Source organism: Solanum stenotomum, chromosome 1 (genome assembly GCF_019186545.1).
Source record: "Solanum stenotomum isolate F172 chromosome 1, ASM1918654v1, whole genome shotgun sequence".
Taxonomy (NCBI): Eukaryota; Viridiplantae; Streptophyta; class Magnoliopsida; order Solanales; family Solanaceae; genus Solanum; species Solanum stenotomum.
In genome coordinates, this window is record NC_064282.1 from 83,231,341 (window position 1) to 83,303,429 (window position 72,089).

The 72,089-nt window shown below is 35.0% G+C and overlaps 1 long non-coding RNA gene and 1 pseudogene across 1 annotated transcript; both read left to right on the top strand.

Moving 5' to 3' along the window:
- The first annotated feature begins 2,914 nt into the window (after positions 1 to 2,914).
- Positions 2,915 to 15,826, top strand: LOC125874315 (uncharacterized). Its single transcript, XR_007447255.1, has 2 exons — positions 2,915 to 3,407; positions 14,418 to 15,826. It is a non-coding gene; the product is annotated as an uncharacterized LOC125874315 (long non-coding RNA).
- A 4,931-nt stretch (positions 15,827 to 20,757) lies between these two features.
- LOC125857690 (aspartic proteinase 36-like) lies at positions 20,758 to 54,342 on the top strand (annotated as a pseudogene).
- The last annotated feature ends 17,747 nt before the right edge of the window (positions 54,343 to 72,089 follow it).

Sequence of the window (72,089 nt, forward strand, 5' to 3'; positions counted from 1 at the left end):
GTTTAGGAAGTTCTTCGAGTCTTTTCAAGAACCCTTTTGCAAATGTTTTTAACTTTGTTTTAAGATTTACAGTTCAAGTTGAGTAAAGAGTAAAGATTGAAGTTCATTTCTTCAAAAGTATATGGGGACTAAGTATTTCCAAAGAGATTTAAAATGTTTTCACATTTAAATAAGAACGGAAACTGAGATTTTCAAAGAGCCTTCGGGCTAGTTTTCAGAAAAGAGAAATAACTTTCTAAATGAAGCAAGCAGGGAAACTGAGATTTTTGAGATTTTCGAGATAGCCTTTGAGCTAAGTTTTTGAGCACTAATCTCAAATCACAGAAGAAGTATGCTTTTAAACATAAAGAACTAAGTATATTTTTTGGAGTAGTATTGAGCACCGATATGGGGACAAGCTTGAGTTCAGATAACTCACGTTTCCATAAACCATGTAGCCATAATGGGTAGAAAAGGTTCATACTTTTTAGATGAATCCTTTTTTCACAATAGACTAGTGGATCCACTTAGTGAGTTAGCTTCCTATATCACGACAAGGTATAGGATGGGCCTCGGCAGTGTGCGGTAAAGCGCTGTATCATCACTATAGTTCTTAAGTGATGGTTGTCAGTTAAAGAAACTCCCACAGTAGTAGTAGCATGGTTCCTCAAGGGGTTCTGCTTAGTGTGAATGGAGGCATGTGACTTCATTCATGCATTGCACAAGTAGGCTTTGAGAGGGAGCATGGTTTGTCTTTTTATGATATTATGATTATGAATTGACAACATGTTTTCAACAGTTTTTCTTTATATTGCACTTGTTTTAAACTGATTTATAATGAAATGAGCTTATTTAAGTATTCAAGAGTTGAGAAGAGCCAAGGTAAGTGTTTCTTTCATAATCTCAAATGAGCTTATTTAAGTATTCAAGAGTTGAGAAGAGCCAAGGTAAGTGTTTCTTTCATAATCTCTTTCGAGCCTATGTTGTTTTAGCATTCCAAATCGCATACTCGTACATTCAATGTACTGATGCCAATTGGCCTGCATCGTCTTATGATGCAGACACAAGTAACTAGGATCGGTTTCCGGCGCATTCGTTGATCCAGTGAGCAGTTCAGAGTCTGTTGGTGGCCTCTTTGCATTCTAGAGGACTCTTTTACATTGCTTTTAATTTTAGTAGTAGTTCATTAGGATGTCGCAAGCCTGTCCCGACATCCATCTTAGTTGTTTAGAGGCTTCATAGATAGTCAGAAAGTCAGACAGTGAGTTAGTGAATTCAGTTGTCTTTACTTTTCATTTCATATGTTAACACTCAAGTTGCCATTTTGGCCAAGTTGAAAGTTGCCTATTAAACATTCTAAGTTATTTCATTAGTTAAGTTGAGTAGTGTGCTATTGATGTTTATAAATAAGCATATAGTCTTCCGCTAAGTTAAGTAAGCCAGGCGAAGGGTTCGCTTGGGGCCAGCAATGGTCTTTGAGTGCTGGCCACGTCCAGGGTGTATGCTCGGAGCGTGACAAACTTGGTATTAGAGCACAGAGTTTAGGTGTCCTAGGGTATCTATGAAGCCGTGTCAGTAGGTTCTCGTTTATGGTTGTGAGGCCCCCACTTCTATAAATGAGGGATTGCAGACATTTAAGAAAAGTTTCCCTTCTTTCATACTCTTAATCGTGCAATAGAGCTATGTCATAGAGATTTATTCATACTCGTGCGGTTCTCGAAATTCATTCGACTATCCATCATACTAGAGGTGGTTGAATAGAAAAGTCAGTCCTTAGTCGACGATTTGTTCTTAGAAAAGTCTTGAGAAAGTCATGAGACTCCAGAGAGGCTTAAGAGAAGTCCAAGAGCAGGTTAAGTGTTCAGTTTCAGAGGAATGCCCTCATATTCATATGAATCGTGCATTTGAGCTAAAAGCGAGTTGTACTCTCTTCCCTGAGCCTTGTTTCAGCTGAGATCCTTTTTAAGAGGTATGTTTAGAGCTTGAGTAGTATTTTCACCCGAAAAGGTAGCATGAGTTATGAGATCATGAGCAGTAGTAGTGAAAGTGCCCAGAGTTAGAGGAAAGTATGAAGAGGTTTAGTAATCTAAGTAAGGGAGATGGTGTTTTGACAAAGTATGTTACTATAGTCATTCACCTAACAAGTTAGTAATGATGAGTTTTCCCTTATGGGTGTTGACACCCAATTTTGACCCCCCGATAGAAATTAATTCACGAGTTTCTTAATTCCCGAATGATTTAGAATATTAGTTTTATAAAATATCAAAAAAATGATTTGCAAGTTATTTCTAGTTTTGTCACCTTTTATAATTTTAAATAATATATATGTTTTATATAATTTTGTATTTAATTAGTATATTTTATGAATATTCGAAAATTGCCTCAAAAAAGTTTTAGTTTTACTTAAATAGTTGGTTAATTGGGTTTAGCCAGCTAATACTTATATTTTTGAGTTATTAGTTTATAATTAAGTAAATTATTTTATTTCGTTAAAATTAAGAAGCTCGCTAGTTAATCAATATTAATTCGTCATGTTTAAATTTTAGTCAAATTCTCTAAATTAAACTAAATTTGGTTAACTTCTTAATTCCCATTGGCCATAATTGTAATTCTTGTGGCCTTTTTTTTTGCATTGCAAATCTAGCCTCACTTTAACTCATTTGCAAGACCACTTTGGGCTATAGCTTTTAATTTTTGAGTAGCCCATTCCTTTATTTCCAGCCCACTTAATTTCCCATTCTAATTCTAATTCCCATCTCCAACCCAATCCACTTCCAATTCCAAATAACCCAACAATACCAGAAGGCCACCAGATCCATTACAACGTCCAAACCAGATGACCCCAGCGTCTTCCTCGCTGCGAACAAACCCAACAACTTGTGAACCAGTCCAGAACGCGAACCCAGCTACCCGACCCAAATCCAGTGTGTCCCTCTCTCACCTGCAGCGTGTTCTTTTTCGTACAAGGGCCGTTGTCGAATTATCCAGGTGTCTCCATCTTCTTGTCTCTTCGTCCTTTCCCTTGAATCGGACGATCCTCCTCTCAAATCCGTTGAAGAATGGTACTATTCCAGCTCGTCTACTATTTATCCTTTAGGATTTCAAATTTCAAATTTTGGGGAATTCACTCAAGATCCCTCCCGATTCCCAGCCCTAATTTTCCCCTATAAAAAGCTCTCTTCTCCTCATCTTTTAGGGGGACCGCAACTCACATATAGAAAAAAATAGCTCATAAAGGATCCAACATGAAATAGATATAAAGAATACATACAAAATACATTGAGAGAATAGAGAAAGAGATTCATCCTCTGAAACAGAGGATATTTTTAGATTGGAGTTTCTTTTGCTTTTGGAAACTCATCTTAATCGGCTCAGAGTGGTGGAAGCGCTTCAAAGTTTCGAATTCCAGTCTCGCTACCTTGGAAAAGGTATGCAACCTTGTTCTTCTTACAGTTCCTCTTAAATTTGAGTTTTGTTTGTTTGTTTAGTTGACTATATTGTTTTGATAGTTCACTAGGAATAGGGATTTCCTCGTGTGATTGAAACCTTGGTCGTTGGTTTGTAAAATATGATCCAAGTACGTGTGTATGTGGATAGTGAATGTGGTTCAAACTGTTTTCTAGCTCAAAAGTTGTTGCTTGTTGGTTTGATTTCTTCACTATCCATTCTCGTTTCTATCAAAGTGGTGTAAATGTGATAAAAGCTAGACTACTTCCCTATTTTGTTTTGAGTTACTACTTCAATATAATAGATGTGGCTAGTCTCTATTCTCAAGTGGCTGGATCGTTGTTCAGGTTTATTCGAAGTTCCGAGCTCACATTTTAAGATCACTTTTCTTCATAGTTCTGCTCTTAATTCGATTCTTAGCTTTGCATTTCGAATGTTTCAGCTTTTTTTGTTCATTATTTGCTTCTGAGTTGATTGGTTTGTACTAATTCAAAGTCATCAGTTCATTTCTATCATGCCTTAGCTTCTTTTTGTGCTTCGTATTATTTCGGTTTGAATAGTATTCCGCTATTTGTTCACTCCTGGAACATGGAAGATGTTTGGATTAATTTGTTTATAGTGCTAATCACTTGTAATACTTATCATGCAGTGCATCGAGTGAATAGCCATTTTCTTTATATCATTTAGGATTTATTTTATGTTGAATTTGTTGGAAAACAGTAACTTAAAGTAGCCATCTTTTATCATTAGCATGACTTGGGTTATTAGTATTTTTTAGGATTTGTACTCACTTTATAGGTTTTCACTGTTTAGTCCACTCGAGTTATTTGCCATATATTAATTTAGGTGTTGTTATGATTTACTTTTGATATGTTATTGTTGTATTATTTTTCGGACACTAATCCTTACTATCATTTTTGTTACATGTGACGCCAACTCGAGTTCATCTTGGACTCCATACTTCTTTCCCTTGCATTTTTCGAGTCGAGCCGTAAAGGCCCCATTTTCGTCGTTTGAATCAGCAGTCCATCGGAATCAATAAATGAACAGGTTGACGGCAGTACAAAGCTAGAAATTGAAATTTCAAGTCTCAAAAGCCCAAGAAAGGGGTACAAAAGCCTCAGAAATTTCTAGCAGATTTTTGGGCGAAAATGGGCCAAACCCATTATTTTGGACCTAATATTTAGACTTAGGATAGGAAAATAACTTGTGCCCATCAAATTTTAGAATTTGGGTAAGATTGGCCCAAGTCCAATATTCTTTCCTTCACTCTTTATTTATTTGTTATTATGTTGACTAACATTATATTCGACTTTGGTTTTGACTTAATTAATTCCTCAAGGATAGCCATCTATTTTTCATATTCATATATATATATATATTCTAATTAAAATATTTATGTTCTAATACTTAGCTTTAATTTTATGATTAGCCTTGTCAACACTTAAGTTATTTCCCTTTAGAATAACCCCCATTTAATCCTATCTCCCTTAAGATAATAATAATAATAAATAAATAAATAAATAAATAAATAAATTATAAGTTTGCTTACTTAAATAATGTCTTTCTCAAAATTAGTCAAGTCATTTTAGTCAAATTGCCGGTCAACCGCAAGTTAGCGGGCATTTCGAGGGCCTAATACCTTCTCGGAATGTACATTTGAACCCGAACCCTTTATTTTCAATTGATTTTAATATGTTTGAGTCTTTTTAGAGCCTTAAGTTTTTTTCTTGATTTTTACTAAAAAATTAAGTGGCGACTCTGTTCTTTTGGAAATTCGAATTCGCTTAAACCATAAGTTTAATTGATTTTTCGAAAACATAGTCATTTTTCCTTTTATTTATCTTTTTTAAATAAAACAAAAATGGCGACTCTGCTGGGGACTTAATTAAGTTCTAACCATAAGATTTGACTTATTTGACTGATTGTTATTAACTGTTGATTGTTTATTTGCGCTAAACGTGTTTAAATTGATATAACTGTCATTGCATTTCATGGCATATTCTCTCCTATGTATAGTATATTAAAGGATGGTTTTGCGGAACCGCAACCGAACTTTTTTATACTCAACCCTTTTTGGGAACGATCGACAATTTATTGGTTCGTCATGCGTCCAATGGTTGTCATGAATTCCAGCTTAAGTTGTTCGCTTGGGTTCCCGGTCTTTCAAAGCCACTCTTAGTCAACTAGTGTAGAGCGAAACCAAATCCCAAATTTAGAGCATTTTGAACTAAGTTGACCCAACACCCAAGGCGTGTTGGGCCCATTAGAAGTCCACCTTGTGTCAATTTGGCTCATTGGTCAATAAAGACAATCACGTTTATGTGTATAAATTCGAAAGATGTATACGTCATTTGGCAAAACATTGTCTCTTGGGGTTGATAGTTTAATAGTTTGTTCGAGTTGAAGAAGGATCAAGTTACCATTTCATCCAAAGCATGGACATTCAGAGATGACAAGAAATAAAAAAGGACCGTCCATGGAAGCATAGTTTAGGATTGTACCCCTGTGTGGGATTGATCATTTGTATCCCTTTTCCCTATTATGTATCCCTTTTCAGTTTTATTCGTAAAATTTGTATAAATTTGGGTTTCGAGGCAATGCAATGTTTCAAACGACGTTATACATCCTTCAAATAGTTAGGCCTATCCTTGGCACAAAAGGGTCACATATTTGTTTAGAACGCGTAATATTTGCTTATGTGTTATAACTACTTGTGTGAATATGTTGCTTTATTTGAAGATATTCTAGCTTACTCCTCTTCGAATTATTTCTAGAACCATTTAAGCGCAAATATCAAGTCATTATCAAAATTGCGTCCCAATACTCTTTGAGTCTTTAGTTTCACAACAAAATTCGAACTTCATTTTTTTCAAATCTTACTCATAAAAAAAAGAAAAAGAAAAAAAAAGAGTTAACCCTCTCAAACTGAAAAGAGATTCGAGTGGGTCGAACTACGTAGGACCTGAATTCTCCTCCACGAGATACGTAGGCAGCCATTCAAGGTTCGGTCCCCATTTTGAGAAATTCTATCTCTCTCAACTCTTGCAATGAGATTCGAATTTCATCTCAATCGAAAATCAGAAGTATGTCAATGAAAGATGCAAAAAATCTTAGCTCGACTGAAGTCAATCTTTCTATCACTAATCCCAAAGTTAAATAGACAAATTTCTGTCTATTAGCCATTTTTTCTATATCCATAGGCTAGTCTATCTTCAAATGAAACCTTTGTCTGTTTGCACCAATGAGTGATATCTTCCACTATTTATCACCTTCAGACACTAACACGTTTACCTTTTGAGTAATTTTTCTTCTGTCAGTTGCTTAGAACTGATCTGTGTTGATAACCTGGCTGGTCATCCTTATTTCACAAGATCTAAGGCTCCCAAAGATTCCTTCCCCGATCAAAGTTTGCACAAAAGAAAGACAGTAATGGGTGATAACAATGACGAGATTAGCTTGACTGATGTCGTGGCTCAGCTCGCCGCCACTAATCAAAATGAATTAGTTATGCAGTTGATGCAACAGATCACCGAGATGAGGGTCGAAATGTAGAGAATGCAAGATCTGCCTAATCATATTTTTGCTTTTAATACTCCAGGAGACAGGAGACTTCCACTCTACTTTCCTCCTTCGAACGCGGAACAGGCTCAGAATCCTCTCTCCAATCCCGCTTAGAATCCGTCAACCATCCACCCAACTGCCCCAAATCCCCATCAGGCCTCCATCTCTTACCAAGCACCACCTTCTCCTTAAGGTACCAACCCCCAAACCTTTCCTTCTCATCAAAATACCAACCCGCAAGCTTGCCCTTCCCCTCAAAATCAAAATGTCAACAATCCGCAAACATTCTCTTATTACCATCATCAACATACCAACCCCCAGACTTCCCCCAAAATTACCAAGTCACTCAAAATACCCAGAGTCCCTCCATTGCTCCGCCATTGCCTCAAAAGACTACTTTTCAAATCCCAATTCCAAATGAACCATATGTCAACTGTTCCGAGCTTGATCACTATAAGGAACAAGAGAGAGAGTGGAGGTCAAAGGAAGAGGCAGCCAAATTGAACATGAAAGAAGAGATCAGGAAAGCCATGAAGGAGTTGCATTGTATTATTGAAGTCGATGGTTTAAGTTATGAGGATTTGTGCATCCATCCGAATCTGGACCTTCCGAAAGGATTTAAAGTGCCAAAATTTGATACTTTCGGAGGAACAGGAAATCCATTGGTGCACCTGAGAGCCTATTGTGACCAACTCGTAGGAGTTGGTAGGAATGAAGCCTTGTTAATGCGTCTCTTTAGCCGAAGTTTAAGTAGAGAAGCGTTAGAATGGTTTACCTCTCATGAGATAAAGCAATGGTCTAGCTGGAATGTACTAGCTAAGGATTTCGTCGAACGGTTCGCCTACAATGTGGAGATCGTTCCTGATCGCTATTCTTTGGAGAGAATTAAGCGGAAATCCACTGAAAGATATCGTGAATATGCAAATAGGTGGAGGAAAGAGGTTGCTCGGGTTCGACCTCCTATGACTGAGAAGGAGATCGTTAAAGTGTTCATACGCATTCAAGAGCCAGAGTATTACGACAGGATAATATTGCTCATTGGAGCAAAATTTGCTGAGATAGTCAAGGTAGGTGAGACTATCGAAGATGGAATTAAAACTGGAAAGATCTCTCGCGTTGCCACCTCAACCAAATCTTCAGGATTGTTAAAAAAGAAGAGAGAAGATGTGTCTTCTATTTCCTGCACATCTGATGGAAAAGGACACTTCAGAAAATCCTCACCTTACAAAGGTTATCCCCGAGCTCCACAAAATTCATATCCAACTTGTTATACCCAATCAGGTTATCAAACTCCACCACCGAGTTACCAAATTCTACCTCCTAATTACCAAACTCCACCACCGAGTTACCAAATTCCACCTCTTGTTTACCAAATTCCACCTCCACATTACCAAAATACTCATCCATATTACCAAGCTCCATTATTTAATTGTTCAAATATCTAATCAAGTTACCAAACTCCACCCCTGCACTACCAAAACACCATCCTAGCTACCGAGCTCCACAATACCCAAATTTCCAAACGCAAGCACCAACTCACCAAAATCCTCCAAACTACCGTCAAGTACCTTCACATCCAGGAAATAATTACTATCCTCTTCGCCTAAATCTTGAGAAGAAACCTTCTAGAGTCTTCACTCCTTTGGTTGAAAGCCGAACACAGCTTTTTGAGAGGTTGAAATCAGCTGGTTTGATACAGACAATTGATTCAAAAAATATCAATGTCAATTCCAACCTTTATAGACCCGATCTTCACTGTGCTTACCATTCAGGAGGTGCTGGGCATATTTCTGAGGATTGTATCAACTTGAAACATAAAATTCAAGACTTGATAGATCAGAAGGTCGTCACTCTTCAGGCTATCACTCCTAATGTCAATAGTAACCTCATGCCGAATCATAGAGGGGTGACTATTAATATGATTGAAGGAAAAGAAGATTTGAATGTGGAGAAAGTTATAATCTCAGCGAATCTTGAAAAGCTCGAGAAAGTTATAGCCTTTCCAACCAAAAGAGAGAAAACTAAATTTGTGATCATGGCACCTCATCAAGCTTTTGTTTTAATGCCGAAGGAGGGTCAGAACATACAGAAGTTCGATCAAGATTTTCCAAAATCATTACCTCACTTATATCAGTCTTTTCCAATGCAAAATGGTCTGGGGGAAGGAATCGAAAATTGGTTCAAAAAAGGTGATATTGTGCTTGAAGAGATAATTGAAACACCAGTCATACTAGACAGCGAGACAAAGGAGCAAATGCCTAACTGGACATCCACTCCGCTCTTGATTCCTCGCTCGTCTTGGTAGACATAGACAATTTTATATGTTGTTTCTAAAAATTGGTGGTGTTTCAAATAAGGTTCGAGACCCATCCTTTACTCTATTTTTGCCTCACTATGTTTAATCTCCCTCCTAATATTTTGAAAAAAAAAAGGCAAAATGATTTATCGTCATGGCAAAAGTTCTAATTTTCTTATTTCAAATGAAAACCTCATTTAATGCGGAAATTTGCTTTACTTGCCTCATATTTGCTATCTAATAGTATATGTCTATGATTTCAGTGAAAATATTTTCAAATCTACCAATAACATGTCATGTGACAAGCTGAATGAACAAAATAGGGCAGATGCAGACAAATTTGAGGACTACAATGAGAAGATCATGGTACTCAAACACCTGGTTGTGGAGTTCAGACAATTTGAAAGTTACGATAAGCTGAATTCAGAAGAGATGAGAATAGTGAATCAGGAAAATGATAAACGCATCAGAGAAATCAAAATTGGTGCATATCTAACAAAAACACAAGAAAACTCATCAGTTTGCTTGGAGAGCATATCGATACATTTGTTTGATGACATCATATGGTTAGGCATGAACATTGGACCTCACAAGTCATCAATCTAGATAAATGTTATCGAATGATATCATGTTTAAAGACTAGATTTCTATATTTTTCTTGTAATCGCCTTTTATCTGTTTGTTTGTAATCATTTATGCTTAGAATTTATTCCTTTTGTATTTGAACTGCGTTCGACCTGAATTCTCGAAAATGAGATACCTAGGCGGCCTATGTCGGCCTCGGTCGATTTCTTTGTTGAATTTCTTATTTTTGTTAGTCCTTGAGGGGGAACTACGTTTGACCTGATTCCTGCCTCAACGGGATACGTAGGCGCCACAACGGCTCGGTCATATCTCTCGTAAGATTTCTATTTTTTTAACTATAGAAACTGGAAAGATCTCTCCAACGATTCAAGACTGAAGATACATTGAGAGTTGCAACTGGGACAGAATTTTTGAGAGGGTCTCAAAAATTCTACGAGTCATAAATCAACAAGTTCGAGATATCCCAAGACATCTAATCGGGACAGAAATTTTTGAGGATGACCTCAAAAATTTCTTTCAGCATCACTAGAAGTTTGTAGTAAATTTCGAATATTTCAAGCATATTAGAAGTTTAAAGCTAACTTCAAATGATCTCTGACATCGTTAAAGTTCATAATCAACTACAGTAATCTCCGACACATTTGAATTTCAGAGTCAAACTACAAAACTTCCCGATTATAGTAAATTTCGGGAGAACCATGTCAGAAATTTTCTAAGCTTTAAGGATTTTTGAATTCTCCAGAACAAGTTATCGGACACACCAAAGTTTTGAACCAAAGACGTTCATTTAAGCTTGACGTGACATGACATTTGGCAGTGACCTTTTTCAGTTACAACTTTTTGAAAACCTTTTTCTTAAAGATTTTATCTATATGTTTCAAATATTTTTGCATAAAATGTTTGTCTTGTCTATCGGGAAGCAAGAGATCAAAGTGATCAACTGAAGATAGCAAGACAAGGATCAAGCGATTGAAGAAGGCAACACAGATCAGTTTGTTTTAAAAACTAACACTTTTTCTGTGGATGCAGGTCTATAAGATTGCCTTAAGTTCATCATATTTCTCCATTCAACGAATATAGAGAATTTAAAAGGGCGAGGAGCTCCCCAAATTTGACAACTTTTCTATGGATGCAGGAAAGTCATTGAAGTTTTTCCAAGGAAAAAGAAAGAGTTCAGAATACGAGCAACAACACCTCGTTTAAATTCTCAGCAAAGCATGAGTCACATCAAAAAACAAATTGTTCAAAATGGGGACAAGTGAAAGCATCACTCTCAACATATACAAGCATCTTTGATGACATAAGATTACATTTTTTAGAATTAAGAACGTTTGAAGAATATTCATGAATTCCGTCAATATCAGACGCGGTAATGAAAACTACCCATAGGAACATCGTTTTTACCACTCGGATGGACATTCCTAGAGTATTATCAAATGAGATAGTACCATCACCCAGAGGGACATTATCGTTATTTTATCAATGGAATATTATCATCCTACTGACGGATCTTCATTATCATTATCCTACCAATGAATCAGCCTTATCCTACGAATGGATCATCAACATTATCCTGCCAAGGGATCAACATTATCCTACTGACAGATCTTCATCTTCATCAATATCATCCTACCGATGGATCTTCATTATTATTTATCCTACCAATGGATGAGCATTATCCTACCAATAGATCACCATCATTATCCTACCAATGGATCAACATTGTCCTACCGACGGATCTTCATCATCATCATCCTCTCAACAGATCTTTATTATCATCATCCTACCAATGGATCTTCATAAGTATTATCCTATCAGTGGATCATTGTTAATCATCATTTTATCTATGGAGCATTATCATTCTATCGATGGAGTATCATCAACATCATCATCCTATCGATGGAGCAACATCATCATCATGTCATTATCATTACCCTACCAATGGATCATTATTATCCTACCAATGGATCGTCGACATTATCCTACTAATGGATTAGCATTATCCTACCAATGGATCAACATTATCCTACCAATGGATCATCAACATCTGTATTATCCTACTGACGGATCTTCATTGTCATTATCCTACCAACGGAGCATCGTCATCATCCTATCGATGGAGCAGCATCATCGTCCTATCATTAGCATCATCGGCATCCTATTGATGGAGCAACATCATCCTATCATTATCGTCATCTTACCAATGAAGAATCATCATCATTATTTTCATTTGCAAGAGCGTCATCAAAAGAGCCATCAACATATTACATCAGTCTAGTATACTACTTTGACATCAAAGGAAGAGTACATTGAAGATCATATTGCAAATATGAGACACAAGCCTCATTTGCTTCACGTCAAACTCGATAGAATTGACGTCAAATGTTCAAAGAGAGCAATTAAGTGTCAACGCGGTAAAAGACACTATCTCTCCATTTGAATTGCATTCTTATGCTAATGAGTTTTATCTCAGTCTTTGTCGAGAGCATCCGAAAGGATGAATTCTCCAAAACAAACCATAGGTGCGGACGACATCAAAAAGGATGCAGCACAATGTAGAACTTTTTCTTAGCAGCGAACTGGGACATAGTCCAAAGAGGAGTGTCAATCTCTTGGGATGCGAGCAGAGAAGCGATTTCCTCCACAATCAAACCACACCCCTATCAGAAGGCATGTGGTTTTTTCTTAGGTTCATCGGTTTCAGTTTTGCATCCGAAAAATTTTGGGTTCACCGGAGGCATCTTTCCAATCCGAGTGACAATGCACCAAGAGCCTTGAAAATTATGTCTGTGTAAGTTCTTGCTTATGGATGTGAAGAGTTCCACATTCATGGCTGAGATGTTGCAAGCCTCTTTTTCATACTCGACTTATTTGTCACTCCTCCAAAACAAAAGGTTATCTAGCATAATAAATTTCCTTTTCAACCGATTAAGTTGAACTACAAACAACCTTATTCGTTGAGTTCAAGGATATGTAGGCGGGCTCACGTTGGAAACTCGGTTGTATTCTGACATTCTCTCTTAAATCTTATTCCTGAGCTGCTGATGCCTTCACAATTCGATGTTGGGATGACTTTTGAATTCTTTCAAAATCGTGCGTTGAATCAAGCATATTGAACTACAAGTGACTGAGTTCTCACATAGCCTGAGATACGTAGGAAACTCATTTTTGGGGTTCGGCCATAATTCCTAAACTCCGTACCAAAATCCCTTTTCCAAAAGATGAATATGTGGTCGGTCAAAATTGGATTAGTCAATATCATTTTCCTCAAATTTCTTGCATCAATCCGAGTAAAACGAGGGACAGTTGTTGACACCCAATTTTGACCCCCCGATAGAAATTAATTCACGAGCTTCCTAATTCCCAAACTATTTAGAATATTAGTTTTATAAAATTTCAAAAAAAATGATTTGCAACTTATTTCTAGTTTTGTCACCTTTTATAATTTTAAATAATATATATGTTTTATATAATTTTGTATTTGATTAGTATATTTTATAAATATTCAAAAATTGCCTCAAAAAAGTTTTAGTTTTACTTAAATAGTTGGTTAATTGGGTTTAGTTAGCTAATACTTATATTTTTGAGTTATTATTTTATAATTAAGTAAATTATTTTATTTCGTTAAAATTAAGAAGCTCGCTAGTTAATTAATATTAATTCGTCTTGTTTAAATTTTAGTCAAATTCTCTAAATTAAACTAAATTTGGTTAACTTCTAAATTCCCATTGGCCATAATTGTAATTCTTGTGGCCATTTTTTTTGCATTGCAAATCTAGCCTCACTTTAACTCATTTGCAAGACCACTTTGGGCCGTTTCTTTTAATTTTTGAACAGCCCATTGCATTATTTCCAGCCAACTTAATTTCCCATTCTAATTCTAATTCCCATCTCCAACCCAACCCACTTCCAATTCCAAATAACCCAACAATACCAGAAGGCCATCAGATCCATTACAACGTCCAAACAAGACGACCCCAGCGTCTTCCTCGCTGCGAACAAACCCATCAACTCGTGAACCCAGCAACTCGACCCAAATCCAGCGCGTCCCTCTCTTACCTGCAGCGTGTTCTTTTTCGTACAAGGGCCGTTGTCGAATTATCCAGGTGTCTCCATCATCTTGTCTCTTCGTCCTTTCCCTTGAGTCGGACGATCCTCCTCTCAAATCCGTTGAAGAATGGTACTATTCCAGCTCGTCTACTCTTTATCCTTTAGGATTTCAAATTTCAAATTTTGGGGAATTCACTCAAGATCCCTCCCGATTCCCAGCCCTAATTTTCCCCTATAAAAAGCTCTCTTCTCCTCATCTTTTAGGGGGACCGCAACTCACATATAGAAAAAAATAACTCATAAAGGATCCAACATGAAATAGATATAAAGAATACATACAAAATACATTGAGAGAATAGAGAAAGAGATTCATCCTCTGAAACAGAGGATATTTTTAAATTGGAGATTCTTTTGCTTTTCGAAACTCATCTTAATCGGCTCAGAGTGTTGGAATCGCTTCAAAGTTTCGAATTCCAGTCTCGCTGCCTTGGAAAAGGTATGCAACCTCGTTCGTCTTACAGTTCCTCTTAAATTTGATTTTTGTTTGTTTGTTTAGTTGACTATATTGTTTTGATAGTTCACTAGGAATAGGGATTTCCTCGTGTGATTGAAACCTTGGTCGTTGGTTTGTAGAATATGATCCAAGTATGTGTGTTTGTGGATAGTGAATGTGGTTCGAACCGTTTTCTAGCTCAAAAGTTGTTGCTTGTTGGTTTGATTTCTTCACTATCCATTCTCGTTTCTATCAAAGTGGTGTAAATGTGATAAAAGCTAGACTATTTCCCTTTTTTGTTTTGAGTTACTACTTCAATATAATAGATGTGGCTAGTCTCTATTCTCAAGTGGCTGGATCGTTGTTCAGGTTTATTCGAAATTCCGAGCTCACATTTTAAGATCACTTTTATTCATAGTTCTGCTCTTAATTTGATTCTTAGCTTTGCATTTCGAATGTTTCAGCTTTTCTTGTTCATTATTTGCTTCTGAGTTGATTGGTTTGTACTAATTCAAAGTCATCAGTTCATTTCTATCATGCCTTAGCTTCTTTTTGTGCTTCGTATTGTTTCGATTTGAATAGTATTCCGCTATTTGTTCACTCTTGGAACATGGAAGATGTTTGAATTAATTTGGTTTATAGTGCTAATCACTTGTAATACTTATCATGCAGTGCATCGAGTGAATAGCCATTTTCTTTATATCATTTAGGATTTATTTTATGTTGAATTTGTTGGAAAACAGTAACTTAAAGTAGCCATCTTTTATCATTAGCATGACTTGGGTTATTAGTATTTTTTTAGGATTTGTACTCACTTTATAGGTTTTCATTGTTTAGTCCAATCGAGTTATTTGCCATATATTAATTTAGGTGTTGTTATGATTTACTTTTGATATATTATTGTTGTATTATTTTTCGGACACTAATCCTTACTATCATTTTTGTTACATGTGATGCCAACTCGAGTTCATCTTGGACTCCATACTTCTTTCCCTTGCATTTTTCGAGTCGAGCCGTATAGGCTCCATTTTCGTCGTTTGAATCAGCAGTCCATTGGAATCAATAAATGAACATGTTAAAGGCAGTACAAAGCTGGAAATTGAATTTTCAAGTCTCAAAAGCCCAAGAAAGGGGCACAAAAGCCTCAGAAATTTCTAGCAGATTTTGGGCGAAAATGGGCCAAACCCATTATTTTGGACCTAATATTTAGACTTAGGCTAGGAAAATAACTTGGGGCCCATCAAATTTGAGAATTTGGGCAAGATTGGCCCAAGTCCAATATTCTTTCCTTCACTCTTTATTTATTTGTTATTATGTTGACTAACATTATATTCGACTTTGGTTTTGACTTAATTAATTCCTCAAGGATAGCCATCTCTTTTTCATATTCAAATATATATATATATATATATATTACATTCTAATTAAAATATTTATGTTCTAAACTTAGCTTTAATTTTATTATTAGCCTTGTCAACACTTAAGTTATTTCCCTTTGGAATAACCCCCGTTTAATCCTATCTCCCTTAAGATAATAATAATAATAATAATAATAATAATAAATAAATAAAAATTATAAGTTTTCTTACTTAGCTAATGTCTTTCTCAAAATTAGTCAAGTCATTTTAGTCAAATTGCCGGTCAATCGCAAGTTAGCGAGTATTACGAGGGCCTAATACCTTCTCGGAATGCACATTTGAACCCGAACCCTTTATTTTCAATTGATTTTAATCTGTTTGAGTCTATTGAAAACCTTAAGTTTTTTTCTTGATTTTTACTAAAAAATTAAGTGGCGACTCTGTTCTTTTGGAAATTCAATTTCGCTTAAACCATAAGTATAATCGATTTTTCGAAAACTTAGTCATTTTTCCTTTTATTTATCTTTTTTAAATAAAACAATGGGTAGAGTTAGAGTTAATAGTCAAGATGAGATAGAGTATATGTTTGTTAACCAGAATAGAGTTGATGTCGATGTGCCATCGTATTAGAGGAGACTAAATTGATATGTTGAATAAAAGAGCGGAGTATCTATGAAGTGATATATCTAAGTTAGGCTTATGATTTGTTTGAGAGGGTCATGATGTTTAGAAGGTTATAGAACTGATCAAGTAATGAGGTATGGTATGGTAGGCAAGCAATCGTATTGATATTCGAGTTTAGTCAGAAATATTAAGCTTGAATTCGAGATGAGTGTCATGATCAAAAGAATAGCAACATTAGGGTGATGATGTTAGTCTTGAGATTTAATCTAGAAGACTTGACATAGAGTAGGTGAGGAATTGAGGTGATTAGCTGTAATAGATATGAGTGGTACAAGTGAGAGACCCTAACGTTTAGATAAGGGTAGTGAAGTGTGGCTAAGTCAGAAGAGTAACAAGAGCATTAAGAGGCGTGCTGAGATGGTATGTTACCAGATGAGGTTCCAATTAAGTTATGATTTTCCATGTGTGCCTAGATAGCATAATTGAGTTGTCAATGTGGAATAGGTCCATAGATTTCAAGTGTTAACTTTGGACCTAAGGGGGAGATGATAAGAGGAGAAATCAAGTCAAGTGTTTGAGAATAAGATAGTAATGAGTTCCAGGGAGTATGGGAGATATCTTTTCAGAGGCCCTGTTAGTAATGGAGTTGTTAGAGTGCTAAGCTTGAATATGGTGTTGTTAAACATTAGGTGGTTTTTGATATGAGCCCAATGTGGTGGTAATGAGTAATAGTCTTGCGGTGAGATTTCCCATAGAGAGGTATAGAACCCGAACCTAAGGATTTAGGTTAAGCTTGAATATAGTAAGAGCATACCATTAGACGCAGATCTTAGTAAGAGTAAACCATTCCAAACCCAGACCAACCGTCATTCGAGGACAAATGATCCCAAGGAGGAGATATTGTAACACCCCAGAAATTTTTTGAGCTAAGACTTGAACCGTCCCTTGTTGTAAGTAGGATTTTACCGAGGAATTAAAATTTCTTAAGTGTTAAGTTCACTAGATGTAGCACCTTGAGTTCAAAAAAGAATTAAATTGGAAATAGCGAAATCTGAAATTTTGCAAGTTAAGCTAAGTATGAGTTTTGGGTCGACTTCAAACGATCATAACTCCAAGCTCAGGATGATTTAGGTGTTCTACCTGGCACCGTAGGAAATACGTTTGAATTATATTTCCAACGCCGCTGAGTTTGCTAAGTTTCGAGTTCGGATGAGTGAGATATGACCTTTTGAAGTTAGGCGGCCCAGTTAAGGAAAGTCAAAACCGGGTTTTAGAGGGGTATTACCCAATCAGATTTAATTAGTTTTTAGTAATATTTTAAGGGTATAATCTGATTAGGTTCAGTTTTGTAATCCTAGTTTATGCCTAGGGTTTTAGTTGAGAGAAAAGAAGACAAAAGAGAAAGAGAAAAGAGGAGAAAAGAGGAGAGGACCAAGCGTTCGTTGAGATTCTTGCGTCTTGTTGCGGATTTTCGCCATGGGTAATCCCTAAGAGGTATGTGAGATCACATAGCGTTGGGTTAGTTCACCCACGCGCCAAGCATGTTTAATTCAGCGTATTTTTGTCCTAAAAAGATTGAGAATTTGATGTTCTTGATAATTGTTCTTGAATTGATTTCGTTCTTGAATATGAGTTGGGATTAAGGAGTTTCTTGATGTTAAAGTGTTGTTTCCTTGAGTTGTTTGGGTTAGATTTTGTGTATATGATTTGGGTAAATGAATCTAAAGTGAATTTGAGAAAACGAATCAGATTAAAACGATTTAGGATCAGAAAACGAGATCAAAAGTTCGTCAGAATTTTGCCTGAAGGGAGGCTGGCGCGACGCGCCCCCGTAGCGCCCGAGGGGCTGGCGCGGTGCGCCTGCAGTACGCTCGAAATGAGCTCCAGTAAGTTGAGGGCTGGCGCGGCACTCCCGGGATGCGCCCAAATCGTCGTTTTTCGTCAGTTCTTCATCGTCTAGCCTATTTAAGTTCTTCTAAAGTGTACTAACACTTTCCATTGATTCTAACTACTCTAAATGACTTCTAGACATCTAGAAATAATCCAAAAACATGAATCATAACCTTGAATCCATAAATTCAAATTCAAGGAAAGTTAAGAGCCAAGTTTAGGAAGTTCTTCGAGTCTTTTCAAGAAGCCTTTTGCAAATGCTTTTAACTTTGTTTTAAGATTTACAGTTCAAGTTGAGTAAATAGTAAAGATTGAAGTTCATTTCTTCAAAAGTATATGGGGACTAAGTATTCCCAAAGAGATTTAAAATGTTTTCACATTTGAATAAGAACGGAAACTGAGATTTTCAAAGAGCCTTCAGGCTAGTTTTTAGAAAAGAGAAATAACTTTCTAAATGAAGCAAGCAGGGAAACTGAGATTTCCGAGATAGTCTTTGAGCTAAGTTTTTGAGCACTAATCTCAATTCACAGAAGAAGTATGTTTTTAAACATAAAGAACTAAGTATATTTTTGGGAGTAATATTGAGCACCGATATGGGGACAAGCTTGAGTTCAGATAATTCACGTTTCCATAAACCATGTAGCCATCTTGGGTAGAAAAGGTTCATACTTTTTAGATAAATCCTTTTCACAATAGACTAGTGGATCCACTTAGTGAGTTAGCTTCCTATATCTCGGAAAGGTATAGGATGGGCCTCGGCAGCGTGAGGTAAAGCGTTGTATCATCACTATAGTTCATAAGTGATGGTTGTCGGTTAGAGAAATTCCCACAGTAGTAGTAGCATGGTTCCTCAAGGGGTTCTGCTTAGTGTGAATCATGGGACTTTATTAATGCATTGCACAAGTAGACTTTGAGAGGGAGCATGGTTTGTCTTTTTATGATATTATGATTATGAATTGATAGCATGTTTTCAACAGTTTTTCTTTATATTGCACTTGTTTTAAATTACTTTATAATGAAATGGGTTTATTTAAGTATTCAAGAGTTGAGAAGAGCCAAGGTAAGTGTTTCTTTCATAATCTCTTTCGAGCCTATGTTATTTTAGCATTCCAACTTGCATACTCATACATTCAATATACTGATGCCACTTGGCCCGCATCGTCTTTTGATGCAGACACAAGTAACTAGGATCGGCATCCGACACATTCGTTGATCTAGTGAGCAGTTCATAGTTTGTTGGTGAGCGTCTTTGCATTCCAGAGGACTCTTTCACATTGCTTTCAGTTTTAGTATTAGTTCATTAGGATGTCGCGGGCTTGTCCTGACATCCATCTTAGTTGTTTAGAGGCTTCATAGATAGTCAGACAATCAGACAGTCATTTACGTTTCATTTCATTTATTAAGACTCGAGTTGCCATTTTGGCCAAGTTGAATGTTGACTATTAAACATTCTAAGTTATTTCATTAGTTAAGTTGAGTAGTGTGCTATTGATCTTTATAAATAAGCATATAGTCTTCCGCTGAGTTAAGTAAGCCGGTCCAAGGGTTCGCTTGGGGCCAGCAATGGTCTTCGAGTACCGGCCACGTCTAGGGTGTAGGCACGGGGCGTGACAGTAAAATCCTTACCTTTAGCCTCAAGAATGGTGAAAATTCATCAAGAAAACACCTGGGGTCGTCCCTTAGCTCTCAAGGTCGAAAAGTGCAGAATGAAACGATTTTGGGGTTTATTTCTGACTTGAATCGCGACTGTCCCGCCACAACGGTCCTCACCCCGCCCTGGCGAGAATAATCCCGCCACAGCGGCTTGCACGGAACCTATGAGTCGATTTAAGAATTTCAAACTCCCATTTCACAACACACCTTCATCCCATGACACTCAGAAAATACCCGTTCACACTAAGATCAATTTCGGAAGTTCTACTCGCCCGAATTCAATTCCGTAAAGTCGTGTGGGTTCCTTAATGTCTTAGCTATCTACTCATGTGATCAAAATTCATAATTAAATCACCCAAATGTGACCAGATTTCCCTAGACCTTACTGACTCCGATTTCGTCCAAATCTAGACTAGGTTTGGAAATTCCAAGTTACTACGACAAAGTTTTCTGGCCCAAATTTTTTCCCCGTTGGCTTTTCTATAACGACGGGATAGGTCGCTACACCACCTCTGAACTAAGAGGCATGTTGTGTTATAACTGACCTGATATTTCAGAAGAGAGTTTTCTTGATCATTTACAGTTTGCCTTAGCACCTCTTTTTTAATACACATGCTTATTCTTGTGAGTTTCCTTAGTGAAACTTTCTAAATTATATGCTTCTTATCAACTTTATGATCCTTGGTATAAGTTTTCAAAGCAATATATTTATTCTTAGAGGCAATGATATGATGATTATTAATTAGTATGAATGTGTTTTTTTATGCTTATTGACCACCATATTACACTAACTTTTTATGCTTTCCTGTAATTTTAGCATGTACTATACAAAAATAAAATTGGGATCTCCTCCGGGAGAATACAATATGTTGATTGATACTGGAAGTGATATATCATGGATTTCGTGTATCTCCTGCAGCAACTGTCCCTGAACAAGTGGACTCGGGGTAACACTTCTTGTCCTTCATACTTTGATACTTTTTTTAGTTTTTTGTATAAATTATTATTGTTATAGCCCATTTTAATTAGGTGAGTGCAATATATTGGTGATTTATAAAACTAATTAATTTAAGAAGTCACCATCTAAATTATATTTATGATGAATTAAGATACCTAAATATTAATTAAAGTAATGCTAAAATTAACTTCAATTAATAGGCTACTTAACTTATATGATTCTAGGTAATTTAGGATTTAGATTATTCTAAAGAAAATGAGCTAAGCATCCCATGAGATATGTTAAAACGGTTAACTAGTCATATTTAGATCAAATAAACTTGTTATTAATTATAAAAAGTAATATTTAACATTTGAGAAAATAATTCATATCTAGGTACTAGGAATTAGGAAATAAAAGTAATATCACATAACTGCATATAAGGAAATAAAAATACGAAGAAAACATTTAAACTATGATTTGTGTGAGCCTAAAAATAAGCATGCTCAGATAATTTAGAAAAGACTTGTTCATGCAGCCCCTTACACTACTGATTCATTCTAAACTTTTCCACATCATTTAGTCAAGATTTTTTAGTAAAGAATTAAAATCTACACACAATATTATTAATACGAGCATAGAAGTTTTAGTTGACTAAGATTTATATAAAATAATACCTTTCTTTTAAAGCTCCTAATCAAACTCAAAGTCAGTAAAAACTCACACGAAGACTCGAAATTTGTTTTTAAAAAAAGTATGCTGAAGAAGTTCAGAAAATTCAATAGAGAAAAATGAGTGCAAATATCACTATTTAAGCTAAAATTTGGTGCGAAAGCACGTTTAAGAACAGGTTTGGTGTCTATTAGATGGAAGTGTTTGTTCAGAAGGGAAGGAACAGTTTCTTTCCGAAATTTTGATCGTAACAATTTTGCAAATTTAAAACAATTTTGCTTGAATTAAAATTAATTAGTAAAAATGAAAAATGAAGCTCGTCCAGAAAATTTATCAATCAATCATTTGCCGAAGTCGAAGTAGAGCGACGACAACAAGTCGATGACATCACAAGGGGACATTCTCTTCTCAACTCTTCAAGAGGTAGAAGCAGTATTTCTAAATGTAAACACAATAGTTCTTCTCTTCATTACCAACAAGGGAGAAATGAACTTTATTAAAATTTTATTTTTCCTCTATTTCTCAATTCACATTACACCTTATCTTCAAAGCTTAATCTCTAAGAAATCAGAACTCAGCAATCCCCCAAAAGGATGGGAAATGTCTATATTATAAAGATGTATGCATGAAAAAGTTGTATGCCATAAGTAAAAGGATTAATTTATGAAAATGTATGCGTGAAAAAGTTGTATGTGATACGTAAGGATTAATTGCATCTGAATAAGTAAGTTTTTCTTTGAACTTTCCCTAGTGAACATATTTCAGATATACTTAGTAAATTAGATATCTTTTAACTATCGTGATTTAGTTTATACCTAGACAATATAATTCACACAACTAATCCCTTAACCATCTTTGGCTATCACTATTTTATTCATTTAGCCATAAACAATGTCTGATTCATAAGTGTCACGACCCGATTTATTGAGTCATGATGATACCTAATATAATCCACGAGTAGGTAAGCTAACTAGTAACCCAAAAAAACAAGTAGTGGATATAAAGGTAGAAATAAGGCAGAACAATAAATTAATAACATAAATAGAACAAAACAGCGGAAGCAAGCCATACAATATATATATATATATATATATATATAAGAGATACCTCCCAGAACCTAGAAGTCACAAGTATAGAGCTGTCTAAACAAAATAGTATAAGTCCCAAAGTTTACCCAAAATACAAAGCTTGTCTCAAAATGCAAAAGACAAGCAATCTAGAATATTGAAAGAGACAGGTAAATTCAAGACGTCAAGTGCTCACCCTCGACTCTGATCCAAGATGCAACATGCTCGAGTAATCAATGATGATAGCTGGTGCTCGGACCTATATCATGAAAGAGATGCAAAGTGTAGTATGAGTACCAAAACAACAGTAATTAGTAGGCATCACATAATTACTGAGCAGGAAAAGTAAAAGCAATATGAAATTATAGAATCTAGACACAAACAGAGGTCAAAACATAAAAAACTACACATGAGTGTACTAAGATAGAAAATAACTAAGTAGAGCTAAAATAAACCAAACTGGACCCTATAAGCCTAGAAGGTTACACTTGTGCATATGTTATGTAAAACCCGAACGCACCCCATAAGCCTGACAGATACACAAAAAAGCTAAACCTGCTAAGAATAATATATGATGAGTCCGGTCCAGAGAAGGTGTAGACCGGACCTATAACTGTGAATAAACTCCAAGTAACCAATAAGACCTAGTCAAAGCAAAGGAGTGCGGAGCCCAGACCTCGAACCACAAATGGTCTGCAAAAGGGCAATAGGTCATAGCTAGTGTGCATCGACTCTGCAAAGGATATAGATTATCATGACTAGACCTTGAATATGCAATTAGTAGGAATCAACTTCGTACAGGATAGTGAGCAACATGACCAGACCTTAAATCTGCAACTAGAAACGACTGTCAAAGGATCTCATGTCAAACCATCATAATAGGGCTACTGTGGAATGACGTCCACTCCCAGGTAATCAGAAAAGCACTCTTAGATCGTACCAACTGAGTCCTAAGTCGCCAAGCAAAGCCCAAAATCTCAAACATAACTCACGATGCCATAGAAAGAGGAAGGATGGATAAAAAGGTCGTCAAAACTGAGTCAATGACTAATCTAAGGCGCATTCTATTAGACTTCAACACCCGTCTACAAAGAGCTAAACCATCTGAAATGGCGTTAGATTAGAAATAAGGCCTAAAAGGCTTCAAATTTCGCAAGTTTATGGAAAGCACTAGTTTAAGACTAGACTAAGGTCAAACATGCTCAAACATTTAATAATAACAATAATTAAGACCAACCACAAGGTAAGGATGACCACATAACCTAACAAGCATGCTCATAATGCTTAATAATCTTGATATAAGCCTATAACATGATTTCTAATTAAAGTTAACATGATCAACTAGGAACCCACCCCTAACTCACTCAAATCAACATAATTTCATGTATTCAAACTCAATCATGTTTCAAGAGTTTTTCCTTTCTATACGACCTCCGAATGCTTTTATACTTTCAAAAATAGAATCACAATGTTAATACTGTCACTTAGATACTAAATTCACTAAAAACAAAGACGAACCAATTTTGGGGTCAAAACAAGAATTGTGGATCACACACCGAAATTTCCAAAAATGACTCTGTCAAAAGGTTCGAAATAGTAAACCAAACTTTTGTTCCAAAATGGAACACATTTCGGGGCTAGGAACAGTGGGAACTATCGTAATCGCGACTAGGCCTCACATGATTGTGATGACCATGAAACTGACTCTACACAATCGCGACAAAGCATCACACGATCGCGATGGGTCACACAATCACCTCCATGCGATTGCGAGAAAAGGCCATGTGATCGTAAAGAACAAAGTGTCCTACACCAGAACTCAACAACAGTAATTCACACAAGGCACAAAAATCACTGAATGGACCCTCGAGATTCGTTTGAACCTCTAAGTACACAAACTAGATATGTACCCAAGTAAACTCAGCGTTTAGGACTCAATGAAGCCATCGAAACATGGATCTAAGGTCTCCTTGACCCAAATCCCATGAAAGTTGGAATAATTAACTTAACACTAAAAAAAAATACCAGACTGCCCTCGAAACCTCAAAAGTTCAACCAAGACCTCTTCAAGGTCTAAAATAATCCTCTAAATCCAATGTTCTTATCAGAAATCTAATTCGAGCATTTGAACTCCAAATGTTGACCAAACCCAACACAAGGTCTAAATTCACTTAGATTTCCAACTCAAGGCCTCAAATCCACGAAACAACTCTGAATTCAGAAAACGACAACACTCCTAGACCAACTTCCACATTCCACAGTTGATGAAACTGAAGGAATTCCATTCTGAGACTCGAAACTCTGGTTGTTACGAAAAACCAATTTTAACAACTATAAACCTATCAAAACTCAAAACTTTCAAAAATCACGACTTTTCAATCAAATTTCAGAACCAACTTCGCAAATTGATCAAACATGAGTAGGGGAAATTATCAGGAGGGGTAAAATGGTAATTTTATGAAAATATCTAAAAATGATATTCCGGGTCATTATAGAGGAGCCACGAATGATAGAGTTGAAATAAGAAGAATTGTAGCAGTGTAAGTGCAGTAATTGTGGATGTTGCTTTTCACCAAAAGGTAAAACTAATCCGGGAAAGACAAGGGGAAATTCAGAGAAAAATGATACTTCCTCCATCCAAATTAATGTAGCATCTTTCGAATTTTGAGATTTAAAAATATCATAAGTTTTTTATTTATTTTTTGAAATATTTTGAATTGTCAATTATTGTGACTTATATTGATTTTTACACCGTTTCCAAAAATGTATATTTTATTTTTTAAAACTTAAAAAATTCATGCCAAATTTCATAGTGAAACTTAAATAGTTTGATTCTCATGAAGGAAAAAGTGTCATGTAAATTAGGGGAGAGAAAGAGTATTGTTTTGAAATTTGATCAGAATCATGTGAGAGAGATATGTTGAATTAAAAGTTTATTTTGAAAACACCCCTGAACTTTGTGTAAATTATTAATTTTATCTCTGAACTATTGACAGCTTTAAAATCATCACTCTACTTTACTAACTAATCTTAGATACACCCTCGATATACAACATGTCACGTCACGAGCCTACACCTTGGGCATGACCGACACTCAGAACCATTGTTGGTCCTAAGTGAACCCTTAGCCTGACTGATTACTAAGCAAAAAACTATACATACATGTGGAATCCTTATAAGATGGACATTCAAAATCATTTAAAAACATTTCATGCAAAAGTCTAAAATAAATCTAAATATAAATAATATTAATAATAATAAAATGTTTAAATCATTTGAATACTCAAGACTGAACTAACTCACTAATTTTGTCTATCTATGAAGCCTTTACTAACTGAAGATAGGCGTCGGGACAAAAATCAAAACTACCTGAATATTCAACGAAAAATGATTAAAAAATCAAATAAACTAAACTAACTAAATTGGAGCCCTCCGAAAGTGAGGAGGTCTCACTGACTGTTGATGGAAAGAGATCTTACCGAACATATGCTATCGAGAGTACCTACAAACTACATCATAAAATTATGCAGTGCCAAATGGCGTTAGAACATTGAATGTACAATACATAATAAAGTTGAATGAAGCAAATAACTAAACTAAATAAACAAGTTGGAACGAAACTGAAAGTAACCTGACAGAAAGTGGAGCGTGGAGCCTGACCATGAAGTAAAATCATTTAAGTTTTATAATCTAAGATGCAACAATAGATAATACTGAACAAAAATATATAAATAGATATACTTTACTGTATTACACTACAACAAATGTGCTATTTATCTACAAAATTATTAGCTACAATATAAAATTTGTCACTAATTGATCATTTTTTGTGACAAAAATTCTATTTCATCTCTAAATACATGAGTCACTTACTATTTGTGACGAAACATAAAATTTCATATCAAAAATTTGTCTCTAAAAATTTGCCACCAAAAAATGATTTGGCGCCATTTATTGAATAACATTAGACATGAAATATATGTTATTAGTTACACACCATTTTGTCACTAATAATGTACCTTATTTGTGACAAAAAAAAATTTGTCCTAAAATTAGTTTTATTTTGAACACGAAAAAAACATTTTTATAATTGACACAAATTGTTGTTTGTAGTTAAAAGTTATAAGTTTTAGTTCAAAATATATGCTTAATGGTGACCTTAATTTTCGTCACTAATAATATACATAATTAGTGACAAGCACTTTATTGTCGCAAATGACCCAATCATTTAGTGACAATAAAAATTTGTCACAAAATATGCAATGTGTTAAACAAAAATAATTTAAATTGTGGTTCATTTCCTACAAAAAAAACTCATAATTAAATACTCATATGAACCGAGCCCATCAATTAATTGGGGAGGAAAAACTAAAAAATGATGAATTCAGTGGGTTTTATAAAAATGACAAAAATTATTCATTTTTCTTAAATTACACAATTATAAATGCATAATCCAAGAATGCAATCGAGATTTGTATTGTGGAAGAGTACCATTATACCACTAGTTTGTTATTGCTTGTTGATCTATTTTTTTTATTTGGTACGCTTCAATCATTTTTTTTCACAAAAATAATCGATGAATTTCGTCATTTATTTTATAAATAAATTCTTGACTATGTTGGTCGATTATTTTTAATGTGTTGATTGAATCTTTGAGCAGAAAATGATTCACTCAAATTAGTTTTATGAATAGTAATTTATATATATTTTTAAAACACAAAATCAAGCAAATTTTTCAATCTGTGAAGCAGTAAATTTTGAGGTTTAATTTACCGATAAACACGACAGAAAAAATAATTTCTTTAGTTTTGACAAAAAAAATTTACTATTACTTCAAAAAGGTTGAAAAAAAAAATTATATACATTTTTCGTGTGTGTTTGTGATTTGATAAATTGTAGGCTTTTCTAAAAAATACTTATTTTTAGTAGTAATTTCAAGTATAGTTCTCGTGCCTTTTCTAAATTGTTGGACTCCTATATTTATAGTTATAGGAGAAAAGAGTTGTGATAACGAAACATTTATTTTCACCTACCAAATTGAAGTGATATAATGATATTTGATCAATTGAAAAATGTCACTTTTACTTGTGGCGCATTTTTATTGACCTTTAATTTGATTAGCCATAATTTAATTTGGACACTACCTTGATTCTATTGATTTTTTTCATTTGACTTGATGTGACACGTCAATTGACACAAAATTCCAAACTAAACTTCTAGGATAATATGACATCTTAAATTAAATAATACTCCCTCCGTTTAAAAAAGAATGACCTCCTTTCCTTTTTAGTCTGTTTCAAAAAGAATTGCCCATTTCCTTTTTTGGTAACATTTTACTTTCAACTTTCCATGTGGCATGTTTAAGACCACAAGATTAAAGGGCAATCTTGTACATTTGACATAACTTTAATTTAGGGCCACAAGATTCAAAAGTCTTCTTTATTTTCTTAAACTCCGTGTCAAGTCAAACTAGACCACTCTTTGTGAAACGGAGGGAGTATCAGCTTATCATTTGTAGCTTAAATCAATTGATTAACCCAACAAAATCAGATCATTAATTGGATCTATATTTAGTGAATTTAAATAATTTATTCAATTTTGTTTATCCACAACATTTTCTTGAAATAGTGTATCTTGAATTTAATTAATCTAATTCTTTCATGAATATAAATTCAACTAAATTTTAGTTATCCACAACATTATGCTAGTAATGTAAAAAATATTACTACCTTCGTCCAATTTTATTTGTCATATTGCGCTTTTCAAAAGTCAATTTGACTAATTTTGAAAGTTAAATTAGATTACATTAATTCGATATTTTAAACAAAAAATTTAGATATTCAAAAATTATACGAAAAGTACTGTACATTACAATTTCTTGCATATCAATGAAAAAATACATCGTAAAATGTTTGTCAAAATTCTTATAGTTTGACACTAAAAAAAGGAAATCATGACAATTAAAAGTAGCCGGAGGGAGTAACTTTAAATAAACTTGGTAATAAATTAATGATATATTTTATTGTTGCCAAATATATTAACTATTGCTGATAAAGCGTTTAATTTTTCCAAATAGGTACATTATTTGATTTGTTGCCTAAAACTTTTCTAATATTTCTCAAATTTTCACCAAAAAAGAAGGTGGGCATATTCCCTCGTTTTTAGTAGGGCTGGGCATTCGGTATTTCGGTTCGGTTTCGGTTTTTTTTTTTCGGTTTTTTCGGTTTTTATACAACGTGTACCGAATACCGAACCGAATTATTTCGGTTCGGTTTTTATTATTTCGGTTCGATTTATATTAATTCGGTTCGGTTTTTGTTAGTTCGGTTTTTTTGTTATGGGCCTGCTTAGTGGGCTTTTTAAAATTTTGTAATTTTTTTGTTTATTTTATTTATATTTATATCTTTTTACTTATTTTACTCTATTTTTTAAATTATTGTATGATGAAAAGTACTAACTACGAAACTGCCGTTATCAATTATCATTGAAATTTGCCCTTGTTAATAAATTATAATTAAAATACTACTAAAAGTGTAAAAGCCAATAAATTATAAATTTAAATTAAGTACTACTAAAAAAAGCCTTGTGAGTAGTTCCAACTTCCAAGTTCCACACTTGTTGTTATCATTGTTCTTTTTTTTCTTTCAAAAAGTAACACACAATTACACAAATAGGCAAAGAGTTGTGACACAAATCTCTTTAACATTATTATAAAATACCATAGTTTTACTCAATTAATGTAGGGCAACTCAATTAAACTATCAACCTTTAGTTTCCTAAGGAAACATTTAAATCCATTTTTATCCCCCTCAAAAATCGAATAAAAAAGAATGAATCCTTAGAATAATACGAAATGATGTGGCGGTTTTAGGCCAAAAAGGCACTATCAATAGGCCAAAAGGCACTAACAAGTAACAAGTAACAATTTAACAAGTAAATAAACTTCACTACACTTCACAAATACAATAATCGATTGATCATGCCATTACACAACACAATAACAATCTAACAAGTAACAATAATGCACCAATGTAGTTTTCATGAGACCACTTTCAAGTTTCAAGTGCCAACAATAACAAACAACAATAATGAGCAACAAACAATGTAGCCTCTTCCATGAGACCACCTTCAAGTTTCAAGTGTCAACAATAACAAACAACAAACAATGTAGCCTCTTCCATGAGACCACCTTCAAGTTTCAAGTGCCAACAATAACAAACAACAAACAATGTAGCCTCTTCCATGAGACCACTTTCAAGTTTCAAGTGCCAACAATAACAAATAACAATAATGAGAAACAATGTAGTTTCTTGACTTTCTTCCATGAGACCACTTTGAAGTCTCAAGTGCCAACAAAATTACCAAAACACTAACAAAACTTGGTACTTTACACCTTTCTTCATTGTCTCGACTTTGGACCTTTTAAAATAAAATTAAATGTTAGAATACTACTTTTAAGATTAAAAAAAATGATATGATTAAATAAATGACGTATTAAACTCACCACTATTAAATACTTGAGACTTGCAAGCCAATCATAGATCAACAATGGAAGAGTTTCTTCCACTATTTGCCATCTCTATAAATAAGAAAATCAAATATGTCATACAACACAATAAGTCTTTTATTTTTTCCAAAAACAAATAAAAAATAAAAAGTCTTACCAAGTTCAATTTTTTCAAGAAACTCCAAACTTTCTTCAACACAAATAGGCTTAGTTTCTTGTCTAAGCCAATCTTGAACACAAATAAGGCATTGCACACATTTGGGAGTCAATGAACTTCTAAAGGGATCAAGAATACGACCACCCGTACTAAATGCACATTCCGATGCCACACTCGACATAGGAATAGCCAATACATCTCGAGCCAACTGTGAAAGTATAGGAAATCTAGGAGAATTAACTTTCCACCAAATCAAAATATCAAAGTCCTCAGATTCAGGCTCTTGGTCTTCAAGAAGATATCTATCCAACTCAGATTTAACACCTAAACTTCCAGAATCTTCCTTTTGTTTCTTCATGTAAAACTTAGTTCTCAAAGAATTTGTTTTCACATTTTGAGAAAGACCATAAGTAGATGAATCAGAGGAGTCAGATGAAGATGATTGATTTTTAGAACCTTTTGCATACTTACTTACATAGATCGCAAACAAATTCTTTAAGTAAGCATTTACTTCATTATTCACTATCTGTCCCTTTTCTTCCCCAAGTAATTCTTCAAGAGCAAAACTAACATACATAAATTTATTGCGAGGATCCAAAACAGAAGCAATAAAAAGCATTTTGTTCATCTTTTCAGGAGTACCCCAATATTTCTTGAACTTTTCTTTCATCCCCGAAGCCATTTTACTCAAATCAACATCATCACTTGTCATACATACTTTCAAGTATGCATCAAGCTCACATATATCCTCAAAATGAACATTACAAGTAACATACCGTGAACCTGAAACTTTCAATGTGAGCTCATAAAATTTTTCAAGAAACTTTGTGATATTCCTCACATTAGCCCAATCCTCATATTGAATTGAACCTGCAATACTTCCATCTTCACAAACATCAGTAGCAAGAAAATAATTAAAATTACCATCATAAAGATCAAACCTCTCAAAAGCCTTTTCAAATTTTTCTGCCGTGTCCAACATCAAATAGGTGGAATTCCACCTAGTAGGCACATCTAAAGACAACATTTTATCACATTCTATTTTTTGCATTTCAACACATTTCAAGAAGTTTCTTGTCCTTGTAGAAGATGATCTAACATATTTCACCATTTGTCTCACCCGTTTGATAGAAGGACCAATTTCTTTCAAACCATCTTGCACAATTAAATTAAGTATGTGAGCCATACATCTCACATGTAGATGCTTACCTTCCATCATATTAGTTCCCCACATATCTAATTTTTTGGACAACTCTAAAACCGCCACATCATTTGAAGAGGCATTATCAACCGTAACAGTAAAGACATTGTCCAAGTTCCAATCAAGTAAACAATTACTAATACACTCAGCCAAATGCTCACCTTTATGACTAGTGATAGGACAAAAATTCAATATTCTTTTATGAAGCACCCAATCCCTATCAATAAAGTGAGCAGTCAAACACATATAATTGATTCTTTGCACCGAGGTCCATGTGTCTGTTGTGAGACAAATTCTTGGTTGTATTTCTCTAAAAGACATTTTCAAATTCATTCTCAATTCACCATAAACTTCATAAGAATCCCTTGTTATGGTTCTACGGGAAGGAATCCGAAACAAAGGTTGAACTTTACTCATAAACTTCTTAAAGCCTTCTTTTTCAACAAAACTAAAAGGTAGCTCATCCAAAATTATCATCTCAACTAAAGCTCTTCTACATACCTCTTGCTCAAATTTCCAAGTCTCTATCGAAGAACTGTTACTTTGAATATTTAACAATTTTTGAATGCCAGGTGCAACAGGCGGGGGCTTATACACTTTACATCGGTTAGTCAAATGTTGTCTCAGTCCACTTGTTCCATTTCTAGTTGTATTAGCAGCATAATTTTGTTTACAATGTAAACACTTTGCTTTAACTAATAAACCATTTTCAAAAAAATTTTCGAAGTGTTGCCAAACAGTAGACCTAGGATCCATTTCTTTTCTTTTTTTTGTTTCCTCTGTGCCAATTGAGGCATCATTGCTAGTAGTAGGTGTATTATCCGTAGAATCAGCCATACTTATTCGACTTTGATTAGCCACACCCACATTTGATTGATTTTGTTCAGCCATCTATATAATAAAAAAAAACATTTCACAATGAATTCACACTTAGAATATTAAGGAGCAAATAAGGAAAAGAAAATGATAATTGGATGCATTTTTTCATTGTGGTTTCTTTTTCTTTATTACTTTTGCTCTTCTTTTTTTTGTCTAAGATTTGACCCTTTGCTAGAAAATAGAAATTAGAAAATACAATATTACAATTATACAAATGAGCAAATCAAAATAAAAAAATAAAGTTTAAATATAAAAATTAAAATTATACAAATCTGAATCTTTATTAGTTTATTTCAATGGATAGATCAAATCACAAATGCACTAAAATATTCTCAAGTAATTGACTAAATGCAAGTTAAAAACTTAAAATTATTTTTATATATTTATAAGAAAAACATACCTAAAAGCTGATGGTTGTCGCCTGCCGGTCGCCGGCTGCTGCTGTGCGTGGTGCTGCGGCTGCCTGAGCCCTGCTGGTCGACTGGGGCTGGTGGCTGGCGGTTGCTACTGCTGTGTGTGCTGCTGGTCGACGGGACTGGCGGCTGCTGCTGCTGCTCGACGGAACTGGCGGTTGCTGACTTGCTGGTTGTCGCCTGCTGCTGGTCGCCGACTGCTGGTCGCCAGCGTTGCTGGTTGTGCGGCTGCTGGCTGCTGGCTGCTGGCTGCTGGCTGCTGCTAAAGCTTAGAAAATAGAAAGTTAGAATTAGTAAAGTAAAAAAATTGAAAAGACCAAAAGGTTTAAAGAGTTTTGACCTAATTTAATTAAAAATATAATATTTATTATTTAATATAATATATTTCGGTAAACCGAAATACCGAATAACACAAAAGTTACATACCGAAAACCGAACCGAAATACCGAAAAGTATAAAAACATACACCGAATACCGAACCGAAAACCGAAATACCGAAATACCGAAACCGAAATAATTCGGTTCGGTTCAGTATTTCGGTTTTTCGGTGTTTTTGCCCAGCCTTAGTTTTTAGTTAAAAAAAGAACTTTCCCCATTTTTCATTCTAGTTCCTCCCTCTTTCAATTTTAAATTCTAGGTTTTCTGATTTTTGTGTGGCTCGGCGGCAACATTCTCTCAACATAGAAGGGTGGAAATTGTAAAATCTTTCCCTGCCGATCTGTAGTGTCAATGGATTGTCTTTAATTTTGTTACTAGGGTACCATATTAGACCCTAAGTAGGGTAAGTACTCTTTCTCAAAATAAATGATGCTCAACTATAGTTTCAAGTTTCTACAATCATATGCACTAATTCAGTCTTGATTCATCTATGCTTTCACATTTTATGGGTCTCTTCTTCAAGAATTGCAGGTACTTATGTATGCGTCTCTTTTTCAAGAACAGGTAAGGTTTTAAGTAACTCTTCTTCATCTCAAGTCTTTTGATCATTCAGATCCTTGTTCCTTTCTTGTTGGAATAGATTGAGTTGTTTTAGATATCGTATAAACTATTTTAATTGATCACAAGGGTAGTTCTTATAATGCAAAGTTGTAAATTAGTACACAAATCTTTTTGGTATATTTGGTTAATTTTATTTTGAGGTTCTCTACTTTTCTTGGGCTATTTGTTGCAACTTGTGTATAAGAAAAAGTACAAGACAACTTCGACTTTTCCTTTAAGTGTAAAGAGCTGCAATATTTAGTTCTTTCTTGTTAAATTATTCTATTAGAGAATGTTTAATAATTTTAACTAGATTAATTTTCAGATCTATAAGCCAACTATTGGTGAAAAGAAATAGTCAATGGTGCTTTGAATGCTACGATGACTATTGTGGAGAAAGAAATTGTCCAAGGTCATTATACTTTCATGTCTCTTATTAATTGGCTTACTCGGAAAAATTAACTAGTTGGGCATGAATAATGTCGTGTTTTTTCATGAAGGTGGTGTCGTTCTTCTTTATGCATCAAAATAATTTGATAAGCTAGCGATAACCAATTTTGAAATAAATATTGGTACTCCCTTTGTCCAACAATAGTTGTTCATTATTGACTTGACACACCCCTTAAGAAATTTTGGTATAACCTCTAAAATATAGAATAATTCTGCTTGAGACAGTTTGATTGGTGATATCATGTTACACACCCATAATTCAACTTATGCAATGATTGAACTTATGATTGTAGACACCAATGCATACAATAGCCTCTAATGTAGTAACAGAGGTGTGTGTATACACACACACACACACATATATATATATTTATTTATTTTTCCCTCGAAGTTATTATAAAGTCCTTCTTATGCTTATCCTTCCAATAATTATGGTGTCTGAAACATCCAAATTATGTTCAGCTGCGTAATCATACCACCTTCCTTTAAGAAAGTAAACCTCTTCATTATGAGGCACAAGTAATGTGATCTACTAAATTCAGAGAAAGGCTATCTATATTCTTGTTCTTTATTTTTACTTTTTCTATATGTAGAAGAGCTAGTTGAGAGATGAAGTAGATTTTGTTGAGAACCAACTATTAGAGTAAGGTGTGGTTATATATCAGATAAATTTATTATTTTTGTTATTCTGTTCATTGCTTAATTTTCTGTGGTTTCTAAATTATGCCTTTTAAGTTGATTTATGAGATTTGTTCTCCTTTGAGTACTTAGTTTTTGATATTTGTTTATTGTGGAGACTAATGAGGATATCTTATGAAATACTTGGATATACAGTCTTAGTGGTATATGTATAAATGAATCTAAATTTTTGCTTTGCTTTTATAAAGAGTTGCAGGCTTGCGGTAGGAAACTTTATACAATGATAAATCAGATACCAAAATAATAAAATTTAATTTTCTTTGCTATTATAATCTCAATTTTTATCTCTTTAATTTGAAATATGCTTCTTTTCTTTCATTTTTCTGCTTTTAATTGTCAAATGCATAAAATAGGGGGTATAAATGTTCAAATAATTGATTTGAAGAGGGGAGAGGAGAATCCATATCATTCTCATAGATAACTGATGATAGCATCCCTAAATCTTTATTATAGTGGTTTTGTGACTGCAAATATAAGCTATAGTTAAAGAGCAGGGCAATGCTAGTGGCTTTGTTGTAACAACTATAGTTAACATTTTGTATTCTAGAACTGTCTTCTTTTTTCTTTGTCAGTGAGATGAACAAATGAGGTCATAAATAATAATGGCATGTCGTTTATCTTCTTATTCACGCCATGTTTGATTCTAATGTGAGAAATTCTACACAGGTTACCTTATATTTTATTAGTTAGTAGTTCTCGTGAATATATTGATGAAATTTATGGTGCCAAGTAAAGTAATTTGTGATTATGTACTAAGAGTCTATAATTTTTATTTGTGTTAAACTTGTAATGATCAAGTTTACAATTGTGAGCATTTTTTGCAATTTGGATGATATGAGTTGTCTTCCTTTTTTAGATTGATGAAGATTCAATTGGAATCAAGGAAGTTTGTGGAAAGCTAGAAGAAAGATCTTCCGATAAATGATATTAAAGACCGAGTTAGTAAAAAGAGATTTGTTAAGGCAGTTCTGTCACAATTGTTGTCAATTAAGTTGGGGACTAACAACTCAATTTGTATTCTTCTCCAAACAAGAGGATGAAGCTCACAAGATGGGAGAAAGACTCCATGATTAAAGTAGATTGCATTTTTCAAGATAATCATGTTTTTGGAATGGGACATTTTTTTTAGTGATATAGTGACTACATTTATGACTTCAAAATTATAGGCACATTTTTTGTTAAAATAAAGTTGTCACTAATTATATTTGGGGACAAAATGTTTATTCGTACATAAAAGATGGTCTTTAGTGACAAAAATACTTTTGTTCATCTACGAAATATATATAACTTTAGAGACAATTGATGTCGTCACTAATTAAATGAAAATATTTAGTGACAAGGTAGTTTTGTCGCTATTAATGACCTTTTTGATGACGAAATACACTATCAACTACAATTTTTTTTTTTGCTTTTTTGACGAATAAGTTCGTCACAAATATTGTGCATTTTGGGACCAAAAACATTTCATAGATAATTTAACTTTATTTAGCGACGAAACACTAAATTGTCATTGTATATATTTAGTGACTCATCATTTAGAGATGAATGAGTGACAAATTTATTTTCGTCACAAAATTTTTTTTGTGACGAAATATGATTCTTATGTGACAAAATATTTCGTCATTGAAAATCAAATTTGTTGTAGTGTTAGGGAGTTTCTCTAGCCGACAAACTGAAAGTAACCTAACATAAAGTGAGTCTCGTAATGATACAACTTCTTACCTACATTGCCAGAGCCATTCTAAACCTTGTCGGTGTATAGAACAAAACATTAACTTATGGATCCATCTAATAGGACTTCTCAGAGGAAGTATGGAGTTACCCGAATGACGGTACGATCCTGTCATGTGTTAGCTACGTAGTTTATGGAGTTTGAGTTATCTTAACTGTTACCCCAAATTGAGGCTCAATACTACTCTCAAAATATAAATTTATATGCTCATTTATAGAAAAGTATTCTCTAGGGTGAGTTAATACTCAAAACAACCCTATTCGAGGGGCAACTAGACTTCACTTTATTAGACTAACATGCTTCTTAAAAACTGTTATGCTTTCTTGATGAAAAAATATACTTTTGAAACTCTTCTAAAATAATGCACTTGAAGTTAAAAATATATCTTATTGAAACTCTTCTAAAATCAAGCACTTTAAATTAAAGATAATAATACTTTCTTGAAATACTTCTTGAAAATAAAGCACTTGAAGTAAAATATACTTTCTCTAAACTCTTCTTAAATCATGCACTTTAAATTAAAGATAATAACACTTTCTTGAAATACTTCTTTAAAATTTTGAACATACTTTATTCGTGAAAATAATGAATATGAAATACCACGACAAGGTTTTAAATAACTTTGATTAGAAAGGGTCCATGTGATAGTATAAGAATGAATCAACAATCAAGAATCAACAACAAATATGAAGTACAATAATTGTGATAAAAAAAAAATCCAGAATCAAAGATAAAAAATAGAGATAATTCAAGTATCATGATCCTTTGGGGGGGGGGGGGTGTAGAAACCTTAACTTTGATCGTACTAACTAAAATTGTAAATGTAGGGCGTGAGCAAGAATTAAGTTCCTCACTATGATAGCTTTACATACCTTAAAATCACGATGAATCTTGCGGAAGAACCCTAACTTGAAGAATAACGATCAAGAAAATTTTACTTGAAATTCTTGAATAAATTTCTTTAAAATCCTATAACCAAGAATTAAGATTTCTATTTATGATTCATAAATGTATGTAGGAATTTAAGTTGGAAAGAATGAAATCATTGGAGATGGACTTACCTTGAAATAGAATATTGAAAATGATTTGAAAGAATGTTGTTTGAAAGTTCTATGCTTTGGTTTTCCTTAGAGTTTTGTCATTAAGTTTGAGAGAGAGGAGTAGGTAGAATAAAAAGATGGAAATCTGATTTTTAAGGCCATTTAAGAGTTAAGAAATTCGTTTAGGATTTTCCTAGAGGTAAAAAGACAAAAACGACTATTATTAATATCTTCCCATCGGCATACGCCACTACACTTATCAGGTTTGTAAGTTGATGATAACTCTTTACTTCGAACTCTGTTTGATGCAAATTTGGTGGATTTGGAAAGAAGACTCAGATACATTTAGTTTGATAAGTTATGGGCCACCTAACTCTTAGTATTCTAAGAGATATGATCCCTTGAAGTTGACCTCAGTAAAATCTTATGTCGAAACTCAATTGGTATGGAAACTTTCAACTCAACTTTGTCTTAATGGATTGTTATGACCTTAATTCATCTCCAAATCAATTAATACACTAAAGAATTGACCTTAACACCTATGCACAATTAATAATCACTCGGTATGACCTTGTACACATATGAAAAATAATTCGGATCCTAGTTTACAAATTTTGGGGTATTACAATATATCCCACTTGAAATAATTCATCCTCGAATGATGATCAAGTTGCACTAAAAGAGAAATGAGCTACTTCTACTATCTTTGTGACTATTGGACTTTCCCATTAACAAATATAGAAGTGGTTTGTATTGAGAGGTGGAAACTCAACTAGAGTACGCTTCTCACGAACGTTCACGTAAGATTTCCAGATTACGGGTCATGACATGAAGTTTCTAGGAATCACAATAGAAATAAGGCTATCTCATAAAAAATTCTCATAACCTTCTTGAGAAAGAATTACGGGCACGATTTGTGTCATATATTCGAACATAAAGAACTCACAAATCTTAAGAATCTGAGCCATCTGGACGGTACCATTAAACATGAATGATATAGATTAAAACATTGTTCATACTCTACCTCAAACTATTTGAGATGAAATAGGGATATCTTGGGCATGGAAAAAGAATAGAACTACTATGCCTTAAGTGATATGACTAATAGCTTTTAAGTTTAGCAAAACTTCTCACTGCGCTCCTCCTTGTGAACACTACACTTCATAAGCTACTACCTATAGCTCCTCCAATGGTACATATGTCTGCTCCTACGAAGGTCTAAGTCTAACTGCATGCTCTTGATGTGTTCAAGCCTAACTTGGAGTCACAAGGTGCACCACATAAGGTGATCATATTAATCTAAACCATTGGATTCACGATCTATAGCTCTGTAGGGATTTTCATCTCAAGAATACTACTTCTTCTTACAAATTTACTCAACAAACCTCGAGTTCTAATTAAGTCATTTACATGTATATCAACACCCTATTGAAGCCTAGTATTATAAACACTCCATGAACTTCTAAGTAACCAATTCTTCTAAGAACTATCCATCTTCCTATCATCTCAACCAACTAGAAATTCATGTATTACTAATAAGGAAACACACAAAATATTTTCATCTAGCTACTACATATAACCAATCGTCATTTCAATCTTTTTCACACGTGGAATAAACACACTGTGATCTTCACCATAAAGAACGTCTACCCTCTCATCTAAACCAACATTCAACTTTTATCAACAACTCTATCAAAACTGAAGTAGGACTATTGGAAGGTCTTTGAGAGAAAAGATCATAAGCACAAATCATTCAAGAAATTTGATCTAAGAATATGCATTGCGTAGCATTATTTCACTAGAAATTGAAGGTATATCATTAGTTCATAGGACTAAGCATATTCAGAAACATAAGTGCATACATTATGAGTTGTATATCGTAAGACTGACATTCACAATTTCATAGAGTAAGATTGAGGTCGTTCATGAGTTGAATCTGGGCCTCTTATTCTAAGAAATGAGCATAGATGTTAATCTTTCTAAAGTAAATGAGAATGGATCAAAGGAATAACATTGATATGCGAGATATGAGAAGAGTTTCATAACAATTAAAATCTGAGGAATAATCTAGAGTATGAATGAACTGCTATCACATCATACTCTTTCTGAACACATCACCCTATCATCTCTCCCTGAGGTCTAAAGCATACATTCTATGTTTGTTGACTTATTTCATATAATTTTCTAAACTAGCCTATATTAATTTTACTCAAGGATATGGACAAATAACACATAGCAAATTATGAGCTTAGAGCTTCACACGACTATATACTATACTATCTTGGGTGCACATCTCTCACCCTAAAGCTTAGAGTCCTCATATTCCTAAATATTTTTCCATCACTTACTACCTCACAAAGGGAGCACATATACTTTCTAGTTGCCTCGCCACTCTTATTACAAGTCTATTAACGTAAAATCCTTCACACATTTAACTTTCATCCACCACCTAGACCTGATCTATACTACCAAGATAGCATACTTTAAGTCACCTAATCAATAACTCTCTATGTGCTAGTAACATGAAATCTACACAAATTGATTACACTTTAGTCAACACATAAGGGCCTATCAGTCTTTTATTAACTTACTGGGACATGACTGCAACAACATACTTTATTCCATCACTATCACCGCTCTTTAAGATTATTATATTTCCAACTTAAAACTTATAATTAGGGGAAATTCTACTACTAATGACTCATAACATCAAAGATCACACTATCTTTCGAGTGACAACACTACCCAAGCGCTCTAGAACATACTTTGCCCTTAAAGGTATCATCTATATAAAGGTGCAAGAAGGGGTTTGATAGTATATCATATTATTTGCTAAACACACAATTTAGGTGAACACGAATAAGAGTGCATCTTTTTGAATCAATTAGACTAAAGTGCACTAATGGGATCTTCTCGAGCCGTGGTGCAGTCTCTTAACATTTTATTAGCTCCATCTGAGGGGACATATTGGTAGGAATAAGAACTTTACTATTCCAAGTACCTCGAAGATGAGGCATAGTTGGAGAAGTTAGAACAATGCACGAATCTTCATAAGTTTTTTAAGAGACAACTCTATTGCACAATCTAGATTATGAAAGAAAGGAAAATATATGTATATGTTAAAATATGTTCATTTGTACATATATACAAAATATATGTATATGTAAAAATATGTTCATTTGTACATGTATAAAATGACATGTTATAATGAATGATTGGATAAACTGTAAAAACATATACAAATTGAAAAAAAGTTGGTTGAAACACGTTTGAGCGTGTACCTGGAATTGAGTTAAGAGGGAGAATGAGAGAATTCAAAATTCAATTTTGATATGGACGAGAGATTTTAGGAGAAAAATTAGTTGAGTAAAGAGAGCAGAGATAAATTATGATTTGTATAATAGGTATACAAATCACATTCCTGATATGAGTTTGTTTGGTGGGTTCCAAAATTAATAGCAAATTTCATTAAAATATAGCCGCAACTCATAATTATGTGAAACTATAGCTTTATTGAATAATGCAGTCTTAATGTTTGCTAATTTGCGTAATTATTCCTTTAATTTTTGGGGTCATTTTGGCCAAGAATAGGTTTCATTTGGTTAAAACTAAGTGGGCTAGAATTGTTGGACCTTTTCTTTTCTCTCTTGTGATATTGGGCTTCTTATTTGACTAGAATATTGTTTAGTCAGATTATATAATAATAATATTTAGAAAGATAATATTAATAAAAATAGTATATACTATTAAGAAAGGTAATGATAATAATAATACTAATAATAATAAAAAATCATGTGTTATTAGAAATTCAAATAGTCAAAATTAAGTGTCAACAATTATGATATAGAAACTTATTCTTTTAGAGTTTTTTAAACATAATTATATCGTTGTAGGTTGAGATGAACTTCTAACACAATTATATTATTACAGGTTGAGATGAACTTTTATGACGCGGAAAATTCATCAACTTCGTCTGTCATCTCATATTCAGCCTCAGTATGCACTTCAGATGAGTGCAGCGAAACAATTCAATGTGCTTACTCCTTGCATTACGCAGATAATAGTGGCACATCAGGCTATTTTGTATCTGATTTGTTTTACTTTGACAAAATTCTGAGGACCTCGTTGATTGCCAAATCTTCAACATCGATTATTTTTGGGTGAGTATTCTTTTATAAGATTATTAAGATCTTCTAGAGTATTATAATTCTGAAAGAAAGTATACAATCAACATCCAATAAGAATACAAGAATACAATTGTTATCCTTTAAAAAGAGGGAAGACGAGTCTATAAACATTCAATCTCTCCAAAAAAAAAATTAGACTAATTATACAACTAGCTAACAAATAAATTTAATCAAGTAGAAAAGTGTGTATTATATGAAATTTTATTTGAGAATTTTTTCCCCAAAAATATATATGGATTTTCATGCAACAACCTAAAATCTATAAATTTTAAATTGTTTTACATGCAAAAACTATTTATTAGGAAAATTTGTAGCTATATTTTGTGTCATTTTGCGAAAAATATTATATAACAAAATAGCTGTGAAAATTAATTTGTAGGTAACATTTTCACAGGTAAATTCATTGAAAATAAAATTGATCTTTTATTATTTTGCAGCGAAATTCCTAAATTAAGCTATTTGCGAAATTTAGCTAGAAATAGTTACCTAAGAAAATTTAGCTGAGAAATTACTTTGGATCTTTCTAAAAAATTAGCTACGAATTTATTGTATAGAAGTTTACCCCAGAATTTTATATCGGGGAATTTGTTGAGTATTTTATTATTGCGGAACAAATTGTAGATTTTTTTTCTAAGGATATACTTTGGGTTTTTCCATTAGCTGATGATTTTCTTACATGAAAGTAACATAAAAAAAAATTGTCGCAAAGTTAGGTAGGGGTATTTTCTTGTGATTTACTTGAAAATATTATGAATAGAATTATAATAAGAGGCTTATAACTTAATTCTTATAATAATTTATACCATGAGATAACCATTATCTATAGTAATAGCATAATAGGTAACCAATTTTATTTTTAAAATTACGAATATCATAATAAGAGGCTTATAACTTAAATATATCCTTAGGTGATTTAATAGTGTAAAATCGAAACAGGTGCAGTACCTCTCAATTAGGAGACCTGATCTTGACAGATGGAGCAGTTGATGGAATTCTCGGATTCGGTCAACAGAGACTATCAATAATATCTCAACTTTCTTCACATGGAATTTCTCCGAAATCATTTTCACACTGTTTGAAAGGAGAGGGCAGCGGTGGAGGGATATTAGTGCTCGGTGAGATTTTGCATCCGAGCATGGTCTATACTCCCCTTGTTCCATCGAAGTATGTACTGCAATTTTCCAAGAGCATTATTTTGTTCAACGTTTTATAAATTATTGTTGCTTTTTTCAAAATAATTCTTCTGTCATGACATTTAGTTTGTTTCTTTTCCCAATTCTTGCAGGGGTCATTACAATGTGTATTTGCAGAGCATTTCTGTACATGGAAGAATTTTACCTATTGATCCAGAAGCTTTTGCAAACTCTGGTGATCGAGGAACTATAGTTGATTCCGGTACAAGTTTAGTTTATCTTGTCGCGGAAGCTTATGAATCAGTTGTCAATGCAGTAAGTATTCTTCTCACCAATCGTTCTCAACCACAAATATATTTTCTTGATGTCTTAATTAAGCTATCTAGTTCAGGTTTTAAATATAAATTATTTTGACATTATACTTGATGATCAAGTCATTACAATTATTATATATATAATAGTCAAGAAAATATAATAATTAAGATTCTAGATCCATAAAAGAATTTATCTTGTCATGCCCCGAGTCTAGATCCTAGGTGGGGCAGACTCTCGATGCCTGACTCGTGCGTTTCAATAGCATGATATTAGACATGAGTGTAAACATAGTTTAAAAACATTTGAAGAGTCTTTGGATATATTTAAGTCATAATATTGAAAAAAAGAATGTAGAGGTCTAAACTAAACCATAACTAACTGTCTATTTATGAAACCTCTAAACATAACTAAGTAATGTCTACCGCGACAAGACCTCCGTTATACCTTAAACACATAATCATAAAATACTAGGAAATTGAATACTAAGCCCCATGAAAATAAAGGGACCAACAACAGAAGATATGAAACCTAGGGAGCGGCTTGATCACGTGCATGCACACCTAAGTCTGCATCAATAAAAGAATGTTGAGCCCCCAACAGAAGGGATTTAAGTACATGTGAAATAGTAATGTATGTAAAATGACATAATAAAACATAACATACATATCAAGATCAATAGAAGCAACAACCATAATTATGATCGTAACATAGGAAGGTTAAGAGATGAGGTCATTTAGACTGCCTTAGGGATATGTATTTGTGATATTTTAGTTCATTATAGGAGTATAATAGCATAACCAACAAAAACCACCATGTAAGAGGTATAACCAACAAAAACCACCATGTGAGCTCATGTAGTTTAATCTAGGCCCGATCAGCTAAGTCATCTCATACCTTATTGAATATGAGACATGACCCTTACCAGAGGCATAAAAGAATGAGTCCCGAACCAACTGTATGATCCTTAAACTACGTCAGCAAACGTAATTTTAGGCGTTCATCATTTAAATTTATGCCATCTCGGTTAACCATTTATCTCCCTTATGCTCATGTGTTCATAGATTAGCCCGAAGACTCATATTCATACCTTTTGAGGATTATAGTTCATAAATTTTGTTCATGTCATGAGGTTACAGCTCATGTATCATATCTTTGCATTCATGAGAGATATATATCACATGATAATATTATAGTAAAGAAAACATAAGATAGCATCATAAGATTTATATTTGAAGAATTTTTGTGATGATCATTCAAGGGTTCATAACATAGAATTTTCAAGAATTCATCAAGAAAATATCAAGAAACTATTAAGAAGTTGTAAAAAAATTGTTAAGAAATCATTAGAGTTAGTTTTCTAGATAAAAACCGTTACTTTCATGATTTCATACCTGAAATCTTGTAAAACACAAGGGGTTAAGAATCTTCATGGGAATAGGATTCTTTTATGGAGGATTTTTGGGGTTTTATTAAAAATAAAGAATGATTAAAAAATATAGCCCTACCTCATTCATGGAAGATATATTCTATAAAAAAAAAGAAGCCTAACTAGCGGGGTTTATTTTACATACTATGGGGGTTAGGAACCCCGCAGTTTGCTGTAACAGAGGTTTCAGCAACCCCCAAAATTAGGTCTGCCATAATTAAGTTGTGGCGGTTTTTCACTAACCTCTGTAACAAGCAGCGGAGGTTATTTTGCGGCGGTTTGAACCCCCACAAATTGATTCTTAGAACAATGCTCTAAAGCTAATTAAGCCAATAAATAGTTCAAACAACTATAAATTTACAAGTAACGATATTTCTGCCAACAATTAAAAAAGTTACATTATAAAAAGTAATATCCAACGAGTTACATTATAAAGAGCAGTATCCAACGAGTTACATTATTAAAAGTAATATCCTAATAGAGCGGGGTTGTTTCCAAATGCCCTTGTTTCACCCTTGTTTTTCTTTGTGATAAAGTAACCATAATTATGGCTGTTATCATCTCCTACTCCTCCAGAGGATACTCCATGACTGTAAATCTCCCCTGGCTCTTCCTCACCATAGACATCTAAGTTTGTGGTGATAAGTTCATTATCCTTTATCTCTTTTTTCGCCACAAATCCTAGCAAAAACGTAAGCCCTTCTGAAGCAGCTAGATAGAAACGGTACCCCAAACTTAGCCCCAAGTGCTCCATGCCTGCAATTATACAATCTGGCTCGTCATTCGGTTATCGTTGACGTAAGGTATAGTTGACATTGCTCATCATTCGCTTATCGTTCATAACAAAAGTGGTCAAGTACTCTGGCTACAACTCTGTCCAGCTGGTCACCGTTTCAGCATTCATATTCCTCCACTGATAACCATCCTTTATAATCTGCAAATATGTTTACATTGCTTTATCTCATTAGTATTGGCGTGCTTCTCCATGCTGTTACTAGAGATATACTAGAAATAAAATGTTTCAAGGGAATTTGGGCACTGGATTAATTTGTGTGTGTGGTATTGCCAAAGACCAAAGTTATTCCTATATCAACTTTGGATGCATGTTAGAGCCTTTTTTGTTGTGCATGTTGGATTTGAAGTTCCCTAGAGCCAATCAAAAGTTTGCAAAGCCTGTGGGCTTTCAAAATTCTCCTGTGTTTTTTCCTTGATGGAAAATCTGTCGACTACTCCAGTATGTGGCAATTACTGATAAAATCATTATCCAAGCTTCCACATTGTCAAGTTCGACTTCAGATTCTACAACGATTAGCGAGTTTAACAATGTCAAGTCAGAATCTAAAAATGCTAAATTTGTCACACACAATCCTCCTAGACGAACATGTCAAAAAAAGAAGCTAAATGAATAATAAGGCGGCCGGACAGCTAAGAGACAAACACAAACAGGAATGACAGAAAAATCATAACACTGGCAAGATCCAAAATGTAAACACACAACTGCTGGAATTCAGATAAACCAATTTTTCCCCCAAATAATCACAAAGCATAAGAATTGAGTACCTCTTTAAGCCATGAATGATAAGTATTTGTAATATTTTTCTTCCTCCATGCACGTAAATCGAAGACATTCATCCCATAAGCCCATGCACAGTTTTCCGGATTCAAATTCTTTGCTATTAGGGGATGAGAAAAGTTGAAGTAATAATTTCTGAATCGCTTAGACATCACCCACTCGCCTTCACCTTTACAAGTCTCAACTGCTCCATTGACCTTACCACTAAGATCGATGTCCCACAGCGGAGATAAATCTCTCTGAATTACAATATCATCGATCGTCTAAGAAAACCACTTTGTCAAGGTTTGGGAAGAGCTGTAAAAGACGACATCACAGAAATCTCAGATTGCTATTTGAAAACATGCATATCTACATAATTGCAGGACCGGAGAGTGAATCATATACAAGTATCAACAACAATAACATACCCAGTGTAATCCCACAAGTGGGCTTTGTGATAACATACAAGTATAGAAGAGGTAAATATTACAAAGTGAAATCCATACTAAAACCTAAATGCTAGCAAGTAGAAGAAAGGAAAAGCAAAAATTATTGCTGCGTGGAACTCTTCTAGAAAAGATAGGAGTGCCTGGAGATGCAAACTAAGATTTAAATTATCATCATCAGAAGAAGAGAACAACAAACAAAAGTCTGATTATAACTGTCCTTCACTCTCCATAATGTTTTTAAAAATAAGCATGGTGTCCGGACCAACTTAAACAGATATGCATGTAAGACTTTCATCTGATATCCCAAGCCAAGCATGTGCCACCAAATAAATCCTTTATTATTACATTTGTTACGTCCAAATTCCATTCAGTTGCTTCTAACAGAGAATCAAACCATGTTTTTCGAGCTAACAGAGAGAGGGATCACTTACTCCAGCTTAGCCCTTTCATCTGAAAGGCTGCCGATACTAGAACCTTTACGTGGTCTACAAGCCACCAGCTCCACCTCGAAAACAAGTTAAGGGTTGCCCTATATATATATTAAGATGTTTCAAACTCAACAATGAGATTACCACAAAGAACACTGTCCCGCCCAGCTCACGCCATTGTTGTTTTTTCTCCCCTTTCTTAATAGAGTACATAAGAATGTTGGGATCAGGAGGAGCACAAATTCTCCTCTTCAGTTAAAACCTCATAACTGAGACAAATCCAAGATTTAAACTTAATGGCTTTGTTAATAGTAGTGACTTAAAAGATAAGCAAAGAATATAAGTCAGTTAGGATTAGTAACTAACTGTTAGTTAAGTTAGTTATGCCTTACTATTTTGTTACAAGCTTACAAACTATTGTGTATAAATAGAGTTATGTACATATTGAATACATGATGAAGAAATAATAAGAATGAAAGTATAGAGTGTTTAACTCTAGCAAGATACATCTTCTTTAAAGATTACTTCATCTTCTTCCTGATCTCTATTACTTCTTCTTACTCTCATTGTTCTTCTTCTTTTTCTCCCTAATTCTAAGCTTCATAAAACTACAGGCTTTAACCTTAAGTTCTTAGAACTAAGCTTATCATACTCCCAAAGTTATGAATTGGAGTTTAATATATGTTCAACTTAGTGGTTTTCCATAAATAATATATCTATGTACAGTGTCAATCGCACCGAGGGTACTATCAGAGATTTCATGACAAGAGATGCTTGCAGCATGTAAAAATGATCTACAGAGTTAACTTAATGGGGTTATCCGGTGGGGACCCAATGCTTCCATAGGCATACTCTGTCGTCTTCCCCAACCTGGAAGATCAAATAAAAAAAAAGTTGAGCACTAACATTAACTCGATGTACAACCACCACAAATTAAAGAGCATATCGTCCTCAATGCAACATTGTTGGATGAAAAAGGCAAAAATAAATGAAAGACTTTGAGAGACAGAAGGTTTCTTTTACTGCAAAACTTTCTTACTTCAAAACCAAAACTCCTATTGCCCTTTTATAGGCTTGCAATTAACTACTAAAGCTAAAATAAAGCAACACACAAATAATGGAAAACATGGAAAAGTGGTAAACATGGTCCACTACAATAAGAATATAATTTCATTGACTAAGTAAAACATAAACCCACTAATCCTAGAAAATAGACCCACAGACTGATTTCTGCAAACTATCTATTTTTGAAGAATTAGTCAACACTCCCCCTTTCTTCAAAATCACAAACTCCCATTTGTCGTCTGAAGAAGTCATGCTTGTTGCGGGGCAGCAACTTCGTAAGAACATCAGCAGTCTGTGTATTTGTGCCACAAAATTCCAGTGAGATTATTCCACCAGTGACTAGATCGCGAATAAAGTGATAGCGAGTGTCGATGTGCTTCGTTCTACTGTGAAAAACAGGATTTTTTGTCATAGCAATTGTCTCCTTGTTGTCACACCATATTTCTGTTGGACCAATCTGCTGTTGTTGAAGATCTACTAGCAATTTCCTTAACCAAACAACTTGACAACATGCTGAAGTTGCAGCCATGTATTCTGCTTCCGAAGATGACAAAGCTACTGTATCTTGTTTTTTTGAACTCCATGAGACTGCTCTAGAGCCAAGACTAAAAATGTTCCCAGATGTGCTCCTGCGATCATCCAAGCTACCTGCCCAATCACTATCAGTAAAGCCAATTAATCTGAAACCTGATACTTTTGAGTACCAAATTTCGTGACTTGTTGTGCCAGCAACATATCGCAAGATCCTCTTGGCTGCACCTAGGTGTTGATTTGAAGGACTATGCATAAACCTTGAAATCAAACTGACAGAAAATGCTATATCGGGCCTTGTGTGCGATAAGTAGTTTAGACCACCAACCAAGCTTCTATAATAAGAAGCATTTGCTGCACCTGTACCATCATTGAGTACCAACTTCTCATTCATATTCATAGGCGTGGGAGATGGATTACAATTTAGCATGTTGAACCTCTTTAAAAGTTCAGTTGCATATTTCCTTTGTGAAATAAAAATTCCATCCGAATCTTGCCTCACCTTAAGCCCAAGAAAATAATGCAGCATACCCAAGTCGGACATCTCAAATTTACTCATCATGCAACTCTTAAATTCAGAAACAATAGATTCACAAGAGCCCATATATATAATATCATCGACATAAAGACAAACAACCAGAAAGTCACTATTACCTTGCTTCTTCACATAAAGTGTAGGTTCATTTTCACTTTTTCTGAACTGCTGCTCTTGAAAAAAAGAGTCAATTTTGCTATACCATGCCCGTGGTGCTTGCTTTAAACCGTACAACGCCTTCTTCAATCTGTATACTTTGCTCTTTCCTTCACTAAAGATGAAGCCTTCAGGTTGGCAAACATAAACTTCTTCTTGTAAGTCGCCATTTAGGAAAGCAGACTGAACATCAAATTGGTACACATGCCAACCAAGTTGAGCAGCCAAGGCTAGAGTAGTTCTAACCGTTTCAAAGCGAGCAACTGGTGAGAACGTCTCATCAAAGTCGATGCCTTGTTGTTGAGAGTATCCTTTTGCAACAAGTCGAGCTTTATGCCTTTTGACACTTCCATCAGCATTGTACTTTGTTTTGAAAATCCATTTTTGCCCGATAACATTCTTCCCTTCCGGCAAATCAACTAACTCCCAGGTGTGATTTTTCTCGATAGCCTGAATCTCTTCAATCATTGCATCCTGCCATTCTGGTTGCTTTGCAGCTTCTTCATAACATGTCGGTTCAGCAGCTAACAGGGCAAAGCTACAAGATGCATAAACATCGTGCAGTGACCGGAACTTTGTTGGTGGCGTCTCGCTGGATGACGCCGAAGGTGGAGAACGAGAGCTTGATGGAGTAGAATTGTTGCCACTTCCATGAGCAGTATGGTCAGTATTGCTGCTACCAGGTGAGGAAAGATCAGAACTTGTTGTTTCAAGTATCCCTGTATGCCCTACTTCTGCGTGAGCTGGAATATGGATGACTGAATCTTCTTCCTTGTCGTTCCACTCCCATGCTGATTCTTCATTAAATATAACATTCCTGCTAATAATCACTTTGCCACTAGTAGGATTATATAGTCTATATGCTTTGGATTGAGGACTATAACCAATGAAAATGCATTTCTCTGATTTTTCATCTAGCTTAGAACGTAAATTAACCAAAGCATAAGCTATACAACCAAAAACTTTCAAGTGGCTTACTTGTGGTTTCCGTCCCGTCCATGCTTCATATGGAGTTCGATTAAAAACAACTTTTGTTGGAGAGATGTTTAAGAGGTACACAGCTGCAACCACTGCTTCTCCCCAAAAATGAACAGGAAGTCCCCTTGCATTAAGTAAGCTTCTGGCCATCTCAACCACAGTACGATTCTTCCGCTCGGCGACTCCATTTTGTTGTGGCGAGTATGGTGTTGTAAGCTCCCTGCGAATTCCATTCTCTTCACAAAACAAAGTAAAATCATTAGATAAAAATTCACCACCACGGTCTGTGCGAAGAGCCTTAATGTTGCAGCCTGTTTGCTTCTCCACGAGTGCTTTGAATTTCCTGAAATTCTCAAACGCCTCTGATTTGAAATTCAGAAAATAAGCCCAACTCATACGGCTATAATCATCAGTAAATAGAAGAAAATACCGACTCCCACCAAGTGACTCAGTCTTCATTGGTCCACATAGGTCGGCATGTACAAGCTCAAGACAACGGGCAACTCTCCATGATTTTCCTACAGGAAATGATTTTCTACTTTGTTTCCCGAAGATGCAACCTTCACATAAATCAAGATCACCCATTTCTGGTAACCCAACTACCATATTCTTCCTAGTCAATAATTTCAGCCCATTAATGTTCAAATGGCCATAGCGAAGATGCCATAGTTGAGTTTCATTAACACATTTAGAAATTAAGGCATTATTTTCCACACTTGAAACATTAAGGGGAAACATGTTATTTTGGGTCATAGGCACAACTGCTATAGTCTGACCAGACTTATTATCACTGACAGCACATGAACTATTTTTAAACAAAATAGAGTAACCACTTGCCATCAATTGTCCAACACTCAGCAAATTATGTGCCAAACCAGGAACAAGTTGCACATCGCAAAGGAGTTTTACATTACCCTGCATTGTCTTGATGGCTATGGTTCCTTTGCCTTCAACTCGAACTTGCTTGTCATCACCAAGTCGAACTTCACTCTTTTGTGACTCATCGAGGTCTCTAAATAAAGACCTTATGCCAGTCATATGATTTGAGCATCCACTATCAATAAACCAAACATTATCAGTAATGTTAGTGATTGAAGAATGAGCCATGAAGAGCTTACTTTCATTCTTTGTGTTCTCAGAGAAATTTGCTTGATTCTGCTCGTCCTTTTGCTTAGTCCAACAATATGTTTCAGTATGACCAGACTTCTTGCAATAACGGCACTGAAAGTCACTCTTGGGATGTCGAGTGTCATTGAATTGACTTCTGCCTCTACCGCGGCCTCGACCTCGGCCACGAAATCTGCCTCTTCCTCTACCTCTGCCCGATGACTCTTCTTTCACCTGGAATGCTTTTTCTTCAATTTTCTCATGAGACCTATTTATCCTATCTTCATGAGCTAATAAAGAACCCATTAATTCATCAAATGAATAATCAGATAAATCCTTGGATTCTTCAATAGCAGCAACCACATGCTCAAATTTTTTTGTTAAAGATCTCAACACCTTTGCCACAACAATTTCATCACTAATATTCTCCCCATACGACTTCATGAGATTAACAATGGAAGAAACTCTAGACATATAATCTTGAACAGATTCATTACTTTTCATAAGTAAAGTTTCAAAATCACGACGCAAAGTTTGTAATTTTACAGCAATTACCTTCTTATCTCCCATATACTCCTGTTGCAGAATTTCCCAAGCTTCGTGAGAAGTCTCTGCTGCTGAAATTCGTGGAAAGATGTCATCATGAAGGGCTTGTTGAATCAGGAACAGCGCCTTCGAGTCTTTCTTGCGATTCTCCCGTAGCCGTTGTGCGTGGCCTTCATCCGGATCTGCAAATCCACTCTCCACCAAGTCCCACAACTCTTGAGACTTGAAGAGAGTCTTCATCTTAAGACTTCAAAAATGATAATTCATCCCTTTGAAAATTGGAAGATGTTGGGAGTTACTGTTAGAGTTTGCTGCCATTGTTTCTCTTGTTTGGTATTTCTGGGGCAAAATTTTTATCTCTCGTTACTCTTAAAACTGGCGCTGATACCAAATTTGTTGGATGAAAAAGGCAAAAATAAATGAAAGACTTTGAGAGACAGAAGGTTTCTTTTACTGCAAAACTTTCTTACTTCAAAACCAAAACTCCTATTGCCCTTTTATAGGCTTACAATTAACTACTAAAGCTAAAATAAAGCAACACACAAATAATGGAAAACATGGAAAAGTGGTAAACATGGTCCACTACAATAAGAATATAATTTCATTGACTAAGTAAAACATAAACCCACTAATCCTAGAAAATAGACCCACAGACTGATTTTTGCAAACTAACTATTTTTGAAGAATTAGTCAACAAACATCCCAAGCCTTACTAACAGAACAAGTGCCTATCTCAAATGAGAAAATTGTATCATCTTCCCGGGTAGTATCTAATATAATTATAATCTCCAAAATTTCTAGAAACAATTCAAAGTTGAAAAAAAACTCAGGGAAAGAGAACACACAAGGTTGGTGACTCATCTTCGAGGCCTTTCGATGTCTAAATTAGGGACGATTGAGAGAAAGAGAGAGTAGGAGAAGTATGGATGCAGATGTGTGAGGATGTAGGTACAAATCTCAAAATAAAAAATTACAAAAAATTAGCAATAAACATTTGTGTTAGGATGAAGAAATCATCAATATTTTATGGCCAAATCATACCTTGGATGATGGATAATCTGTGTAGAGATCAATCAGTTTCTTGAGAGCTAGGGTAAATTTTTTAACTTTGGAGGTGAACCACGACTTAGGGCTGTTATTAAATGTTTTTGACATGTGCTATCGCATAGGCGACGTCTCAGGAACGCATCAAACCACTAACCACTACCTTCGGTGCTCTATCGGGCAACAAGGCAATGTCCAGTAATTTGATAGACTATTTTCCTCATAACTTTTCAAATTCTAGGAGATCAAACAAAGTTGATTTCAACTATTCTTCTAATTATGTATTAAACACTATCTATCTACATGTACAAAGAAGGCAAACTAATTTACCATTTTTTTTAACTTGATCATTTAATTCGCAGATAACTGTAGTTGTTTCACCTTCAGCTAGGCCAATCACATCAGCAATGTACCCATGCTATCTCATTTCCTCAAGGTTCATTACTTTGTTTTCTATCAGTGAATATTTAATAAAAGTTATTAATTAAACACCTAATTGGTCTCTTTGATGACTTGAACAGTTTCTCAGAGAACATAGCTGAGGTGTTTCCAACAATTTCTCTAAACTTCGCTGGTGATGCATCCATGAATTTAACGCCAACAGACTATCTCGAGGATATGGGGTTTTCTGTGAGTATTTGATTCAACAAAAAAATTCATATGTTATATTTATGAAATACAAAGATAAGTTACACTATTATGTGTTTAGCAGGATGGTGCTGCTAAGTGGTGCATTCGCTTTATAAGAAATGATTTAAGCCGAACAATTCTAGGAGGTTAGTTTTTGAAACTTTAGTGTTAATATTACATTTTAATATCGTGATCGTAGAATACTGAAAATAAGGCCTTATGCAATTTACCATATGTATCTTTCTTTGTTCCCAAATTGCATCATAATTTAATTGTCATTCATACATTTCTCTCTCTTGTTACGCAGATGTTGCGCTTAAAGATAGGATCATTGTATATGATTTGGCTCGACAAAGAATTGGTTGGGCAAATTACGATTGTAAGTAGCATTTCCATGATTTGATTTTGATACTATTAAATAGATTTTAAGTTATTGATGACTTACAAAAAGTTTTTATTTCATGTAGGTTCATTACCTGTGAACGTATCTATAACCTCTGGCACATATTATGTTACTCAGGCTAGCACCATCTATCATATGCTAGGGCTAATTTTGTTCATCCTTAACCTATTCCGGAGCCAATGATTAATTTCATGTTTGTGTAGCTTTACTTTAGATTTCTCTTGTATTGTTGACTCCATCATATAACCAAAACAAATACTAATAATGTAAAAAGAAAGGTTCACCTTGATATGGGATTATGTATTTTGAACTTAACTAAATTTTTAGTAAATATATATTCAAAAACAGGGTTGCCTTTTAATTTTAGGAAAATTAAGAAATCAATTCTGGAAAGATATTAAAAAACCTTTTACTTGAAAATCAAAATATGGATAAGAGATAAAGTTAAACCTTTTACTTCTTATTTTTACATAATCTTATTATATGAACAAAACTTTTGTCGCTTATCCGCGAATTTCATTTCAATATAAATTGATTTGAATATTAAGTTAACTAGATATTTTAATCACCACAATAATTCCAAGTTACTTAGCGTCTAATTGTTTTTTCTTGTTTTACTTGGAAACCTATGCATCTTAGTAGTCTTCTGAGAAGGTGGCTGAGATAATAAGTAACCTTATGGTGTAATGTTCTTTGTTTGTTAATTAGTGGATGTTTGGCCATGTTTTATTGTTAAATTTGATAAAAATAATTTTCATTTTCAAAATAAAAAAATATATTTTAAAATTAAAGTTGTGTTTGGCAATGAATACAAATTGGAGTTGTTTTAAAATTTGAGTGAGTAATTTTGGGGGAAAAAAAGTGAAAACAACTTTTTGTTGTTCTTAAAATTCTTGAATTCAACTTAAAGTTGAATTTCAAAGTTTTGTGGCTAAATGTATTTTTTTGGAGTTCAACTCTAAAAAAAAAGTGAAAACTTTTTATAGAGAAATGCCCTTAAAAAGAAACTAGAATATGAGATTATTTATCAAAATAAAGGTATATGACATAAAGAAGGAAACAATAAGCTTTCTGAATTGGCTAATGCCTTGTTGCAAGTTACATAGAAACAAAACGGAAGGAAACAATAAGCTTTCTTATTTGGCTAATGCCTTGTTGCAAGTTACATTGAAACAGAAATTATATTCCAAATATATTATTCCTTTCTATTTCACGCTATGAAATTTTAATTCTTCAATTTATGTTTTCACTAGTTTCTGTAATTTGACCTTTGGGAGGCCGATGCCCACATTCACACCATTCACCATCACAAAAATAGGGAGGTATATCGCCACAAAGACGTTTACAGTCTGCGTCTGTCTTGCAACAACACCTGGGGATGTCTTTTGCTTCAACCTTTGGCGAAACACCTATCAAATTAAATGTTAGAATCTATAATTAATAGAAAAACACATTTCATATTTCAGCACAAGAAGCTTTTCAAAATTAAGTTAGAAAATATTAGAGAGAAGTGTATGATACTCCATTACTAATAGATCAAATCATGTAAAAGACTTACATATCCCTATCATCATCAACATGAGGAAAAAAGTCCACACTTTGAAAGCCATATCTTAATTTTTTTGTATGCTCAGTAAGTCACTTGATGATGATGTTTTGTTTTCTTTGTGTCCTATTTATAGTATATTTAGTTGACTATTTAATATATATATATATATATATATATATATATATATATATTGTGAATCTTGTAATATATTTCTCTTTTCTTTTGGGTGAATTAAATTTAAATTGACATGATAATATATTTTGTTGGTTGGAACATGTTATTTGCACATGTAATGTGTTCGGATTTTGATTTGACTTAATATGTATGTCATTTTGACATATGGCACAATCCTATTAGCTCTTCTAATAACTTTTCATGTTTGATCATTTGACACGTGATACCAAACTAGGCCTCTAGGAAAAGATAACATCTTGGACTAAATAAAATGGGAGATAAATATAATAAATTTTAATATACAAATAAAGGAGCAAATATTACAAATTTTCCCACGAGGAAAAGGCCTTATGCCCTTTAGATCTTTTGTGATTTGATAATTTATTTCATCATTTATCTTTATAGATTTATTTACTTATTAACTGAATTTATTTTTATCTTATGTTCCTTCTACCAAACAAACTCAACAAAGTCAAGCACTATATGAAAGAGGAAAAATATAACTATTTTGTTTTTGTCTTATGTCCTTCTACCAAACAAACTTAACAAAGTCAAACTAGCATTACATGAAAGAGGAAAAATATAATTATGTAATTTTTCCTTTGACTAATATGATGGAATCACAAAATATATTTAAACATATCTAGCAAAATTAATATTTTCAATGTAATAAATTACTCATCTAGAGAATAAAGTATCGCACAATCAAATAGAGGCTAAAGAATTTGAAGTTTATTAGTTGTGAATATTTTTCTTAAAATAATATGTTATTCGATCCCGAACTAATAGTTTTCATGTTAGTTCAACTTAAAAAAAAAAGAAATATTTTAATCATCAAACACCCCTCTTAAACAAAGGCTATGTTTTGTTAAGTACATATAATTAATGTAGCATACACATATCATTCTAATGAGAGACTATTAATCAAAAGAAAGGTATAGGACATGAAGAAGGAAACAATAAGAATTCCTATTTAGTTAATGCCTTGTTGTAAGTCACTTAAAAATAGGAGTTTAATTCCAATTATATATTTTGAAAGGAAGAAACAAAGTGTCCCAACTTTTATTATTTCTTTCTATTCATCCCATGAAAATTTAATTTTTCAATTTATGCTTTAACTAGTTTATGAAATTTGACCTTGAGGAGGTTGATGCCCCACATTCACACCATGCGTCATCCCAATAATAGGGTGGGATATCACTACAAAGGTCTTTAGAAATGGGTGTCAATTCTACAAGAACATATGGAAGTATAGAAATCACGTTCACAATTAATTGGTGTCAGTTTCATATTATTCATATAATAAAATGCACACAATTAATTGGCCAAGTATTTACAAGTAATGAACCTTCAGGTCATTTATATGAATATGACTTCATTTCATCGTTAAGAGCATTCCTATAGCGACCCAAGTCATTTATGACTTGCTGGGCCTGCCATCTCAGTCACATGGTCGTTCATTTGGTTTTTGCGCAAGTTTATGTGTTTTAGAGCTTTTGAAACATGAACAGTTGACTTCAATCAAAAGTTCACGAAAAATGACTTCAAAAATGCAATTATAAAGGTTCTATTAGATCCACGACATTGAGTTTGGTCTAGAACGACCTTTTGTGTGGATCCTGAGGCTTTTAGGCTAATTTCAAGCCACGTTGTTCATTTTGGCAAAAAATGGAGCTTGGATGGGACTCACTTTTTTTTGAGATGACCTTGGTTTGAAGTTTTGGAAATTCCAAATTTGGGTTAATAGCATATTTCATTTGTGCGCATAGGATTCTGAATAAATCCTGAGCACCCTGTTGGAGAATTCTAGAAATGGCCAAACCAGCTGATGTGCCTTAGCTGGTGTAACCCAATAAACAGTTCATGTTCGCAGACCCCTTGGCCACATTTATAAAGGCATAGTTTGTATGGTTTATGATTGTGTGGCCTTAATACAATTATGAGGGTGTAGCGCATTTTTTCTTCGCATTCACGGGCTCTCCTTTTCACGATCGTGATAAGACACTAACCTGCGTTGACCACCTTTGGACATTGTGATCACGAATTTTGACCTCCATGATCACGAGGAACATTTTATTAGTGGGCCACAATCCCGACCCTTTACCTCGCGATTGCGATGAGTTAATCCATCTCATTTCTTAAAATAAGACCATATCTGATCTGTTATTATTCTCAAAATTGTTTTGGTGATATCTCCCTCAATTGAGCTTCATTTTGGGTGATTCAAAGTCGTGGACGTCAAAAAACTTCATGGCTACGTGGTTTGGATTTTGGAGAGTGTCAGAGTGTAATGACCCTCTCAGTCATTTCTTTGTGAAGGCCTTCTATTTGTCATTTAAAACTTTCCCATATTGACCCCAAGTCATTTACGACTTATTGGGACTGATAGTTTGGTCATCGTGTCGTTCATGTGGTTTTAATGAAATTTTTTATATTTTGGAGATTTTAAATCTTAAACAGTTGATTTCAATTAAAATTTTAGGAAGACAATCTTTGAATAATATTCTCATGGTTCCATCACCTTTGGAAGGGTATTTTTAGACTAGTGGCATGGTAGACACAGATCCTAAGGCTTTCGGTGCAAGTTTATGCAATTAGGCATTTTAGTTTTTAAATTTAGGCCTAATTTTGACCTTGGTCAACATTCTTGGTAAACCAAATTAGAATTCCTTCGGTGCGAGTAGCTTCTAATTGTTTAATTTGGTCTAACATGTCCCTTTTTATGGATCCCGAGGTTTTCAGGCTAATTTCAAGCCCTTGTGGTTTTTGGCTTAAAATGGAGTTTAAGTGTGGGAACCACTCCATTGAATCCGCCCAATCAACTTTCATGTTTGCTATCCGTTTAGGCCTCATCGATGAGCTTTAGGTCCATCGGTGATGCACCGAATGCTTTTGGCGACATTGGTCGCTGTCCGGCGAGTCGGTATGAGTTAAATAAGCCAAGTGTCTCTTCAAGTTCTAAAACAAATCATTTATTGCTTTTAAGTTCTCTTCCTTACTATATCTCCCCATACCCTTGTTTTGGTATTTGTGTGCCTCCAATGTGTGAGTTTACTTGCCCGAAGTGTTTTTTACTCTAGATTCTCCATCCCAGACTCCTCTTCCTTGAGTTTGTGTTTTGTTGTAAACTTGAGGTTGGTTTTCGAGTTCCATCTTATCATTTGTGATAGAAATTAATGTTTTTGATATGGGCTTAGTTCCATTTGAAGCATATTGTTGTTGAATTTTATGGGTAGTGTGCTAAATGCATGATATTGAATTGTTCCCATGAGTTAGGATAGTTGATTTTGTGCCTGAAATTACTAAATTGATTGTCTTGGTTAAAACTTGAAATTAAACCCTTGTTTGTACTAGGTCTTGGTTGAATTGAGTGTGGGTGAAGTCTTATTAGCCTAGTGTTGTCCTGAGGGCATATATTTGTCCAATGATAGATAGAGTTATGACTTTTTTTAAAGGGAAAATCATTATATTGGATAATACATTATGTTATTTTAGGGAAGTCTAACAATCAGTCGGTAGAAAAGAATGTGGGTAAATTGTAAAACTCTTTGGTAATTAGGTATCGTTGTATATTGGTATTGAAATGTTGAAAATACGCAATGGACTGAAAATTACATGTTAGTCGGCTTGTCTTAGCTCGCCAAGGTAACTAGGCGAGTCATCAAGTTGGCCCCAGACCACCGTCTATGCTTGGATATCTGACCTGTATACTATTCAATCAGGCGGGCATGTCTTAGTTCACCATAATCACTCGACGTATCACCAAGTGGGAGTGGACATCACCCTTTATACTTGTTCTTTCTAATTTTTATAGTGTCATTTTCGGTGGAGTTGTCTTAGTCTGCCGAAACCAATTTGACGAAATGAGTTGGAGTAACCTTCACCGAATCTGTGTTTGAATGATTGTGCCTTGCCAGAAATGACTAGAACAAAAGGCAAATGAGTTGTGACTTCAGACACAAAATCTGATAGAGACTCCACTCCTTCTCCCCATTAGAAAAGGAATAAGAAGATTCCTATTAACGGTCCATCTAAGTTTCCCATTCAATAACAAATCACTACGCGCTTCTCTATGGGTGCGAGTGATAAGCAAAGGAAGGTGGTTGTTCAAAAATAGATAGATATCTGATCGAAGTAGTTAGAGCCTTCTCAAGCTCAAGAACCTACCGCCCGTGTTCTCCCAAGCATCTCTCAAAGGGCCCTCAAAAGGCTCAAAACAGCTGGAGAACGTACAATCCTTGATGAGAGACGACTCTCCACACATGGAGTGATGATTGAGCATCTGACCATCTGGGATATGATCTAATTCCATGGTTTCAAAAGGTTCATTAGTGTCCAATCTCCTTATGTCCTGGCATGGGTACGAGAGTTCTATGTAGTTTTTACAGAAACATTGCCTAAGAAGAGGAAGGCCACATTATGGAAATTGGTGGGGGAGGTCAAAGTTCGTGGCAAGATGGCTCACTGCCACGTGGGAAAGATAAATCAGATATTGGGCACAAAAGGTAGCACCAATAGGTATTATAAGCTCTGGATAAATCAAGATTTAGAGGCCCTAAAGGGATGGTTGGACCCTCTCATCTCAGACATCTCCCCAACATGGATGGTTGAGGGAGAAAATATAGAAAATAAGGATATGAATGTTGGCTCCAGATACTTGTTTGGGTTCATTAGTAGTAATATCATGCCAACTCAAAATAAGTCCATTCTCCGGCATTCGAAAGCCATACTAATTGAGAGTATCATGGATATGAGTGAGATTAGTGCTTGTAGGCTTAATGTTGAAGAAATGTTGATGAGATCTCGATAGGAGCATACTTCTCTTCCATAAACACCAATGTGTGAGGAAGTGGGAGTTCCTTTACGAGAGAGGACTAATGTGAGAATCACCCCCTTCTCCTCCAATGCAATTCAGAGGATAGATTTAGATTACTTATGGGATGATACAACTCGAAAGATAGAGGCAGATTACTTGTGGGATGCTGCAGCTTAGAGAACGTCGCCACCACTTGACACTACGCTTGAAGTCGTTCCTACCACTCAGGAGTCCGAGGCCACTCCATCCTCTCCTTCTGTGGAGTTTTCAGGTACACCACAAACCTCTTATGTACCATTTACTTCCACTGCTACTGCACCTGCCTACTTGGCCATGATCTACAAAATGGAAAATCATACCGGATCTACGGTTGTGAGGGTAGCTAAGGTAGAGAAGGATATGCCCAAAATGATTGAGAGGATGATTGAGGCTACTTTGGCTCCCCTGAGAGATAAGTTGACTTAGTGTAAGCCCACTTTCGTGCCACATGGAGTGATATTAGATAATCTTAGAGCTAGTATAGAGGTTAGAGAAAAGATAGAGGGTAGCTTTGATGCTTTGACTATGATGAGGGCTGAGCTTACTACTCTTCGGGTTGATGTGGACCAGCCAAGGTCCAGATACGTTTCTATGCTATGGGGTAAGGTTCCATTTCCCAATGCACTAGAGTTTATTCCTACCTCCGTGCGAAGTGTTGATGTTTCTACTAGTGTGGCTGAGCAGCCAAGTGTGGGTGGTGCTACTAGTGATGATATTGTGGTTGTTAATATTGATGACGAGTAGAGAGATAATGATTGGGATGATGATGATTTGGCTGAGGAAACATATGAAGAGGAGATACGGAGAGAGAAGGATGAGCAATGGATTGCCATGACATTGATAGAGCTCCAGGAGATTGAGGAGTCTATCGTCCATGCTATATTGGAGAGATCTCGTAAGGAGACCTTGTCACACCTCGAGCCTACACCCTAGACGTAACTCGCACTCGAGGACCATTGTTGGTCCCCAAGGAAACCCTTGGCCTAGCTCAATACTCAGTGGAAGACTTACTCAACAATATATGACCTCAATTTGCAAAGATTTACTCAAACGTCTCAAGATAAATAACTTAGAATATTTAAGGTATTCAACTAGCCATAAAAAGGCAACTCAAGTTTTAAACATTAACAATGGAATCAGAAAAGACTCCTTGAAAACACTACTATCTAAGAAGCCTCTAAATACTATGACAGTCATCGGGACTAGACCCACGTCATCTTAACAAGACTGAATGGTAAATGGGGAATCCTCCAGAAGTAAGGAGCTCACCAAAGCAAATCTGTAACTGCAAGTGGTATCAATGAAGCACCTGTTGATGACCCTGAATACCTGTATCTGCATCATGAAAGATGTAGGCCAAATGGTGTCAGTTTATTGAATGTACAAGCATGCAAAGGGAACTCTAAAGCATAGAGATAAGCTTCAACTGATAAAAAAAAAAACATACTCACCTCATCTCATCTCAACTCAACTCAACTCAAGGATACTAAACTCAATTCAATATAAAAGAAACAATAAAGATGCAATATAAAGAAAGCTTTTAAAACAGTAGGTAATAACTCAATGTATATAAAAATAAAATAATAAACTTTTTACTATTATTTGGGAGATTCTCTAACCGACAACCATCACTATGAGCTATGTGATGAAACAACATCTCGTCTATGCTTCTAGAACTATCCTATACCTTGCTAGAGTATAAGACATCCTCAACAAAGTGGATCCACTAAGCTATGCTTAAAAGCAATAAGGAATCATCTAAAAAGGATGATCCTTTACCTATGTTATCATACATGATTAATGAGGATTTTGAGTTGTCCGAACTCATCCCCATATTGGTGCTCAATACTATTCCCAATAATATATATATACACATAACTCATGCTCATATGTTTTAAAGAAAACATAACTCCTCCTCAATTTGAGATAAGTACTCAAAAGCTTCTCTTAAAAGAGATAATGCTCAAAAACTCCTAACTCATCTAGAAATTAAGGTTTCTTCTCATTTTAAATGTAAAAGTGTTACATGCTTGGGAATACTTAGTCCCCCTCATACTCATTTTGAATAATGAAATCAACTCTCCTCATCCTCATACTCATTTACTCAAGTTTTAATTCAAGTTTAAAAAGATTGAAAAAGACTTCTCAAATTGACTAAAAAGACTTACTCGAAGTTTACTCTTAATCTTTTCTTGACTTTGAAAAGTGAATTCAAGAGTTATGATTAGGATATATGAAGGATCTCTCAATGATTAAAGAAGGTTTAGATAGTTAGGATTAAGAACAGAACGAAAGCTCGATTCAAAAGAACACATACGGATCTAGGAACGAAAGGGAAAGTAGGCTGACGCTCCTGGCGCATCTCTGGCGCGCCGCGCTAGCCCTCTATTAACTGAGGCTGGTTTGTGGCACACTGCAGGCACCAGGTGCTAGCCCCCCGGCACATCAAGGGCGCGCCGCCTTAGTAAATTTCTAGAATGTTTCGACGAATTTTTCTTCTCGACTTTTGGTCCTACTTTTACCTAGAATCAATTGATTTCTTCAAAACTCCCATATATTCAATGACCCAACACAAGTAAACTAAAATTCACTCAAAATGCCTCAAGAACAACACTCATTCGCAAGATCCTCACATCAAGAACTCAACAAAACTCTATTATAAAAAAATGAAGCACAAAACCTCAAAGAACTCGATATACTCAATCTCATGGGAGAATTCGAAATTGGAAACTCATGATTGGTGTGAGGGTTAACTAATCCATCATTATGAAGACTTACATACCTCGAAAGAACTAAGTTCTTGGTGATTTCCCCAAAATCTTGAAGAACTTCTTCAAAACTTCCTATTTTCTCCTCTAAAACTTTACCCTAGTTTCTTGAACGTTGTAGACTTGAGTGAAAAATGATTTTAATCAGCTTTGACCCCTAATTGGGTGAAAAAATGTGTAGGCCTAGTGGGGTAAGGAAAAGACCAAAATACCCCTCCTTAATTCAAATGAATTTCCTAAACTAGATAGGCTGTACTCATACATGCATATCTCCCTCATCCGAACTCGGAATTTAGCAACTCAGTGGTGTTGGATAAAAACTCAAAATTTAGCAAATTTCTAGATTTAGCTCTTTCTAAGACCGAGGTGTTGCAATATTTCCCCCTTGGGAATATTCATCCACTAATGAGATCACTCTAAATAGAACTAAGGGTAGAAACCTCTAACACCCAACTCAAATACCCAACATGCAATTTAACACAACATAGCATATCAATTTAAAAAGTGTTTTACAAAAAGTCATTACCTTAGTCTGGAATTTCTACGAAAGGAAAAATGTGTGGGTATCTCTTCTTCATATCCTCCCCAGCCTCCTAAGTAGCTTCCTCAACAAACTACTTCCTCCATAAGACCTTACTGATGCTACCTCCTTGGTTCTCAACTTGCGAACCTAACAATCAAGTATCTCAATGGGTATCTCCTCATAAGATAGGTTTTCGTTAATACCAATACTCTCGGTAGGTATAATAAGAGAAGGGTCACCCATACACTTTTCAACATAGAAATGTGAAATACTGGATGGACTGTTGCAAACTCTGACGGTAGCTCCAACTTATAAGCCACATTGCCAATTCTCTTGGATATCCTGTAAGGACAAACATAGAAATGTAAGCTCTGCTTGACCATCAGTCTGAGGATGGAAAGCAGTACTCAAATTTACTTTGAACCCAGACCTTTATGGAAAGACTTCCAAAATTATTTGGTGAATTGTGCACCTCTATCTGAAATGATCAACACTGGAACTCAATGAAGTCTGACTATCTCTTGAATATATAATCTGCATAATCTTTTGTTGAAAAGCTAGTCTTTACAGGCAAGAAATGGGCTGGTTTAGTCATCCGATCTACAATCACCCAAATCGAATCATGCTGCCTGCGAGATCACGATAACCCAGTAATGAAATTCATGTTGATCATATCCAATTTCCATTCCGAAAGATCTATGTTCTGAGCCATACCGTCAGGTCTTTAGTGCTCTACCGTGACTTTTTTGCAATTCGGGCACTTAGCAACGAACTTTGCAGTATACCTCTTCATGCTACTCCACCAATATACTTCTCTCAAGTCGTAGTACATATTTTTGGAACCAGGATGGAAAAAAATCTGGAGCTATAAGCCTCCTCCACGATCCTCTCTTGGAGTTCATCCACCTTTAGTGCACACAATCGACCTTGATACCTCAACACACTATCTCCCCTTTGTTTAAAATCCATCACTTTCTACTTATGAGCATTTGCCTTAAACTCAAGAAAAAACGAGGTCTTGGTCTTATTTCTCCTTCACTTCAGACACTAGTGATGATTCAGCCCCATTCATCACCACCACTCAACCTTCATTAGAATCCATTATCTGTACTCCCAATAATGCAAGTTTTCACACATCTTTGGCTAATTCTTTCTTTCCCTCCTTCACATGAGAAGTACTACCCATTGACAATTTGATCATAGCATCAGCAATAACATTATCCTTACCTGAGTGATAGAGAATACTCATGTCATAATCCTTGAGTAACTCCAACCACCTCCTCTATATGAGATTAAGATCTCTCTTACTTAACACATACTGAAGACTCTTGTGATCGGTGAACACATTTACATGAACACCATAGAGATAGTGACGCCATAAATATAAAGCAAACACTATAGAAGCAAACTCGAGATTATGAGTTGGGTATTTCTTCTTGTGAATCTTAAATTGTTTGGAGGCATAGCCTATAACCTTTTGCATTCTGCATCAAAACACAACCAAGTCCAACACTGGATGCATCATAGTACACAACAATGCCTTGTATACCCTCTGGTAAGGTAAACACTGGGGCAATAGTCAACCGTATTTTCAATTTCTGAAAGCTTTTCTCACAACCTTCCGACCATTGAAACTTCATTGTCTTCTTAGTCAATTTTGTCAACAGGGATGAAATAGATGAGAACCCTCGACAAATATTCTATAGTAACCAGCCAATCCCAAGAAACTCCTAATATCAGTTGGGGATGTAGGTCTGAGCCAGTTTTGCACTGCCTCAATCTTTTGAGTGTCAACTCGAATACCTTCACCAGAAACAATATGGCCTAAGAATGTCACTGAGTTAAGCCAAAAACTCACACATGGAAAATTTGGCATAGAATTCTCTATCTCTAAGAGTTTGGAGAACTACTCTGACATGACTAGCATGATCCTCCTCATTCCTCGAATAAATCAGAATGTCATCAATAAACATGATAACAAACAAATCATTAAATACCCTATTCATAAGGTCCATGAATGCCGTAGGAGCATTAGTCAAACAAAAAGACATAAATAGAAACTCACAATGACTATAGCAGGTCCTGAATGTTGTCTTCGGGATGTCACTTTCTCTTACTCTCAACTGATGATAGCCAGATCTGAGGTCTATCTTAGAAATGCAAGTGGCACCCTGAAGTTGACCAAAAAGAGCATCAATTCTCGAAAGGAGATACTTATTTATTATAGTAATCTTATTCAATTTGTGGTAATCAATACACATCCTAAGAGAACCATCTTTCTTCCTCACAAATAAGACCAAAGCGCCCCAAGGTGAGACACTAGGTCATAGAAAACCATTATCGATAAGGTCTTTCAACTTTTCTTTTATCTCTTTTAACTAGCTATTCTTTATGGCAGAATGGAAATAGGTCGACTATCAGGAAGAATATCTATACCGAATTCAATTTCTCTCTCAAGAGAGACTCCGGGAAGATCATCTAGAAAGACCTCTGGGAACTCACTCACAACTAGAATTGACTGAATAGGCGGTGTCTCAACACTAGAGTCATTAACTCAGACTAAGTGATAGATGCACCCCTTGAGAATTAACTTTCTGGCCTTAAGGTATGAAATAAAATGACCCTTAGGCGTTGCTGAACTACTCACCAACTCTATAACAGGCTCATTAGGAAACTGGAACTTTACTACTCGAGTTCTATAACCAATTGAGCCATAACAAACATGAAGCCAGTCCATACCTAGAATAACATCAAAGCCCACCATGTCTAACTCAACTAAGTCAACTATGGTGTCCTTGTCATCAACAGAGATGGTACAATCACTATAAACTCTCTCAACTAGAGTAGACTCACTAACAAGTGTGGAAATATTGAAGGGGTTAACAAGTCGCCCGGGAAGGATATCAAAACTCATAACAATATACAGAGTCACAAAAGATAGACCCGCACCTGGATCAAGCAATGTCTAAACATCAAAAGTAAATACTTTGATCATACCAGTGACAACATCAGGTGAATTATCTTGCTCTTGGCGACTGGTGATAGCATGCTGAAGATTTGCTCCTCTGCCTGTTCCTAAAGTTGCTCCTCCAGCTTTGTCTACCGGAACCTCTAAAGAAAATTGGGCTCTATTGCCCCCATTACCATTACCTTACATGTTCTTAGGGCACTCTCTCATGAAGTGATCTGTCTAACCACACTTGAAACATATAGTAAAGCCATCACGAAATGCTCCAGGGTGGTTCCTACCGCAGTTAGACCATGCAGGAGTCTAGTTGGACCCTTGTGCCACACTACCTTAAGACTAAGCAGGTCAAGCTCTGAAGTTGTATGAATTCTGATTCCTGAACTCACCTATGTTCTTTGGTACAGGTGTACTAGCAGATGATGGAGTAGGTCCAGTTTTCTTTTGTTGCAAAGATGACCAATTTACATTACCGGCCTTTTGCTACCTGGACTCATTACATGTTGTCTTAGCCTTCTTGCTACGAAACTATTCCCTATCTCTCAACTTGTCCTCATCGACGTGCTGCAAATGGATCATAAGCCTTTCTATGTCTATGTACCCTATCAACATAGCTCTCTTACCCTCCTTAATCGATAAGAGAGACAACCCAGACACAAACAAGCTCATCCTGCTCCTCATATCAGCAACCATATAAGGAGCATAGCTGCATAGTTGAGTGAACTTAAGGTTGTACTCATGCACACTCATGGATTCCTGCTTAAGAGTGAGAAATTTTCTTACTTTTGCCTCTCTGAGCTCATGGGGAAAGAAACACCCCATGAAGGCACTTTCAAAAACAACCCAGCTCACAATTGGTGCCCCTTCAGCTATATTCTTCTTCCATTGGTTATACTAAATCCTAGCAACACATTTGAGTTTGTATGAAGCTAACTCCATATGCTTAACATCTGCAAAATGCATTACCTCAAATACTTTCAGTTGTTCCTCCACAAGGTTTTCTTTCAGTGACACTTGACACTGTGAAGTCTAGAGGATTCATCCTCAAGAACCCATAGATACTGGATGTATCAGCCACATCCTGACGAATCTCTCTTTTTTTCCTAACTTTGTTGGCCACAACCTTACTCAACATCCATATTGCATCCCAGAACTCAGCATTAGTGACCTCTCATTGGGGTTACACTTTTGGTGCATTGGTACCCCTTGATCCTGAGGATCAACATTTCTCCTAGAAGGATGACCTCAAATGGATTTTCGTGGAGGCATGACCTGAAAGATACGCGCAAGCATGAATTAGAAAGGAACTTTTATAGAGTTGAATTCTATCACACGAAAATTGTATGAAAGAAGTGAATTGTTTCCTAAATCTTATAGCTTTCTAATTATAGATGCGGTACGCTTCACATTGATAACTAAGACTCTACAAACACGGCTTCATAGACACCTTAGGACTGTTGAACTCCAGGCTCTAATACCAAGTTTGTCACACTCCGAGCCTACACCCTAGATATAACTGGCACTTGAGGACTATTGTTGGTCCCTAAGCGAACCCTTTGCCTGGCTCAATACTCAGCGGAAGACTTAGTCAACAATATATGACCTCAATTTGCAAAGATTTACTCAAATGTCTCAAGATAAATAACTATGAATATTTAAAGTATTCAACTAGCCATAAAAAGGCAACTCAAGTCTTCAACATTAACAATGGAAATGGAAAAGACTCCTCAAAACACTACTCTCGAAGAAGCCTCAAAATACTATGATAGACGTCGGGACAAGACCACGAAATCTTAATAAGACTAAAGGTAAATGGGAATCCTCTGGAAACAAAAAGGCTCACCAAAGCAAGTCGGGAACTGCAAGTGGTATCATCAGAATGCATGTTGATTGTCACGCCCCGAGCCTACACCCTGGGCGGGATTGGCACTCGAAGACCATTGTTGGCCCCAAGTGAACCCTTGGCCTAACTTACTTAACTCATCGGAAGACTCTAAGCATGATTACAATGATCAAATGAACTTACTCAAATAGCTTTAGTGAAATAACTCAGATTGTTTAATAGTCAACATTCAACTTGGCCAAAATGACAACTCAAGTCTCAACATATGAAATAATAATGTAAAGACATCTGACTACTAACTGTCTGACTGTCTATGAAGCCTCTATAATACTTAGATGGATGTTGGGACAGACCCCACAACATCCTAATAAGAAAAACTAGGAAAACGAATAAAAGAGTCTTCCGGAATGCAAGAAGGCTCACCACTGATTCTGGAGTGCTCGACTAGATCAACGGCGCGCTGGATGCTGATCCTGGTTACCTGCGTCTGCATCATAATAAGATGCAGGCCAACTGGCATTAGTACATTGAATGTATGAGTATACGAGTTGAAATGCTAAACAACAACTTAAGCTTGAAAGGAGTACAAATGAACACTTACCTTGGCTCTATTCAACTCATGAATAATTGAACTCAATATAAAGCAATAAGACACATGCAATATACATATATATATATTTAAAGCTTGTAAAACAATGTAAACAACTTGGTTCGTTAAAGATAAAGCAATAACAAACTCAACTTTACTTATATATAAAAGTAATATAACTTTTGTGGGAGATTCTCTAACCGACAACCACCACTATGAGCCTAAGTGGTGATACAGTGTCTTGCCCACGCTGCCAGGACTGTCCTATACTTTGCCGTCATATAGAACGCTTAACTTAGTGGATCCACTAGTCTATGCTAAAAGCATCTTAAGGAGTCATCTAAAAAGTATGATCCTTTACTACCCATGATGGCTACATGGTTTATAGAGACTTGAGCTACTATGAACTCGCATCCCCATATCGGTACTCAATACTACTCCCAAAATATACTTAGCTCATATGTTTGTAAAAACAATCTTCTTTCTTTGGTTTGAGATAATTACTCAAAACTTAGTTTAAAAGCCATCTTGGAATCGATGTTCCCTTTGCTTGCTCAAATGTGAAACATTTATAAACTCTTTGGGAATACTTAGTTCCCTATTAGATTTTTGAGAAATGAACTCAAATCTTTACTCTTTGCTTAACTTGAAAACTTAAGTCTTAAAACAAATTTAAAACGTTTGCAAAAGACCCTTGAAAACTTTGATGAACTTCACTTGACTTGACTCTTAACTTTACTTGACTTGACTCCTAACTTTACTTGAATTTACTCTTTACTTTCCTTGAATTTGAATTATGGATTCAAGGATTATGATTTGTGATAGGAAATGTCTCTTGATGTTTAGGAATGATTTGGAATAGCTAAACTTGAAAAAATTTACGAAATCACCGTCTTGGAATAAGTCCGCAATGCGGAGGTGTTTCTAAATAAATGGTCGTGAAATTAAATTTGAGACAGAGGAGTCCGTGTCCTCTCCGCGACGCGGAGCAGATTTTTGTTCACAGGGGGAACAAGTCCGCGACGCGGACTTGTTTCATGAACCTTACTCGACTTTTTCCTTCTTCATTTTTCTGCCTCAATCCACCTAAATTCTATTATCTTCCTCAAATTCGTTTTAAATCAAGATGCCCAGCATGTATACTCAAGAAACTAACTCAAAGCAACCCTAAACTCAATGTAAGGATCTCATAAACTTCTCAATTCGTTCTAATTAGCTAACAACATTCGAATTCAAGAATATTTATCAAGAACATCAATTTTCCAACTCTTCTAGGACGAATCTCACTGAATTAAACATTCTTGGCGCGTGGATGAATGAACCCAATGTTATGGGAGAATCACATACCTTGTAGGATCAATTCCTTAGCGAATCCACAACCAAAATCGATCGTTCTTGGCGAATCTTGCTTTTCCTATTCTCCTTTCTCTTGCGTTCTTTCTCCAAAAGCCCTAACTCTATTTCTCAAAAGCGTAAACTGAACAAACTCAGTTTTTTTGACCCCACTTAATTTACTAAAACGGATTTAATTAATCGGGTAAGGAAAAGACCAAACTACCCTTCAAAAATCCGGATTGGACATTTCCTAATCCAACTGCCCCACTTCCGAAAGGTATAACTTACTCATACGATATCGAAATCGTGCAAACTCAGTGGCGTTGGAAAGATCATTCCAAGAGCTTTCCAACCAAATTTGGAACTACACCTAACTCATCATGAGCTAGGATTTATGGCCGTTTGAAGTTGACCAAAAACTCACTTTAACTTAAAATTTTCCAGATTTCCATACACTTTCCAAAAATGACTATTTCCAGATTTTACAGTTCTTTTCTAGTTATTTCAAATTACGAGATGTTACATTGATGACCCTGAATACCTGTATCTGTATAATGAAAGATGCAGGCCAAATGGTGTCAATACATTAAATGTATGAGTATGCAAGGGGAACTCTAAAGCATAGATATAAGCTTGAACTAATAAAAAGAAGAACATACTCAACTCATCTAAACTCAACTCTACTTAAGGATACTCAACTCAATTTAATATAAAAGCAACAATAAAGATGCAGTATAAATAAAGCTTTTAAAACAGTAGGTAATAACTCAATGTATATAAAAATATAATAATAAACTCTTTACTCTTATTTGGGAGATTCTCTAACCGACTACAATCACTATGAGCTATGTGATGATACAACGTCTCGCTCACGCTGCCAGAACTGTCCTATACCTTGCCGGAGTATAAGACATCCTAAACTAAGTGGATCCACTAAGCTATGTTTAAAAGCAACAAGGACTCATCTAACAAGTATGATCCTTTACTCATGTTGGCATACATAGTTTATGAGGATTTTGAGTTGTCTGAATTCATCCGCATATCAGTGCTCAATACTACTTCCAATAATAAGTCTAACACATGCTCATATGTATTAAAACATAACTATTCCTCAAATTGAGATAATTACTCCAAAGATCCTCTTAAAAGAGGTAATGCTCAAACACTCCTCATGAACTAATTTAGATATCAAGGTTTCTTCTCATTTTTAATGTAAAAGTGTTACATGCTTGGGAATACTTAGTCCCCTCATGCTCATTTTGAAAAATGAACACAACTCTCCTCATCCTTATACTCATTTACTCAAACCTTAATTCAAGTTTAAAAAGA